This window comes from Neovison vison, chromosome 3 (assembly GCF_020171115.1).
Source record: "Neovison vison isolate M4711 chromosome 3, ASM_NN_V1, whole genome shotgun sequence".
NCBI lineage: Eukaryota > Metazoa > Chordata > Mammalia > Carnivora > Mustelidae > Neogale > Neogale vison.
In genome coordinates this window covers 143,364,866-143,436,954 of record NC_058093.1, presented here as the reverse complement: position 1 = coordinate 143,436,954, position 72,089 = coordinate 143,364,866, and the positions used below count along the sequence as shown (strand labels likewise).

General features: G+C 42.8%; 1 long non-coding RNA gene across 1 annotated transcript; it reads right to left on the bottom strand.

Moving 5' to 3' along the window:
* Window positions 1-13,174: 13,174 nt before the first annotated feature.
* Window positions 13,175-56,437, bottom strand: LOC122901914. The gene is made up of 3 exons (XR_006383708.1): window positions 56,326-56,437; window positions 17,870-18,030; window positions 13,175-13,204 (listed from the first exon to the last, which is right to left on the bottom strand). It is a non-coding gene; the product is annotated as an uncharacterized LOC122901914 (long non-coding RNA).
* Window positions 56,438-72,089: the final 15,652 nt, after the last annotated feature.

The following is a 72,089-nucleotide window of genomic DNA, read 5'->3' as shown; positions in this document are numbered from 1 at the left end:
ATGTGATGCTTATTGTAACAGCTCTTACAAGTGTTAATAACGATGGCAGTGATGATGACGATAGGACTGTATTGTACCCTTCCCCAGCTCGTACCCTTCCCCAGCTTCACTTTTCCAGCCAAAAAGGCATTTAGAGATGATTGTGTGAACAAGATGGGCAATTGATTTAAAACACAAACACGATCTGACTTTTAAATATGAAGAGTAGGTGTGTAAGTGTGCAGGCATTTGAAAACTTCAAGGTGCCAATAAATGTCGATCAGCATGATCCATAACCACATGTATGACTTGGGGGAGAAAAAGCAGATACACTGGAAAAATTTGCTATCGTGAGTGGCATTATCCCTGCTTCCAAATCCACAGAAGAGCAGAGCTGCATCTTCTAGTCCAATAGTTAGGGAGAGCGATGTCTGAATTTGGGGACACCTTTTCTTACTGGCCACACCCACATTCCAAACACATGTTGCTCACCTCCCACAGCTGTTGTCCCAGAAGTACCTGGAAAAATTCAGAGGCCCGCTAGGCTTAGCTATGAGTGTTAGCAAGAAAGGAAAATATTTTGCTTTAAGCACAAATGTTGTTTCCTGGTGGGACCACATTATTTGAATTTTGGCAAGTTCTTTTCTAGTGCCAAAAAGTGAAAACCCAGTATACTTGCATTTATTACCTGGTTTGTACAGGTTCTTTGAAAGGGGAAAATGTTTTATGTTTCTGAAGAAGAAATCAATACTCCACGCTATAAGAACCACATCCTTTTAGGGCTGCTTAGCGGAGGAAATGTCTTCAATGTTTTGCTATATATTCAGTATGACTTGCACATACTAAGTAGCGAGATTCAGGATTTCCCTGTGGGTCCTCACCCCCCAAAGCTTGAGCTCCTCCCACAACCTTGCACAACCAGTCTAGTTGGATACCCAAGATTTACACTTTAAGAGAGAAAATATGTAACAGTATACAAGTAAGGGTCAAAGTGCCATATTCCACCATTAAATGATACAAAATTTGGAGAAAAGGCGACCTAGTTGGCTGGAGGAGGAGGGAAAGGTATATAACTTTGACCCGACAAACTGTGTTTTTTTTTAATATCAAGTTGCAGATCTGTCACATGCTTCCCATGTCAGCAGGAGAAAAAATAATGTATTCATTTGAAATGCTTGGGATTCTACAATAAATCATGGAGAAATTTGGAAAGTGGGACATCCTTGTCTACATAAATGTTTACTGTCTGCATTTTACAAATTGTCTGGCTTCAATATGGTTATATCCTGAGATAAAAGACAGTATCTATGTTAAAAATTATAACAAAGGCAAGACACAATACATGTGCTGAGTCACAGATGCTGTACTCCCCAGGGTAATCCCTAATGTCATGATTCAGTTCTTATTTATGGATGCATTAATTTCATCACTCACTCATTCCTCCAAATATTAACTGAGAGACTTAAGCATTCCAAAAAGTTTGTCATTATTTCCTTTGCTTGGGAGAATTTTGAAATCTGCTGCCTTTCTTGGAAGCCTTATTGTCATATTGTTAAAAAAAAATGCTGGTCTTGAATATACAATCAGTAAGACTTCTACCTGACTCTGATTACATCTGCCAAATATCAATACCAGACTCCTGGAGATATTTTCTTAGAAAGGTTTATATTGTAGGAAAGCCTCAGTCCTCTCTCTTTTTCTTCTCTATCATTTCTCCTTCAGGCCCTGTGCCCCTAAGAAAAAGGCTCATTTCCATTCCCCAGAATGGTACCAGTCGAATCTATAAAAATTTCACAGTTGGTAGATTTAATAAAGTAGTACTCCACCTTTAAGAAAACAGGAATTGAAAAAGTTTGAAAAGTTACTTCTTGGGGATTGTCTGTTTTTATTATTAGTTTAATCACAAAGACCACATGAGAGTTTTAACTCTCTGGAACAGAGCTTAGCATCTCAAACGAGAAACGTGCTGGTTCTGGCTCAGCAGCGTAAGGACGCATGAGCAGGGGAGGGGCTGCTGTGGCAAAAGCAGTAAGAGCTGCTTATCTCTCAATCTTATATAATCATTAATAGATTCCTATGAATCATGAGACAGGAATAACTCCTATTTTTAGATGAGCTTATTAAAAGAGTTTGTTTTGGCTTCACTTCAATGTAGAAAATTAAAGCAATCATGTACTTCTTAGGTCTGGCAAGATGAAGATGCGCCATAACTCCATCCCCTCCAGACAGCTAATATTTATTTGTTCTCCCATTTATTCATGCAACAAATTATATATATATATATATATATATATAATCTCACATCAGAGCATATATATATATATGCTCTGATGTGGTAGGGACTCTTCAGCTATGGGAGATGCATCAGGGAATAAAGTCCTCTTGGACCATGTGTTCTAGTGTTGGCCAAGGAATAGATGGAATAGAGAACATCAACAAAATAGGTAAGGAAGACACATCGCCCTTCGGATCGTGGATAGTGGTATGGAGAAAAATTAAATGAGGAAGATTAGGGAGTGCTAGTGGTTGATAGTGAGTATTCAGGGAAAATTTCCTGGGAAAGTTGACATTTCTTTAGGGACCCAAAGGTGATAAGGCAGTGGGACATGCAGAGATGGGATGGAAAAGGAGAGAGAGAATCCCAAGAAAAAACCCTAAGAAGGGAGCATCCCTAAAAGGGTTGGAGAAACAGAAAGGAGGCCAGTGTGGCTAGAATGGAGTGAATAAGAGTTCATACCATTGGGGGGTGGGGCTCAAGTCCAGGAGAGGGGAGTAGCCTTTTCCTCTAAGTAAGGAGGAAGCAATGCATGAGGGTTGCCAGATTTAGCAAATAAAAGAATAGAATATTAACGAAATTTTAATTTCAGTTAAACAATGTGGTAGGCAGAATAATGGCTCCCCAGGGGTGCCAATGTCCTAATCCCCAGAACTTACTTCTTTATATAGAATATGTTACCTTCAATACCAAAAGGAATTTGCAGATATGAAACGATTATGTTAAATGTCTAGAGATGGGACCGTTATTCTAGATTATCCAGGTGAGCCCAATGTCATCACAAGGATCCTTAAAAGATACAAGAGGGAGGCAGATGGGTTGGAGAAGGAGATGAGATGGCCCAAGTTGAGGTCAAGGTGATGTGATTGTTGCTCTTGAAGATGAAGGAAGGTGTCACAAGCCAAGGAATTCAAGCTGCTCTATGATGTAGAAAATTCAATGAGACAAAAATTCTTCTAGAGCATCCAGAAGGAGCTTAATCTTGTCAACACTTTGATTTTAGCCCAGTGAGATTCATTTTGGACTTCTGGTCTCCAGGACTTTAAGATAATAAACTCACAGTTACTGTTTTTTTTTTTAAGCCACCGTTTATAAAACTTGCTATAGCAATAGGAAAGCAATACAATCAAATACTTTTTAGTGTAAATATGCTCCATGCAAATTTTGAGATATTTATGCTAATAATTATTCATTATTTATCTGAAATACAAATTTAACTGGGCATCCCATATCTTATCTAGCAATCCTATGCAAGCTCAGAAGCTTAACACCCTCTGATTTCCATTGTGAAAGAATTGTTTAAGCTCCTGTGTTGGAAACAAGGGTAGGAAGGTGAGGTAAGAAGCAAGGGTAACCCTTAGGGGGCTACTGCAATCATCCAGATGAAAGGTATTTATGGCTTGGTTTGAGGTAGCAATCATGGAGGCCATGAGAAGTGGGTCCATCCGCATATTGTCTGCGGGGCTCTGCTGACCGTTACACGGAAGGAGAAGTACTCACCTTCCTCTTCCCTATTGCCCTGTGCCTTTCTATTTACTGTGAAGCAGAATTCAACCTTGCAACTAATTCATGTTCCAGTTTAGAGAAGCCCCACCCCCAAAAGAGAAGATAATTCTAGGACCTCCCCAAGATGGAAGTAATACCTGGTATTCTCCTGTGTGCAAAGAATATACCACCATGTCCATTTTTTTTCTATAATGCCAAACTTCTGAACCACTGAGAAATAAGGCACCTGAGGCACTTATTCATCTGCGGATGTTATTAATCTGTCCAACAAGCAAACCACGTCTTTCATTCCAAAGACCAATATTTTGGTGTAGGAGTGATTTCCTTAGGATAACAACCTCCCAAATCTGTCTTGGTCTGATGTACATCTCCCTGGCTCTCTCAGCTTGTCAGGTGAGCATCTTGCTTCATTTTTCTCTCTCCTTGGATATCTTGTTTCTTAGAAGTCTGGGTGGCCAAAGGCCTAAAATATGACTTCTCTCATGTCATCTACAATTGTTCTTTTGACCCATTTGTCTAGGAGGTTACTACTCTACACTTTTATTTACCTCTGGTTTTCAATTCATTGATCTAAGTGGGCTGTTGGTGACTGGCCTCTCCAAACTCTCACCAACCAGGGGAAGGTGAAGAAACATATGAATGATGTTGCTATCCAGGCTCGGTGAGCACACTCAGGTACCAAGCCCTCAGCATCATCAAGGTCTGGAGCTCTTCTCATTTGCCAAGGACATCTGGCTGAGACACAGGTTTTGAAATGAACAAATAAAGGTTCAGTCTAAACTTGGTCTCTTTCTCAGCCAGAGAGAATGAATGATAAAGTACAGGACAAGCACAAATTGAAACTAAACCAAAATTAAAGTAATCAAAATATCTTCCCAGTTTTATGATATAAATATTTACAGACTTCCCATTTCACATAAAGTATTACACCAGTTGTTTCAAAGGAGAAGGAGACGCAATATCCCCGCCATCAGTTTCATGGAGAAAGCATACAAACAAGTAGAATAACCCACTTGCGGTGGCTGTCTTCAGCCCAACTCCTCTTCTGGGCTTTAAGGTTTCTCTCACTGTGTTCTGGAATATTTGTCAACAGATTTGTAGTGCATGGGTCCGTTCAAGGCATTGGTACAAATGTAGCAATGTGATAAATTCTGAAAGGTATGCCGTATCAGGCAGACTTTCTGATCAGACAAGGTTTTCTTATCTGTCAAGTTAGCAACTACTTTTTGAGCTCATGCGGGACATTTTGTAAGGTACCAGATGCTTGAGTACAAATAAAAGAGTAGGGATATTTCTTTCCTTTAGGGACTTGTATCTGATTGAGAGAACAGAATTATCAATAGAATACATTCACTGGAAATGTGTACAGGCAAACACATTAATTCCAGTCTTTGGAAATGGGAAATAAGTTGGAGAAGTCAGTGCTGTGTGGGGAAACAGGAGAAGGGTTGGAAATGGAGTTAAGATGGTTTGTTTTCTAGGGCCGGCTGGTGACCTTCAGATGTTCTCCCAAAGCTCCCTGTTCTGGCATCTCCTGGAACATGAGTCTCCAAGTTAGCTGAACCGTTATTTGCATCGCTGCCTGGAAAAGATTAATAAAAACCTGAAATAAACCGGTGGTCCCTGGGACATCTCATGTGTGCTCTGATTTTTCCTGGGAGCGTTCTTGACAGTGTTAGTTCACAAATAACACCCCCACGGGTCTTGTCACAAACCCAGTGACAAGTCATGAATTTTGGCTTTCTGACACAATGCTGGTGCTAACAATTTCATTCCTAACCGTTTGCTTAAAATCCTGAAAAAGGACCAAATGGATCACAGAACTTAACCACCTACTAAAAAACCGGGAGGGTTCCCTCCCTCAGGTCTGTGAACTATCACACATTGACATTCCTTTTGCTTTCTTGATGATCTTTCTTTCTCAAAATATGGGTAAGGAATGTGCCAGAGGCTGCAGCCTTGTGGAATCACACCTCCTTTGAAAATGATCAAGACCAAGGCAGGGGAGAGCTTGAATTAGACTTCATGACCCGCTGCTTTCCTCCAGCTCTCCCTCCGCAGCCTGGCTCTCCTCCTCAGCTCCCTCTATCGTCCCGTGAAGCCATCAAGTGTGGACCAGATGGACACAGGAATGCTCACCGACCTGCAGCTCTACCTGTAGACTTCTAGCCACACGGTTCTCTTCTGGGTCTGCTCCTGCTCTGGCCATCTTGCAATTCATGAAGTCATGTTTCAGGCCAGTGCCCGATGCCTTCCATCACTTCATTTCCTGACTCCTTTAAAGCCTTGCACCTGTGTTGTATCCACACAGGAGGTTTAAATTAATAGCAGCCTTGCAGAGGATGGGCTGACCTCCCGGGTTTTTTAAGTGAATTTTGATGTTGTAAGGCTTTAAATTGTAACATACTTCCCTGGAAATAGTCTGTTCTCCAGGACATGTGAAAAGGCTAAATGGAAAACAACAGTGTTGTCTGTTTTTCTTTTTTAAAGAAAACAGAGGATGTGGCTTAAAGGTCTCGTTATTTCAGGTTGGACATCCGGGAAAAGGAAGAAGTTTCTCTCCTAGGGGTTCTTAAAGATGGGGACTCGTGTTTAAACCACTCGAATCAGTTTTCACGGATGTGCCAGCGAAAGCAAATGCCCAAATTTGTAACAAACCTTCGTAAAAAGACTGCTCTGTAACAACAGATTTTCTTTTATAAAAATGATTTTTACACACGCAAGTCTAGAAGACATAAGCATGCAAAGGGTTTTGTACTGAGGACCACACACAGTTCCATGTGCTGCCTTCATAACCTTTTTTCTTTCTTCAACAAACATTTATTGATCTTCTTTATGTACTAGGTGTTAGGGGCTCCGATATCAGTAATAAATCCCTGTTTTTCTGGGATGTATAGTCACGATTACAGTCGTCTCGGGACAGGAAAGCCAGAAGAGGCCTCTGAGCTCTCCTGTTAGCTCTGTATTTTACACATGGGGATACCAAGACCGAGAGAATTTAAGATACCCGTGCAATGCCACACAGGCTCAGAACTTCTAACTCCTGTTCATGGGCCTTTCCAGAAAGCCCAGTTTTGCCCACCAAAGACACAGGTGGGCAAAGTAGGAAGAGCACAGTTTAGAATGAGGGGGCCTCAGAGTTCACCCAGCTTGGCCACTAACCAGCTAGGTGTAAGCACACATAGTAGGTCAGCATTTCTCTCAGGTTCCCTCAACGGCTTGCTCAGGATACTGATGGTCAGGCCTCTGCCCTGGAAATGCTGAGTTGGGAAAACTAGACGGAGGTCCAGACCTCCCATGGATCTCATTTTGAGAAAGCTTACAGAAACATTGCCTCAAATGAGCTCTAACCCTCCAACTATAAGAATATTTAAAGTAAAGTGAGAGGCACTTGGGTGGCTCAGTCAGTTAAGGGTCTGCCTTCCGCTCAGGTCATGATTCCAGAATCCTGGGATGGAGCTCCACATCAGGATCCTTGCTCAGCGGGGGAGTCTGCTTCTTCCTCTGCCCCTCACCCTGTTTGTGCTCTCTCTCTGTCTGTTGTTCTATCTCTCTCAAAATTAAATAAAATTTTTTAAAAAATAGAATAAATAAAGTAAAGTGAAACCAAAGAGGGTACAACAAAACAAACATTGATGGGTACTAGGACTCTTGCCTCTAGAAGGAAAAGCTCCTACTGAGCTCTTTCTGTGATCAATATTCTCTGCCTGCTGGTCTTCTGAGGAAAACCACTCCCGGCTACATAGAGGGCTCCTAAAATTCACAGAAACTTGCTGTTACCTCAGATCATTGCCTATGCTAGAATGATTTTATTCTGTGTGAATTTGGGGTATATAGGAGCATGTGGAAAAAACATATATTTATATATTTGTATCTCGCGAGAGAAACAGATACAACTTCACCAAAATTATACCTGACATATTAACAATATTTGGGGGGAATGTTGTTGTTATTGAGCCTAGACAAACAAAAGTTGTGCTTATATTTCCTCTTCCGTTTCCAAGGACAATCGTTAATGTTTAAATACACTATTCTGAGAGGCCAAATACTCCTAAGAAAAATGAGAGCCTCACACACACATCATTGAATTAAAATCAGAAATGACAGCGTGGGCACAGATCTGTGAATCCTGTTCACAGGTTTTAGACTCAGGGATGAGTCTGAATTTCGCCAATGTAGCAACCCCAGACTGAGGCTTTCCTCAGGGGTTCCTAGCCCGCCACCTCCCTCTGCGAGAAGGGCTAAAGCCATGTCAGGATCAGACAGGGCGCACTCAGTAATGACGATGAGATAATCCGCAAGCTTTGTTTTATTGCATTTCTTTGAGTCACAGAATTAAAGACCGTGGTTTCTGATACAAAAGAAGAACTGGCTGGGGACATCATTCTGGAAATGTCTTGGCCTGAAATATCTGGCCAAGCCAGGTAAGGGGCTGGAGAGGAAAGTCAGAGAGATATAAGTCACTCGAATAATTCAGGAAAAACCGCATTCTGGATGCCTGAGGATGTGCGTGTGTGCACGGGGGTGGTGTATGTGACTTTTTAGTTCTGAGTTTCTTCATCCATGGATCCATCCGTAAATCAAATGGTTTCTTCTCCCAACTAGTAATTAAGGACTTTTTCCTCTGTGCCAAACACAATCTGGACAAGAAGCCAGAATAAAAAAGAGATAGTCCCTTAGCGTGAAGAGGTTATCCCTCTAACCATTATTCACTTTTTCTCATCAGCAAAATGGGCCTGGGCCTGAGAGGGCACTAGTGACGGAGGTAGAATGAGTAAGAAACCAGAAATGGCTCTACTCCCAGCGCTGGCTCTTGCTAACTCTGTAAACGGCCCTCAGTTTTTTTGTTTTTTTACCTATAAAATGAAGCTATTTCAACCCTAAGGATAGATTATTCCATGTGATACAGAGAGCTTTGCAAAGAAGAGTTCACAAATGATACCAAACATAGAAGAAAATACAGTCAATGTCAATTACTTTCTTGGGGTAACGCTGCAGGGTCATCTGCCCTGGGAAGAATGGGACCTTTTGGGTTGTCGGAGTGGGGTTTTTTCTTCCTCCTTCTTTTTCCTTCTTCTTCATCTTTCTCCTTTTTCTCTTTCTTTTCTTTGAAAGGAGAAAGGACAATGGGTACGTCATCCTTGCCTTTTCTTTTTGTTTTCGAAAGAAGGTTCTCTGCACCCCCCTGCTCTGGTATTACAGACCAAATCCCTTGTTCATCTCTTGGAGGATAACAATGAAGTTATCCTCTGAAGCAAGATAAGTCTTTGAGAGCCGATTTTAGACTTCAAACCCAAGCAGAAGTGGTAGATTTAAAATTCTGAGCCCAGCACAAACCTCTTCATTTTCAAGTTCATTTACCCTTGGCAACATGCAACCTCCTGTTTACTATGAGGGAAAAAAAGCTTTAAAAGGCTCATTTAAAAGGCTAAGGAGCCTTTTGGGATCTCCACAAGCTCTTTAAAAACATATTTTGATGATACAAGTGTAAACAAATCAAAAGCATATGGATTGAATTTCCCTTAAATTACACAGGATTTTTTAAATGATGGGAGGGTGGAAATGTGTTCGGAAAAATATGTTTTTGGTTTTACTGACTCAGAAACATGCGAATGAGCTGAAGCTTTTGACAGACCCAAGATGATGGCAGGTTTGTCCATCATCTGCCTTTGAGGGGTCTGTAGTCCTTCACAAGCCTTCCCTGGCTTTGTACCCAAGGAGGAGAGATTTCCGTTAGTGCAAACTCACAGAGACAGAAAGACCAAAGCCACACACTGAGTTCTACCCTTCCCTTGAGTTGAAGAGTCCTGTTTCATGAAATTTGGCAGCATGGACTCCCCTTGGACCAGTCAAAGGGATTAGTGTTCATTTTATAAAATGTAAGTCTATACAGGGCTGTACAACCTGGACCCAGGTGTTAACATCAGCATCCAGGCTGACCTTCGGCAGCCCCCAAATGGGGAGCCACCCCAAAGCCTTCACCCCATGCTTCCCAGAGAACCCTGGAGAGGCGCATTGTCATCATCACCCTTCGCTTACCTCCTGGCCCCAACGCACAACACGCCAGAAAAATGAGGGTTGACAACCTGGGCCACTGCCTCCAAAGTGATGCTCATGCCAGAATTTGAGAATAAGGGAACAGGACCAAGAATAAGCAGACAGACAGAAGGGTGGTGTGTCCTTATGAACACTCCAGCCTCATCTACAAAGCAGAATGTTGGGGCCTCTCGTGGAGATGCACCTGTCCAATCTAGTCCTAAAGGGAAATGCCCTACGAATCTCTAGACATTTGTCCCGCTTTCTTGCTTTCTTTGCCTGAGTATACATAGCACCGGAGTTACAGCAACCCCAGAGAGCTTCTGAAAGATTCAGGAAAGTACCAGGTGGGTTTGAGGGACCAGGAGCCCCTGAAGACCTGTCCAGTCACCTGACTCAAAAGCACCAGCAAAATTCCTTCGAGGCAAAAAATAGCTTTACTCCCCCACCCACACGGAATGGACTGGGCTGTTTTGAAGAATGTACAATTTGGAAAACTGAGTTGGAAACAAGCAATTACCTGAGAGTTTGACTTATCTGAGGTCAAAAGATACTGCATCATTGTTCTTTTTTGAGGAAAACCCACAAACATACTCGGTGACTTTCTTCAAAACAGACCCAGAAAAGTTCACATTACACCCCTCTTTACCCCCTCCCCCTTTTATTTTAAACTCAGAGCCGTGATGTGAGAAAGTAGTTTGGAAAAATAAAGGGCTCGCTCGTAAAAATAGCTGCTACCCCCAATTGTGCCTCTAGTTCCAGAGACTTCTGTCCCCTCGCTACAGTGGTGAATGCCTAACCAGTACATAATTTTAACAGCACAATTGCATTGCCTAGGCAGCTGTCTGCCACACCAACTCTTTATGAAATCCACCCACGCCATTTGACTCAATTACCTCCTGCAGCTGCGAATTCCACAGGTCGACCACACTCTGCATGGAAAAGTATTTCTTTGTATTTGTTCCAAATTTATTAGCCATTTGAACCATGCCTTTTAGTGACTTGTATATTTTTAAGTGTTCATATATCACCGTTTTCGGCCCAAGTCCCGTTGGCCTGCATTTAATACGCAGCTCAGAATATTACACTCCAGTCTTCAAAGGATCCATTCTGAAGCAGACCTGTGTGTTGACCTCCCCTTGAGCTTTGCTCCGAGTTCCCCAGCCATGGACTTGCTCAGAGCCCATCAGCCCCACAAATGTGGGATCACAAGGCAGAAGAAGAGAAAAGCCCTTCAGGGACCAGGAAGGGAAGTGTTCAAACCTCCTTCTGCTAGAAAGGAGTTGGGGCCCTACCTAAGGACATCCCTAAGAGGTGAGTCCACTGTTTTATAGATGAAGACACTGAGTCACGGAGAAATGAGGTCACTTCCCATAAGTCACAGAGGTTCTCTACCCCAAATCCGCACCGAATCTCCACCATAAACATTCTGAAGACAAGTCCACCATCCTAACCCCTACCACAGGAGGGTCCATGTAAGAAGAGAATGGCAAGATTCATGGATAAATAAGTTAATGTGTCCTTGGTCCAGTAGGAAGAGATATTCATGGCTCCCTAAAGTTAGATCCCTGAGCACTGGGTGCCATGCTTCTCTTCCTGACGAGCACGGGAGAACGCACCGTGCACTGTGGAGAACCCTGGAAGTTCCTCTCCACTACTGTAGAAATAGGCCTCAAAACACAATGACAAGCATGGACTTCCAGCATCTTTGTTTAGCTTGACAAGAGATGTCCTGGGCCATGTCTAAATTCTTGCCTCCTCGTCATCCGCGTTCTGGTGAAGCCACATCGAGGCCTCACTCCCCCCCAACCCCCAACCTGAGGTAACCTCAGTTCCCATTCAGGCCAGGATTCCTGTGACTTCCCCTGTGTGCTCCCTTCCCTCAGTCCAGTTCTACTGGGAATGGAGGGAATGGGTAAGACGGTCTCCACGTCTCCATGCAGAACAGAGACAGCACAGCCTTCGCTGTCAGGACTTGTAATTCCAGCTTCGCTGCTTCCAGACTGTGACTACAGGCGAGTTCATCCATCTGAGAGGGATGATTCCTCTGCTCTGTCAGTGAAGAAAATGCCGAGCTCACGTGGCTCTCACAAAGATTAGCCATGATGCGTCCAATGAGCCTGGCCCCGTGTTCAGCCCATAATAGGTACTCAGTGCACGTCAGCTGCTTGCCTTTCGCAAATTTATGCTATATGTGAATAAGTGGGGAACCAGGATGCTAAAGATACAACAGGCTATTACAGCCGACTGCTTTAGAAGGGGTGGTTTGACTTAACAGCCTAGTCTTAAAACCAGGTGTAGCAGAGACAAAATCCAGAACTTAGGTCTATAGCTTAAACCTTTATTCATAATTATGTATGGCCCAAGATTAACTTATCATGGCATATACAAAAACAGAGCTGCCTGATTAACAGAAAAGAGAGCTTTGTGCCAAGACCCCTCCCTCTCACAAAAGAAGAAGAAAATGCCAGTTGGAAGTGAATTTAATAACGACATGCTAAGTTGGGCGCATCTGCTTCCATTCCATGTCAAGAAATTACAGTCCACGCTTGCATTCAGCAATTTATTCTTTTTCTAAAAGTTTCTTTGCTGTCATGTACAGGCTATGTTTAGGGTTTAGTGTTTCAAGATGGTTTTACTGTAAAGGGAAATGAAAACAACTATGGGATATGGAGAATCTATTGATCTTCAACATCTCTGGGACCAGAATTTCCTCTGCCTTTTCAAATAATGCAATTGTCATAGCCACTTATTTTTTTTCCTTCAAATTCTGAATCAGGGTATTGTTTTCTGATGGTAAATTTAATGGCCCGTTGTCAGCAATTCAGAAGAGCATTGAAATGTTCCCCAATAGTATGGACTCAAAACAACACTCTACATTCAAAAGGTCTTTAGTTCTGGTGTCTAACATCCACTCAAGTAGCCCAAGTGGCTTTGGGCGAGTCACTGAACCACATTCCACCCCAGATGGATCACCTGCAATAAGAGAAATCTGGAGCACTGTCCACACCAGCTAGCCTACTGTTGACATTCTACTCTCTGTAGGATGCTATTTATAAGACAACCAAAGTTTTACAATTTCTTTATTCCTGGCCATTGGAAATCAAATAATTCCGTTTATTTTATAAAAGCATCCTTAACCCAGTTTCCGGTCTATTTATCCCCTTGGAGGGGAAGATGGTGACATTCTTATATGCTCAAGGAACACGTCTATGCAATCGTAGATTTGAATTTAGATTTAGACGCTGACTTTGGCCAAATATGCATTAAAAGTAGGTAAAATGAAAATGCCTACCTGACCCATCTCACAAATTGCTTTTGACCCTCTATGTGCTCAGCTCTGGGAGAATAGAAGACTGACACTCTGCCCTAGTACTCGCCAAATCGGTCTGGACACTCTCTGCCCATCTGTTTAAAAAACAAGAACAAACAGATAACTGAGAGATAATTTGCATACCATACAACTCACCCACTGAAAGTGTAAATTCAATGTTTTTTAGTCTATTCACAGAGTTGTGCAATCATCCCCAGAATCACTTTTATAACATTTTTGTCCCTCCTAAAAGAAATCCTGTACACATGAGCTGTCCCTCGCCATTGGCACACACACACACCTCTCTCCAGCCCCTGGTAATGGCTACTCTGCTTTCAATCTCTAAAGATGTCCCTATTTTGGACATTTCCTAAAAATGGAGTCATACGGTATGTGACCTTTTGTGACTGACTTCTCTCCTTCAACAAAATGTTTCTAAGGTCTATCTATGTTTTAGACTGCATCGGTACTACATTCCATTTTCTGGCTGATTAATAGTTCATACTGCGGATATACCACATTTTACTTATCTACCCATCAACTGATAGACATTTGAGTTACTCCCCCATTCTGGCATAACCACTGCCAAGAAAGCTCATGGACAAGTCTGCACATCTAGTTGTGCATCGACAAGATTCCATTGCTTTCAATTAATTTGGAAGACCAGCTCCTCATTTTCAACACAGTCGCCTGCTTTTCTGCATTTCCCTGATGTTAGCACCTTGTTCCACATACTTTGGCCTTTCTGAAGGCAGAACAGTCTCTTCACTTTGCATTCTACATTGAAATGGTTGTCGAATCTTTCTAAATATATAGAATGGGTCTCGAATCCATTCTTTCTTGATGGTTGTCTTACAATCACGACCTCATTTTTCTTACTTTCTTCTTCTCACTGAAAACTCTCCTCACCATTGACTCATTACCCAACTACAAGCTTGGGTCTCTTCTTCCTACTGTGAAATGTTACTTCTAGTCATCAGGTATTTAAAAAGTCTCCATGATTCTCCACTGGAAGGTTCACTACACTGAGTTCTTTACCAGGTACAAAATTTGCAAGCCACAAACTTGGGTACCTAAAAACTATAAATTTGATTATTTTTCTATAAAGGAACTTAAATTATCTTTTAAGACTTTGTGTAGCCTACTGGCAAGATACTCAATCCAGTTATAGCCAAGTAAGTTCAGTCACTTCCGTGATTTCTCTCTGCTCTCTTGTTTGAAATTAACATTTCCCAAGATGGCTTCCTCTCAGCTCTTCCCCTGAGCTGGGTGAGCAGTGGGGATGAACGCATCCATATCTATGAATGAAGAGGAACCCACATCCAGTCCTCAGGTGACCTCTCTTGTCTGCAAGGATGTGCCCTAGCCCATCTGCTCTAACCTCGCCAATACCCCTTCTCTTTGCCTTGCCTGCGTCCAACCTGTTGACAGTCAGTTCTGCCGTCCATCCACACCCCATGCTGACATGGAGAGCTTCTTGTCGAAGCCCCAACCCCCTTCAGACATTCAGGCAGAGAGTCACTTGCCCACTTGTCTGGGATTTTCGTTATCTAAGCCTAACCCCACTCCAGGCTGGTGGGCAAGGAATAGGGCCCCTTCTCAAAGAAAGAGCCACACGTCAGCTGTCTTTTCTCTCCCTCTAGCTTCTGCTCTACCAGTTCAAACAATCTTTGTCTAGTCTCTGCAGACAAGCTAGTTGAGCCCTTTATGAATTTTCTTTCCAATATGTTTTTTATATCATAAATTGAAGGCTTGTACTCCTTCTGCTGTTTTGTTTTCCAAAACACCCAGCTCTTGCAAATTAGGAGCCTTGGCTCTCCAGGCTATTATCCCCTCTACAGGCTTCCAGGGCCCTATCTGAAAGGGCTAGTTCTCAGGCTTGCTTGAACCCAAAGCTTGTGTGTGCCCTTAAACACTGTGGTGTGCTGCCTCCCAGGTTCCAAGGGCTGGGACTCAGCAGCCAACCATCTCAGTCTCTGCAGAGCCTGTCAGTGTCCAGGGAAGCAGCAAGGAGCTGCTGGCCAGAGAGGCTCCTCCAAATCCATGAAAGCTGTCTCCCTTTTGTCTGAGTCAAGATAACATCTTACAGGCCCTGCCCAGCCCAGCCAGGATTTCTAATTTTAAGGGCCATGACTGGCCCCTGACTTGACGTTTGGTTTGTAGCACACACTTCCGGTGGGTCACCAATGTGTCCAAAGAGGTCTGTGTGTCCTTCATTCCTTAAGGCTCTTCAGCCCTAGGTCTGCCTCTGCTGATGCCCCTGCAGCTGGACACTGACCCTGGAACCTGGACCTTGACAGTTAACCTAGGAAAGTGGAAGCTCACAGGCATGTGGAGTCCATTCTCAGGAAAGACAGGTAGCAAAAATGCACCATGAATATTATGCACATTTGAGGGAAGAAAAAGAAGAAGGCAACACCATAAGAGCCTAATGTTTCTACTAGGTCAAAAGTAGAATCCTTGTTCATTATCTGTCCTGTGATGAAAGTACCAAATATATAGATAGCAAGGAACGATAGTCAATTCCATAAAGGGTGTGGGTGGGGGAAAGCCATAAAAGAGTTTTTGGTTTTGTTTAAATTGTCTTTTTCTTGCTCTTAATGGAAAAAGGTAAAGGCTGTAATTGCCTGTGATCATTGTTGTGAATTCAGAAACTCAAGCTTCTGGTGAAAATGACTTTCTGAATATCCAAGTTTTTGCTGCTATCTTAAAATGGAAAGGATTTGGATTGATTGGAGGCAACAGAAAAAGGATTTGAATTTTTTTCCCCTCTGTGTGTCCTTCTAACTTCTAACATAATTGAAAGATGAATTCATTTGGCGAGAAGTGCCGCTCAAATTCAAATTTGGTTCTTTCAAAGAAAGAGATCAAAACTGATTTTTCTCTGGAGTTGGAGAATAATGAAGCACAGAGGATATGTTTTGCATATTTGTTTGCAAAAGACACAATGTTCTTATGCTTATATATATATTTTTTTGTCTTGAATGTGGGTCGTTGTAAAAGGAAAGTCATTGTGCAGGATTACTTCATTTGGTTATATCCCTTTAAAGACTTAAGAGCAACTGTCTATCCATATTATCTGGTGATAAATCCTCTGAAATTCCCTGCTAAAACAAGTCCCATTGATAGCAGATAACCCGGGCTCAGCCTTCTTAAGTTTTATTTCGATTAATCTCTGATTCATGTTAATGATCTTTCAACTGTTTTATTCCTTCTGAGGCTGGAAATTTTTTTTATCATCTTAATGTGCTTACGGCGTACCTAATCCATCCCTTTCTATCCTTGGCTGACCGTTGTCTACACAATTTCTCTGACATGAAATCTCCTTCCCTTCTGCACCAGCTACCTCCCCTCCCTCTGTATCCTTGGGGAGTTCTCTTGGACCGAACACTTCGGGTGCTTGATTTCAATTTCCATAAGTTTCTAGTTTAAAGATATCACTTCATTTTTTTAATTTGTTGTTGTTGTTGTGTGTGTTTATATATCTAATATGCTCATTCCTGCATTTGTGTTTAATTGTTGTTTTCCTAAGGGAACACGTTTCTTCCCAATTAATTTTTTTTTCTTTCTTTTTTTTTTCTTCCCAATTAATTTCTAATGAACCCATTTTCAGGGGCATCTGCACCACAGAGACAGCAGCTGATTTAGATTATGCCTGAATTTTCTCAGCAGGAACTACCATTGACCTAAGCATCCCTTTCACAACACTGTCCCAGGCACAAGAACAAGCCAGTGGCCATCCCGGCCCTCAGCCTTCTTGGCTTAGTGTGCTGCTACTTCTAATTATTTCTAAATTATTTTAATTGCTTGAAACCATTAAAAACACACACTCAACATTTGTGCATTTTGAAAGAATTGCCAGAGTCTCCTCAGACCAACGTTTCCACTGACACAATATGACTTAGAAGAAACATCAAAGGCTTGCAAACGAGACCACTGAAAGCATTCTTGCTTCTCCACCCATCAGGGCTCGACATTGTCTGAAACAATGTGATCTCCAGAAGGAGCTGGCTAACTACAGGCCCTTCGAACCCTATCTAGTAAGGCTGGCTAAAGCAGAGACTTTAGCTTCTGAAGGATTTGAGGGTTTGCTTCTTTCAGGGAAGAAAAACATGGAGCCCCTTTGTTAAGACAGTGTTCTCATTAGAAAAAAAGGCAATATGGTTGTGGTCCAAAATCTATACCAAAGAATTGGGTTCACAGAATCTCTAAGGCTTTGAGGGAATTTCAATGTGTCTCTGAGAAGATGTATCAAATTCCAGTATAACTAGCTTAGGGTGATTTAGAATTCAGAAAATAGGATACATTGTGCAAGTACATCTTCCAAATCTTCATGGAAATTTCAGCTTGGCTTAGCTAATTGTGGGGAAGGATTATGAAGGAGAAATGTCATATCCCAAACATGTAGCTCAATACTTGGCAGTAAGTGTTGGTCAAATGAGCAAATGATCGAATGATTGAATGAACTAACAACTGAAAACGAAACTAGTCATGTATTTCTTTCTTCCTTTCCTCCCTTATTTAATGTATCAGTATATCTTTCCTTACCCAAGATTTAGCTTTCTACCAACACTCTGGACCCCATCCACTCCTGCCATGTTGGAGACGTTACTCCAAGGACTGATGTTTTTTCCCTGCATCATCAATAACTAGCTTTCTCACACTTATATTCTGTGAAAATACCCTCTTAATCTCCCTCACTGTCACTGTCTTGGTTTGAGGCTCCATCATCTTTCAATTTAAACTATTTCAATATTTACCTAATGGGACAGCAACTCTGCAAACAGAACCAGGATACAGTTTCTCTCTTTGTCCTGTCAACCTTGCGTCTTCAGTGTTGAATTCATTCTTGGCAGATTCTTCCCTTTTAGTCATAAGATGGCTGCCAGTGGTTCTTCTAGTGCTTCCTTCTTTGTCGCATCTAGCAGGAAAAATTAAAGCATTCCTTCCAGTATTTCAAATAAAATAAGGACAGACTTTTCTATTCCAGGTATTCCAAACACCTGTGAAGTCACTGACCTCTATTTCTTTGTTTTGTCCATCCTTGAATTAATCACTCTATGCCCAAGGAGGGAATAGAATATACTCATTGGTTTAAGCCAATCAGGTATCACCCCTGTAACTGGAGGTGGGGACAATTTCAACCAAACTCAAAAGCAGAAAAGAGAGGGAAAGTGAATTCCCAAAGAGAAGCTGGGGTGTGACGGTAGATGGAGGGGAGGATGCTTGGGAGGCAACTGAAGTTGTCTAGTGCATGAGGTCAACGGTGTGGGAACAACAGCAGGGGCTAAGACCAAAAATTTGTTCACACAGAAATGGAAGAAGGAAGACCAGAGTCGCGGCCAGAAAAGTTAGTAAAGGCAGAAAAAGCAGTTGGAATCTTATTAGCCAGAGCATAAAATAAGTCAAGTTCATAAAACTCAGTTGAAGCAACCGTTACCTGAGCTAGTTAACCATTAGAATCACCCGGAGGGATTTCCTGTTTAATACAAACTCCTGGGGCCCCTGCGTGGTAGAGTCGCTTGAGCATTCAACTCTCAGTTTCATCCCAGGTTGTGATTTCCGGGTCGTGAGATCAATCCCCACAGCTAGCTCCACACTCGGTGCAGAATCTGCTTAAAATTCTCCCTCCCTCTCTCTCTACCCCTCCCTCCCTCCTAAAATAAATAAATACATCTTTTTGAAAAATACAGATTTCTTTATACCATCTGCAGAGATACCACTTCAGCCAACCTGAAGCCCTTAAAATGTGGAGCTGCTCTGTGGAGGACGAGCTAGCCTTCGGAGCAGAGGGGTCCAGCTCTGCAGGAACTCATGGCTGAAAGGGCTGCCTGAGGAGGGAAGGCACCAGTTCAGTTCACCACAGTTCTACTAGCCTGTGGCAGGGGTGTGCAAGGTGGGCAGACTTCTGCTTTTCTCTCCACAACAGCAGGTCACCAAGCCACTTGTGAAAGGTCATCCACGGTTGGCCTGGCAGTCACGGCTCGTCCAAGCTCACTGTCTTTTTATTTCCCAGGTACATGGTCTTGACAGCTTTGCCCAAAATGGGTGAATTCAGAGCTTCTCATGAAAACATGCATTGTGACCAGTAATTTGTCAAATATATCAATATTTTCTATCCTGTATACACTTATAAACTGTGTTAGGCAATACCAGCTACTTATTAATGGGTCAGGATATAAACTTTCACTAAGAACCTACAACATTCCATGAGATCATTTGTCCCTTATTTCCTCTTTTGCTAGATAGGGCCCCACACTGTATTAAAAAATAGAAAGACTAGAAGAAAGCAGGGGGAGGAGGAACTGCCTGGTATGATCCTCAACAACACTAGTGTCTGAAATCAATCCAGTGTGTTCTTACTTCCTCTCAACTTGAGTGAGCCTTCTCAGCCCCTGATAAACAGTAAAGGAAAGATTAAGAAACCTGAGGACTTGGAGGAGATTTTCCCTGGTTCAAAAGGGCAGAAAGAAGGAGATCCCGAAAGAAAGACGAAGACTTTTCTAACTTGTCCTCTCTGCCTTCCGGATCAGCCTCCTTAGTCCCAGCAGGGCAGGAGCTTGCAAGATAACGTAGATCCTGCTTTCCCCTTTGGGACCCCAGCATGCTTCCAGCCTGAAATCCTCCAAGAGGAATCCAGTTCCCTGTAGACGGATGAAAGATGAGAAACACAGTAGTTCTCGGGTGGATTTGCTTATGCATCTGTTCCAAAGCCAATTGTTTGAAGTTTTTTTTTTTTTTTTTTTTTTTTTCCTTTTAAGGTCCAGTACATCTTTGGGCTTCTGGTCTTCCATGGGGAGGAATCCACCCCAGCCAGCCCCAGTGACTCTGCACTAACTTTCTGTTCTACTGAGTCCTTCATTTCATTTTGGCCAAAGATCAGCATTGATCTAGGTTGTTGCCAGCTGTGGAACAGCTGTGCAATTCAAGAAAACCACAGCGGGCTCAGGAGGCTAAGAGACTTTATTAAATCAAGGAGGGGGGGGGGAGGTAGGATGGGAGTTCTTTCTTTCCCCCTCAGTCTCCCCTAAAATAATTCTCCCCAATATTGATGATGTGGTATAGGGTGAAATTCAGGCTTCACACCTCTCCAGGATTTAATTAAAGAGTTTTATTTCTATAAGGAGGAAGAAGCCAGAGGGATAGAAACTCGCTCGCTCTGTGATGGGGACAGGCTGGGGAAGGGGGAAGAAACATGCATCTTTCTGGCATCTGACAAGCTTCCTGAGGGTAATGTCTCTTCTCCCAAAACTCGGGGACTAGAAGGGCCTCTTCAGTAAAGGGAATCTGGGGACTGCCACCAAGGCTCTTCAAATGGCCTCGACTTCCTAGCTCACAGACTTCCCTCCTGAATTAAAAAAACTCCTCCAAAAGTCCAAAACGCATGAAAAAGTTATAGAAAGAGTCTTTCTAATACATTTGGAAACAACCCCCTGAGGATATGTTTAAAATGGATTTATGTTTTATTTGCAGTAAGTTCTACAGAAGGCGGACAAGAGAAGGCTCTCTCTGCACCAGTTCCTAGTTGCCTAAAAGGAAATAAAACACCTAATTCCTAAATCCACGAGAAATGTGTTCATTCCACAGAAGGTAGATACGCAGCTGATTTTTTTTTTTTTTTTTACCTTGACGATGCTCTCACGGTGGCAGTCAGCACAGTCGACAAGGGTTTTCACCCTCGAACCCCACCTGAAGTGAGAAGTTCTGGCTAGATGTGGTTCACCGCCTTTGAGCTGTGTCATTGTCCCCTCCAAGACCTACGCCACACTGTCACCTTAACGCTGGCGCGCTGAAATTCTTTCCCGCTTCGCAGTGTCTGATATGAACATGGAGATCACACGGACTAGGAGATGCAATATTTACTTAGTGTGAGGTGATGTCATTCGTAGGGGCCGCTGTGGGCTCTTCAGCTGGAGAAGAAGGGGTTGGCTTCTCAGCGTACCTGGCGCTGGCCCGGAGCTATGTGTCTGACAAGAGGACGAGTGACATTAGAGGTGGGGACGGTGATGGGGAGGAAAGGCATGTCAGCTGGTCCCTGTGGGAAATAAGCCTGTCACCTGGGACTATTTGGGACTCCTTTGTTAATCAGTCTGCATCTATTTCAAGAAGTTTAAAAAAAAAAAAAAAAAAAAAGCAAGCACCCATCTTGCTTTAAAGATCCACGAGGATTTTACGAGCGAGATGGACATATGCTGAGCTGTGGCTTCCAGTTCATTTTACATTTGGTACAATGATAAATTCATCTTTTTCTTGTTTTGACAAGTGAAATTTTGGGTGAACAGAGGGAAAACAGTAGTGAATGTCTATGTTTTTAGCCTGACGTACAGGCTGGAGGCAGTTTCAAACTTACTATAATGTATTCATCTCTCTTTACATAACTTCCCGGTGTTTTCGAAAAGAGAGTGCTCAAGCAATTCTTCAAAGAAAAAAAAAAAAAAAAGCTCCCCATAAGTTCCCGAGTCAGCATTTACTTTTTTACTGAATGTGACTTTAGTTGATGGCCCCAAAATGTACGACTTATCAAATGACAGCAGAGACTAGCTGGCCACAGCCGCAGGGACTAGGGCGTCTTCTGCTGTAAATGAGCCATTTCGTACTCTTTAATCCTGGTTCCAGGGTGACCATGGCTAGGTACTCTGAGTGGTCTATGGCTGGGTCATGAACGTGCAGGTCAGTCCAAGAATCCAGCCGGACCCTTACCTCGCAGCCGCCTATCCCATCCCACTTCTGAAGTACTCCGACCCACCTTCCGGTCTCCGGAAAGCTTGTTTTTTGGACCCACAGATGCTCAGCAGGCCTGAGGCATTCATTGGAGCGAACTAAAAGGAGTCGAGGATTTCATCTTGTGGATGGGACCGCGCTCTTTGTTGCTTGGAGCAAATGTTGCATTGCATATGTGATGTGTCCTAAAGCTTCTTGGGAATGAACGTAGGGTGTGCAGGCTGAGCCGATAACCCAGGGAAAAGCTACGGCGAGGTCTTTGGGACAAAGCTAGAGGTGCAGGGGCGCCTGGGTGGCTCAGTGGGTTGAGCCACTGCCTTCGGCTCAGGTCATGATCTCAGGGTCCTGGGATCGAGTCCCACGTCGGGCTCTCTGCTCACCAGGGAGCCTGCTTCCCTATCTCTCTCTCTCTCTCTGGCTACCTCTCCGTCTACTTGTGATTTCTCTCTGTCAAATTAATAAATAAAATCTTTTAAAAAAAAAAAAAAAAAGCTAGAGGTGCAAAGCTGCAGTCGGGGCACAGGGGGGCGACAGCTACCCCACAGCCAGGTGAGAAAGAAATCTTCAAAGATAGCCCTTCTTAAGGTGGTCTTCTGGACTGAGCTGAGACTTGGCCAAGCCGACATCCTGGAAAGGGAACAGGGCTGATGATACAATGATGTCCCATAACTGACCAAGTAAGAAATACAAGGAGCAGGTCAGAGGCGGAGAGCTCCTCAAGGGGGCAGCCCACCACAAAAGAGGCGGTAGGCCTCCTGTGATGGGCCTTGACATTATGGCTTCCTGGACCAGCCTGACAGTGACGTCCAGAGCCCCTGAGAGGAGGTGCAGGCGAATGCCCAGGCATCAGCGAGGCCCAAAACCATGTTGTCAAAGCACTGGTGTTGAAGAAGCCTGTGGCGAAACCTAGAGCTCTCCTTCCGAGCAGGCTTGGTGGTGCTCAGACTGCCCTAGGGCTGGGTGTGTTTTCCAGGCCTGGGAAGGAGGAGGAATTCAAGAGCAAGGTGGAACCGCATCCTGGACTTGCCTGGCCGGCCGGCTCACAACACTCCTCTGGCAGGAAGTTATCCTTTCTCCAGAGATGAGCTTAGGGAAGCTGGTTTTTATTTGTTTGCCGTTGATCTCTTTGGGCATCTGTTCTCAATGCCACATAACCAAGCAAGACTGGCTCAAAGCTGACAGAAGAGAGGACATTATTATCACCTTTACAAAAAATTTCTCCCTTCTTTGGAGCTACCTCTTGCCCCATTATTCAATGTGCATTTGGAGAGTGATGGAGAGAGAGAGAGATTGGGGTAATAAGTGGGTCGTCTATGAAACGGAATCTGGCCATCTCTTCCCCTTGCCAGATCTCTGCCCCACCTGAGTCATTTATCCTGGCTCTGAATAAGTTGCCAAGATCTGCTAGATCACTCAGCACACATTCTGAAAATTAAATTCATGCCCCCACACATACACACAGATGTCTCTCTTCCTCCCTGAACCCCTACGCATATACTTAAACACCCTAAGTGCTTCACAAGGGACAAAACAACTCTGGAGAGGGATTTAGTCCATTCCCCACAACCAGTTATGAGGCTACAGACAGCCTCAACTTTCTTATAATCTCCGTTTTGAATATTGAGCCTGAGACTATCTGTCTCTAGCCAAAATTGGCTTTCAACATCAGTTGGCATAAAAGAACTCTCTGAGAGACCCTGTTGCTATAGAAAGGAGGGGATCTTGGGAGGAAAATTTGACTTCCACTAAGGCCACGCGGCTAACTGTCAGCAGGTGTTTGTGATGCGGGAAATTCAGAGCACCTTCCCTTCTACCTCCCAGCACCCCATAAACGCACACACACACAATGTCCAAACCCTCATGCAGAGCCATATTTGAATCCTGCTCCCCATTCCCCCGTCAGTCAAGCCCAGGCCCAGTGGGTCTCCACTGAGCCTCCGCACTGACTGGAGCCTGAAGCCCACTTCTGTTGGATCACATCAGGGCAGGATCCCTGTTTAGCCTGGATGCCCCCTCCCACCCGCTAAGGCATACCTGAGACAAAGCTGGTGAGGAGTTCATTTGGGACAGGTCAGAGGTGATCTAGAGAGGGACCACCCAGTGATCTAGGACGTGGGCATTTGATGTGGGACAGTGCTGAAGAGAGTCCAAGCCAGCCACCTATATGTAGACAGAAGAATCAGCATTTGTCCTCGAGGTTCTGTCTCCTGTTAGAAAAGGAGTTTCAATGCCTTGGCACCTCCAGATTATTTTTGTGTGAGTCATAAAGCCCCATTCTACACCATGGAGTCAAAGATGTGCTGGGACCCCATCAGAGAGGCCTGGCCATGCTTACGGTGAGGTGATGAGAACACAAAGCAGGAAGCCTTTGCCACTGCTGGAGCCAGAGGATGGAGGCAGTGTCCTAGAGGCCTGACGCCGTGTTACCCCACTGCCCTCCCTCCCACCTCTCAGGATACCCACTGTAAGGCACTAGGGCAGGGGGATTTGAGAGTCAGACACCACTGGAGCGGGGGTCCTTTTCCACGCCAGAGGTAGTCACCACAGCCGCTTCCAATTCCTGATTTGAGAGACAAGAAAGAAAGACCCTCCTCTCACTGGCCAAAGTGTGAATTTTTAAAGGCTCAGGGCTTACCAACCCGTCTTCCGTGACTGTAGTCGGAGGATCCAGAAGGGTGAAGAGGTTGGAAGAGAACAGAACAAATTATGTGGGGCTTGATTTCCTTAGTCCTTTATTCATCTCATTAACAATCTTCTACAAAGCTGCCACATGGCCACATAATGTGCCAGGCTTCACAAACACAGGCACGAACCAACATGGTGACTCTGCCTCTAAGAGCTGAGAGTCTCCTGTTGACCAAGGCTAGTTGGCCACTGGAGCCACAAGCTGCCTCTCCATGGCCGACTTCCCCCTTTTCTCCCAGCCCGAAAAGTTCTCAGTCTCATAATCTGGTACCTTCTTGACTATTTCTATGAATTTTTGCTAAGAATTACCTTTCCCTCCCTGCTTCAACCAATAATATGTGTCTGTTGTTCAACTTTGGGAAATTCTATTTTCAAAGGAATTTATTATGTAGGAAAGTAGAATATTGCCTATGTAAGAAAAATGCATGTTGTAGAGGACACTCTCAAGGGATTTGTAGCATCAGAGCCATAGAGGGTCTAATAGGGTTATTGAGACCATATCAGCTAGCCAAGAGTGACAGATCAAAAACATGAAAGGGTTTCGGCAAGAGGAAAAGAACCATAGCCATTGACCCAGAAGCAGTGGAGCAGCTTATTCCAAAATCAGTATTTATTCTCTAGAGTGGCTTATCCACAGCCTTCATTTGCTTTACATTTTTCAAGTACCAATTTCAATATGCTACACCCTCACTTCAAAACAACAACAACAACAACCAAAAAAAACCTAAAATGTACTGGAAATTTGAATATGTTGATTTCTAAACTGCATCTTCTGGGCTGCTTCTCATTCTTAAAAACAAGACATGATTTTATCTTTTTGGTTTTGATTTAGAAAATACCCTTCTCAGAAAGGAAACCATTTGAGGTTCCCCTCTAAGTTGAAGTCAGCAGAGACCACTGAAGGAGGACAAGTTCTAGAGCTGGGCTGCCCAGTAGGGTGACCACTAGCCACATGTGTCTATCGAAATAAAATACACACTAGATTCCAAAGACTTAATATTTTTGAAAATGTTAACTATGTCATCAGTAACAGCTTATACTGATTCTATTGTTGAAATCATAGTGTTTTGGAATCCTGAGTTAAATCGAGTATATTGAGTATATATTGATTTTACTTATCTCTTTTTGCTTTTCTTAATGTAGCCAATAAAAATTTGAAAATAGGAGCTATGGCTCACATTCTATTTCCACAGGATAGCACTGTTCTAGAAGTATAATGATCTAACGTGGTATTTAAAAAAAAACTAATTTGAAAGATCTACTCATTTATTTGGAAGCTAGGCAGTTTAGAACTCTGGAGCCCTGGTCTTACTAAGCGGAGCTTTGGGAGTTGGAAAGTAACTCAGGCTTGAGGAGAATCTTCTATTGCCATTCCGCATGCTGAGTTGGCGTGTCACAGATAAAACACTGCTTCACTAGGACTGAGGAATCCCGTCCTCACACCCTCACACTGTCCCTGACCAGTTGTACCCTTCAGAAAGTTACTTAGTATCTCTGGCCTTATCGATTACAATATAAAGAACGTGGATTATGCCATCACTAAGTCTCCTTTACCTCCCACAGTCTATGATCCCAAATCCTCTCTGTTCCCATAACATAGGAACATGGCAGGAATATCAATCAATTATTGTTACTGACCAAACAAGAAACTTCAAACCAGCTTTGAGGAAAGGCAATGTTGTCCTGTTTCCAGTGTGTTCAAGATAAAGGAATACACTCAAACGATCAGCTACCAGATCCCTGACACTTGGGCTGAAGAGATGTGCTCCATCTGGGATTTGCTCAGTTGAGTCAGCAAAGACTTTCTATTTCCTTGAAACGACTTCCTGAAGTCATTTTTCACAGAGTTCCAACTCTCTAAGATGTTCTGCCATAAATGTCTTTGCTGTCATCAAGCTAGGAGCCTGCCAAACTTGGTCTCCCCAGGACTTTCTGCCGGGTTCTCCCTGTTCCCATAAAGTCAAGGGCCAGGTATGTTACCACCCTTGGGTGAGTACAGAGGCTTCTCTCTCCTTTGATCATATACAATGAATATTGTGGTCAGTCTTAGTGCCCTTGAAGAGCTGGGACATCTCCACATATTCTCATTGAGAGACTGGAGACATAGGAAGTTGCTAGACCAGAAACTCTGCTGATTATTGAAAAATCAAGATGCTCCAAATAGAAAACAGAGCTGGTATGATGAACAACAGAAGAGGATGGGGGTTGCACAGTACTGACAGAGTGCTTGGAGATGTCAAATCACAGAGGTTACGAAAACCACGTCGTTGTCAGGGGCCCCTCACAACATTTTTGGTTTAACCACTCATTCCTTCAGGTCCACCATTTCACGTGAAGGATTTGTCATGAAATCATGACATGTTGAAGCCTCCATTTTTAAGACGAATTTACTTTTTGAACCTGTAAGTGTGAGAAACAACCAGCTGGTCAAAAGAGAAAAAGCCCAAACATACATCATGGATGGAATATTTGGAAGAAAGTCGGGAAAATGGAACTTTAAATGTTGTAGAAGGAATGGGCCATAAAACCCAAGGTGACTTCTGCACCGGGGAGATGGTGAAGTAGATTTTCTACTGGGTTACCAAGCGTGGCTCCAATTCAATTCTGAGGACCATGGGAAGCAAGAGCAAAAGTGCGGAACCCCCCCTTACCCTGCATCCCACCAGGTCCTCAGAGGAAAATATTTGCTTATCTCTTCTTTTATAATAGTAAGCAAATGTGAGATTGAAGCTATTTCTCTCCATAGCCCCGGTGCTAGGCATGAGGTCTGGTCATAGCCACGCAGGAAATGTTGAATGAAAGAATCAATGAATCGCATATAGAAATAAGACATCAAGCCTCATCATTCTTTGCTAACATTTGACCTCATGTTTTAATTTTGGAATTGCTGATTATAAGCAAATATCACGTAGGGATGAAATAATATTAGTGGTGAGCCTCCCATACAAAAAAAAAAAAAAAAAGTGGTCATGGCCCCTGTTATTCTTAGGATGAACTTGCAAGGGTCCTCTATGCCCCTTCTGTTTTCCCGAGGCCTGTGGCTTACGTGTGGGACGTGGACACTCCGTGGTAACGTCCGTGTCAATATCACCAAACTCACTCTGTTTGAACAAACCCCTCAACCTCTAATCATTCACATCTTGTACTCTAAGCACACGGATGTCAACGCCGTGAAACTCCTTGTTTTTTCTCGACTGCCCTCTTAACAGCAACCACCAGGCAAGATTATACTTTCTTACTTCTCAGCCCACAGTTAGAACTGTTCAGCGCTTACATTTGTGTGTTCGCTAGTGGCCCACGTGTCCGTCTCACACACAGAAGTGGAAGTCTCTTGAAGAAGGGAATAATTTCTCTTTCCCATTTTTTCATTCTCCCTTTGTACCAGCAGCTAACCACAGTACAGAGTGGCTGCCAGATAGATCCTCCAACGATGCCTGCTGATTTGAAGAACTAGGCAATGTCTCTAAATGTCTACATTGTTCCTTTAAAACGGGGTTTTCGCGCTGATTTTGTCTCGACTGCTTGAGCCGGTCCCTCTGTGCTCTACAGGTCTGCCTGACAGGGTTTCTGAGAAGGTGCCATCTGCTACTGCGAATTTACAGTCTCTTTCAGAAAAGAGGGAAAGTAAATAGGGAAAGCAGAAACCACATTTCTACAACGAAAAAACTGACACAGCACAAATGGGCCCTGGAGAAATATTCCATTGATGTGTCCAGTCTTGAGTGGAATAATGCCAGGTACACCTTGTTGCGCCATGATGTCTTCCTTCTGAAAGACGGCCATATGAACACAGAGCTTGTCGACGGATCTTGGATTTCCTGGAGTCGGTCCACATTCCTTGATCTTTTCTGCTGAGTGAAATGCAGGAAATTTAGCTTGAGTCTGACGGCTCATTCCATGGGTCCGTGGAGAAACCACTAAGATTCCCGTGCATAAATTTATTACATTATTAGCTGGTCTCCAGGCTGCGTGGGGAATATCAAGATGCTTCTATACGCATAAAGGGCTCAGGAAGTACATTTTTGAAAATAACGGCATTTTACTCAAAATGAATCTCTCTCAGTGGCCCTCCCTCAGTTCATTTTTCCCAGCTGTGACATCCCCGTGTCTCCAAGACAGTATTAGGTCAACGTCAAATATCGAATCCAAGAGAAAAGAACTCATTAAGACTACCTTTCTCTCCACAAATACATATTTACAAATTATCTGTAGGTCCTGTGTCCAAGCGTTTGTTCTCTGGTGTCGAGCATACTGAATTTCAATACTTTTTCTAAAAGTGAGTACTCATGAGTCCTTGGAAAAGGTACCAGTGTTCCTCAGCCTTCAGCATTTCGATTGGTGATGTGCAGATATTAACGGTCGCCACTGCACGGAATTTTTGAAAAAGTCACATTGCCTGGGAAGGGTGTGGCGTGTATTCAGTATGATTTAATCTGTGCCCCCGAACTATTGTTCTTATTAATAAAAATGCATTTTTGAACATCTAGAAATGATTTCTAGTCTTAGCAGAGCCTCACAGATATTGACGGTCTTACTCCAATAGCCAGTATCTTGGAGCCTGTATCTTTCTGAGATTTGCAATATACTCGGAGGCCGTAGGAAAGCCCTTTCCATGTTCGCCACTTATCTTTGCAGCTTGGAGCTCCTGCTGGGCCTTCCAGGTCCAAACTGCATGCAACCGTGTGTGAAGAAACCCAGAAGAAATACTTGCTGCCCTATTGGGAAGTACGGTTCATGCACTTCTGGCTAGCAAAACCCTCTGACGATCTGACCTGCGGCGCCCACTGAACTCCAGCCTCCTCTCGTGTAACTCCCCGCATCCAGAAATCACAGGCAGCTTCGAGCACAGGTGCAGAAAATCATGTCAGTCTCCACAACCCGAAGTGACGTGTTGGCATCTGCTTTCTTCCAGAGGAATCTTCTGGAGAGTGGGGGCAGATTTCACTTGGGAACCTTTTGAAGATTATCTCAGACTCATTCTCCTCTCGAATACCTTGTTATCACCACAGACAATCTTGCGGTGTAAATGATTTCCAGCCGCCTTTGTCGAAAATGACAGAGTCTGTCCTGCGAGCTGTTCGTGGAATTTCTGTATCTTGTTAGTGGGGGGCTGAGTTCACTGATACTTAAAAGCAAAAGCAACAGAGGCTGAAAGTTCCCAGATTGGCAAATCCAGTTCCTTTGAAGGGAGGTGTGAGACTTTGCCTACTTTTTCTTTTGTTTCTGCAGCTTCTCTCTGTCTTTCTCTCTCTCTCTTTTCCTACTTTCTTTTTTAAACAATCAAGAACACAAGTAATTGTCACCTCAGTATCTGAATTCAGAACTCTGGAAGGCTCTTTATTCTGGGAAACACGTAGGCTGAGCATTCCTGAAATGGAATCAACAAAACCTGTGTGCTCCCAGGTGTGACAAGGTAATTGCAGGTGCAAATCGGCGACGGCGGGAACAACAGGCAACTGAGTGTAATAAGCAAGCCGCAGCCCGACGCCCTGCGGCTCCTCGGAACTCGCGCTTGGACTTGAATCCATTTGCATTTTTCCAGCCCAGGAGGTGCATAACAAGACTCTCTTTATACATTCTACCGGCCTCATCTGTCGGTGGAGGAATTTTGCCTTCAGCTCGTCCTGGTAATTCACAGGGGTGTGCGTGAGGGTGAATGGGTGTGTGTGCGTGGACGTGAGTGTGCGTTGCACACACACCACCACGCACACACTCCATGTAATTGGAGGGGCAGAGACGGGAAGTGGCGCGGATGGTGTCCATGCTCTGATCTGAGTCTTTCAACATAAGAGCCTGCTTGTTTGAAAATTCTATCAAAATGCAGGGGTCTGAATGATTTCCAGAGCTCCAGGGCCACACACGGACTGAGAAAGAGAAAGTCAAGAGGGTTTGGGGGGGTGGGAGGATCAGTTATAGCTGTAGAAAGCTTGACCTTCATCTGAAGCCTGACCTGATGAACGTGATACTGTGTTTTTTCTGTCCTGCCTTTCTTCTACTCACTAAGCTTCTTTCTTCTATTTTTTTTTCTTCTCCTTCCCTCCCCCTCCAAAAAATCAAAAAGGGTTTGCCCGTTGACGAAGATGGAAGAGGGTAAAAAGGAACTGAGAAAGAAGCAGAATATTCTCCAATTCCTATTTGTCCCCAAGTCAAAGTCTAGGCTAAGTGATATACTTTCTGGAATATTAAAGGTAAAAATAATAGGGTTCTGTTACTTTGACTTCATTTCAGGAGTTGCAGCAGGAGCCCACGCACGGGTGGGGACTCCCTCCCCTACCCACCGCCCCCGTCCCCGGCAAGACTGTAGCTCACTAGGGCCTGGGGGAGCCCAAGCAGGACCAGCAGCTCTCCCTCAGCTCAACCGACCTCAAATAGGTAACAGAAGAGAACCAGCCTGGAACTTCCTGCAAAGATAGTGTAAGAGGGTGTATTCGTTTACTACTGATGTCGTAACAGAGTTCCACCAATTCAGTGGCCTGAAACAAAGCACGTGTGTTGTTTTTCTGTTCTAGAAGTCAGAAGTCCAAAAGGGGGCTGGCTGGCTTAAAATCAAGAGGTCGGCAGGGCTGTCCCCTTCTGGAGGCCCTGGGGAAGAAACGGTTTCCTTGCCTTCCCCAGCATCTAGATGCCTTCAAATCTCTTTCTCATTGTAGCTCTTCTCCTGTCTACTTGAAAGGACCCTTGTGGTCACCCTGTGCCACTCCAGCTGATCAGAATAACCTCCCTCTCTTAAGGCCAAGTGAAAAGCAAACTTCATGCTCTCCGCAAACGTGATACCTCTCTGTCATGTAACAACATAAACACACACGGGTCCTGGGGATTAGGAGGTGGACAACTTTGCGAGGACTCTATTCTGCCCACCGCAGAAGGGGGGGAAAAAAGGATAACTCAGAATGACAAACCTACATAAAACGGAGATAGGCCAAAAACGATGGCCACAGAGCAGAGAAAAACCACAACTTAATAATTCAACATCAGCTAATGGGCACTAAGAAAATAATACAAGCAGCGTAAGAAAAACATAAATTCAAGTTAGAAAATCTCAGATGTGAGTTAGCTTGGCAATAGTGAGGATAAAAAAAAAAAAAAAAATGTTGACAGGGCTCAGGAATGATCCGAAAGGAAGAAAAGGAAAAGCAAATAAATGAAGAGGAAGTGTCAGAAATGGACCTCACAGCCAGTGTTTGCAGGCAGCAGGGCTCATGGGAAAGAGAGGTTGGCTCTGCCAAATGGGGCTGAGACCCGGAGCTCCCAGGAAGCTGGAATCAGCGCCTCGCAGGCACCGTCCACAGCACACCTCTCCCCGCCCCTCCGGGACTGCTTGTCCCTTCCAGGTTTCATCACTGCCTGTCTGTAATACGGAAGAACCCTCTGGAGCAAAGGGAAGACTAAGGATACGGAGTCCCTCGCTGGCCGGGGCCGCCGGGGCTGTCGGGCTAGTGGTCCCTCCGCCGTGCCCCTGTCCCACGTCTTGCTCTGCTCCCACAAGCCGCCCCACCGTCCCGCTCCTTGTTCTGCTGTCTCCTGGAGGAGAGTGGGGTTTTCTGCCAGTGAAGGAGAGAGACTGTGCCTTGCTCATCACTGTGACTTCAGGAGCTCGTAGACTGTTTTGCACACATTAGGTGGCCCGCCACGGCACACCAACTGCAATGCAGTTTCGCTTAGTCATGGTTGAAGAAAAGAGCTGGTCTGCATGGTCAACACAAATGGGACAGGCTCGCGGAGCAAGGTCATCCAGAGAACACATTGGAAAAGACCTGCCCATCAGGACCGAGTCTGGTGCCATTGCACTTCTCCCCGGGGCTAGGACTGCAGCCTGCTTTCCCGGTAGATGCAGCGCCTGTAGGAGCGGGTCTCCATTCCTGCCTCACATCTCCCCCGCCCCTGGACACTGGTGCCTGCAAAGACTCTCCAGGCAACCAGCCGTGAAGCAGAGTCCCCACTCCTCCAACACCTGACCTCCTCAGCTGTTGTCTTCATTCACCTGCTAAGACACAGACTAAGGCAATCAATACGACCCTGAGGAACGTGAACGCCCATCTGTCCTGAATGCGCCCGCTAAGCACCTACTGTGTGCAACATCAAGGTCTAGGCCAGAAAGGCAAGTACAAGTAAAACCTCATACAGCAAGGCAGGAGTCAAGTGAGGCGGGCAGCATAGGGTGGACCCTTTTATTTCATATTGTTTAGACAAGGTAAATGTTTCTGAAAAAAACAAATTGGCAAGTGCACTGGGAGACTAAAAGTTCTAACTTTTGGATGCACGCACTTCGATTTCAGCCTTGTAGCCGACAGAAATAAATCAGCTGATGACAGAGATTTACCAATAAAAATGTTCAGAGCAACATTGTGTAGAATATTGGAAACCAAAATAACCTAAAACAGCAACATGTTAATAATTGACAAAATTCTGGAAAATCCATATACAGGGTATTTTGTAGTCTTTAAGTTGCATTTTTGAAAAAAGCAATTACTGGGTCAAATGAGTCCAATGAAAACAGCGGGACTCAAAATGTTAAACACACTGTAATCCAAGTTTTGGTTTTAAAAATACAGTTGTAGAAAAAGCTATAACCTGTCAAGATTATAATACTTACTATCTGGCATGATACACGTGATCTTTTCCTTCCTTACTTCTTTTCTTTCTCTTTCACACTCTCTCTATCTTTTCCCCTGACTGTTTTCTAAACTTTCTACAACGGGCACAGATTGATTGTATAACCAGAGAGGGAAGAGAGATGAAGGGAGAATTTCCACGTTACAAAGAGTGAAACAGCCTCACATGTCTTTACTCCCTTAGTATCTAATTAAATAGACATTTTTTTTTTTAATCTATAAGCTGGGGCACCTGGGTGGCTCAGTGGTTTAGAGCCTCTGCCTTCAGCTCAGGTCATGATCCCAGGGTCCTGGGATGGAGCCCTGCATTGGGCTCTCTGCTCAGCAGGGAGTCTGCTTCCCCCCCCCATCTCTGCCTGCCTCTCTGCCTACTTGTGATCTCTGTCTGTCAAATAAATAAGTAAAATCTTTTTTAAAAAAATCTATAAGCTGCCACCAAGTAAGGAAAGAACCTACCTAATATTTTAATCTTCAAAAGTGATGGCCTAAGAAAGGAACAATATATTTAAGAGCAGAGATGAAACAAATTTGGCTCTTAATGTCACCCCCAACCAAAGTCATATTTTTGAGGTTGAGAAATCTTGAGAACAGTTACTAACAGCCCACTCAATTAAAAATAATAGATACACAGGGCACTTGGGTAGCTCAGTTGGTTAAGTGTCTGCCTTTGGCTCAGGACTGGTCTTGGGGTCCTGGGATCGAGCCCTGGGTTGGGGGCGGTCTCTGCTCAGCAGGGAGCCTGCTTCTCCAGCTCCTTCTGCCCCTTCCCCCACTCTTGCTCTCTCTTTCAGATGAATAAAAAAATATCTTTTTTAAAATAATAAAAATAATAATAGAGAAGAAGAATACTGAATGATACCATAACCTCCATCAATTTCTAAATGGGGGGAAGAGGTAAAGGAGCAGGGTGCCTCGTGGAAAGGAGAGGATGGAGCCATCTCTCCCTGCGGGAAAGGAAGTCTCCTGGGACTCAGGTCAAATTCAGAAAGGACTTCACACCTGAGAATATTCTCCATGTGAGTAGGATGAATGCCAAGTTTAGGTGAATGTACTTTTGAGATTTTAAAGATTATCTCAGAGTAGAGAGCAAATTCAGGTAGTCTATTAAAAAAAAAAAGTTTGCCTAACACTGCACAGAAGTAAGAAAAGAAGAAATACCCAGCCCTCAGGCTGTCCTTTAGAGGGAAGGACAGATGAAAGAGAGGTAAAACAGAGTTAAGAAGTCACTCACACAATGTCAGAGTAAATGGAAGTTTGACAGAGTACTGCTCAAGCATGAACAATATAGAGAGACACAACATGGCAATTCTGTTAATACAGCAAGCACAGGAATTATCAAAAGGACCCAGGATGCAAAATATGCATAAAGGCAACAACCCAGGGCCCCTGGGTGGCTCAGTGGATTAAGCCTCTGCCTTCAGCTCAGGTCATGACCCCAGGGTTCTGGGATTGAGTCGCACATCAGGCTCTCTGCTCAGTAAGGATCCTGCTTCCCCCTGCCCCCTGCCCCCGCCTGCCTCTCTACCTACTTGTGATCTCTGTCTGTCAAATAAATAAATAAAATCTTAAAAAAAAAAAAAAAAGTCAACAACCTGGAAGAGGAAACCGAGAAAAGTAAAGATATATTCACAATGTCTTCATGGCAACTAAGAAAGCTTAGTAACACAAACTCAAAACAGAATCTCGAAGTTTAAGGGGTTGAACAGCCAAATGAGTGGAGAAGAGAGACTAGAGAGCTAAGGAAACAAAGGGTCAAAAGAACCCCATAACAAATATGAGAATTAAGAAAGAAAACAAATATCATTGGAAGAAATCTATCAATAATGCAAAAGAAAGGAGCATGTCATCACAGTGAATGCAGACTAAGAAAAAATGAGAAGATTAAGTATATTGGATTATGAAATTAAAGGTAATCATATAAAAATAATTTGTACATCTAAAGCATAGAAGTCAACAAATAGAAAAAAAAAATACATTCATGGGGCGCCTGGGTGGCTCAGTAGGCTAGGTGTCTGACTCTTGATCTCAGCTCAGGTCTCAGTCTGAGGGTTGTGAGTTCAATCCCCACATGCTGGGCATGGAGCCTACTTTTAAAAAAGGTGGGGGATGGGCCCCCAGGTGGCTTAGTTGGTTAAGCATCCAAATCTTGATTTTGGCTCAGGTCATGATCTCGGGGTCTTGAGATCAAGCCCCACATCAGGCTCCACACTGAGCATGGAGCCTGCTTAAGATTTTGTCTTTCCCTCCCCCTCTACCCCCCTCTCACAACCACAAGTGCTCTCTCTCTCTTAAAAAAAAAAAAGGATACATTCAGGGCCCCTGGGTGTCTCAGTTGGTTAAGCAACTGCCTTCAGTTCAGGTCATGACCCCAGAGTCCTGGGATCAAGTCCCACATAGAGCTCCAAGTTCAGCAGGAAGTCTGCTTCTCCCTCTCCTCCTTGCTCCTCCCCCTCTCTCACTATTTCTGTCTCACTCTCTCCAGTAAGTAAGTAAAATCCTTAAAAAAAAAGAAGACATATTCATAGATACAATGTAAAATTTTTTCAAAAGCAGAAAGGGCATATCATGTTATAAGAAAATCTGATAAACATTCATCACTAAAAAAATCCTACTTATGTTACTGAAATTGAGAAAAAATAATGATTTCTTTAGTCATTCGGATAGGAAAAGGAAAGAACACAAAGTTCTTAGGGCAAGACACCCAAGAATATCAAACCAGCTTGCAACCTAAAACAAAAGGAAACTGAAAAAGCTTTCAAAAATTACATAACTCATCAGTCCTCCTCCAAAAGGAATTTTCACTTCTGTACATTTATCTTTCATAAAATTCAGTTTAATTAACTATACCTCAGTAACCACAAGAAGACCATGACTTCTCTGTACTATTCTCTGCTAACACTAGTAATGGTCCCCTGGAAATGTGGCAGGAAAATGACAAGCCTAGAAATCTTATGTTAGAAATACAAGGGTATCTTAAAGATGCGTCAAAATGGCCAAATACCCAGATTAAAGACGTTCTCGCTGGCCAAATATGAAACAATTTGAGCATCAAAAAACCAACAACTGTGGTAGAGAGCTACAACACTTGGATTAAAGAAAGAATTCATGAGTTTATACTGATGTGGAATATAGGGGATTGAAACAATAGCTAAAAATGTAACATCATTGATGTAAGAATTAATTGGCCAAGGGTCACCAGTGGGAGCGGAAAGCATATGTGAAAAGCTGTAGAAGGATAGATTACATACAGAATCTCAAAATATCACTCCACAGTTCATCTAATTACAAATGGAAAGAGTACCTTTACAGTGGAGAAATCTGGTAAATACCAACTGTGACACAGTATTCCAAGTTAGCATCCCTGATAATGAGACAGACAGGATCTTTGTGCATCCTTAAGGAGGCCGTGGGAAATATACATCACCCATAGAGCTTTCTAATGCAAAATATTTGGCCACATATGCAACCATCAAGGCTTGGACATGCTCTACAAAATAATTGGCCTGGAATCTTCAAATATATCAATTTTGTGAAGACTAAAGGAGTTTAAAGAGACATGACCACAAAATGCAATGTATGATTCTAGATTGGGTTAAAAAAAACCCAAAACCATATAAATAAAAAAGTATTGAAAAAAATCTTTTCAGATCTTTTCAAGTCTTTTTGGAACTTTTTAGATCATTTGGATTACAGACTGTATATTTAATAATATTATTGCTTTGATATTCAGTTTCTTAATCCGATAATAATTTGGTTTTGTAAGAAAACATGGAATCGTATACAGATAAAGAATTGGGGGGAGCGGCTTTGGAAAAAGTTCCTTGGTGTGGGTACAGCTCATGGATTAGCCAATCAGAAAGAGGAAACTACCTAGGGAAATTTATTAAGTTTGAGTCATGAATGATACACTAGAGTATATAATTCTTTAGAGGGATACCAATGTAACAGAATAAAGCTTCTGCTCTTGGTAAACTATCAGAAAGTGAAGTGACAAGCTGAATAGTAATGTGTAAGTATAAGAAGTGAAGAAGAAACTCAAACACCATCAATAGGCATTGTTACTCACTTCTTACACCCAATACTGTGCTATGTTCTTAAAAGAATAAAGCATGGATAGCACCATAAAGCTCAAGGTCCAATTGGCAAGACATAACTTATACACATGAAACAATTTAAAAGCAATGCAAGACACCATGTCCTCAAAGGCCAAATTCTGTGGTTTGAACTAAAAATGTAATAGGAATTTTTGGAAGGAAGAGATCAATGTCGGATGAAGTCACTGGGAATTGGGACTTGTGACACATTAAAACAAGTACAGAACTTGATCTTAGTGCAAAAGCTACCCACATGTGTGCTGAGGAAATTCACTAATGGGGAGTGTGTGATTAAAGCCAGGTTTTGTTAATCAGAAGAGCTTTCATGGGGGAGAATTTTGAGGAAAATTTGAGGGAGAGATGCAAATTATAGGACTCGTTAAATATATGTTAGAGAGAAGGCGACCTTAGAGATCATCTTTCCAGTTTCATATGTTTATGAGTAAAGAATCTTGCCCAGAGAAAGCCTGCAGTGAATAAGAGAGAAAGGGGAAATCTGGTTAATGGCAGGAAACTGGATGGGAATTTAGAGACCTGTTCAACTTTGGCAAGCCACTCAGCATTTCTAAACTTTTGGTCATGAGGCAGAGGGGATATTTTTCTATCAAGATAAGGTGTCTCAACTCTTCCCTTTGGATCTGGGCTTCCTTAATGACTCACCTGACCAGTTGAATGCAGTGGAAGTGACACTAGGGGATTTCTGAAATGAGGTCATTGAAACACTCATCCTTAGAGACCTAAGCCACCATATTAAATAGTCCAGCTACTCAGAGGCACCATGCTGTGAGAAGCTCAAGCTCTACTGAGAGGTCCTGGAGGATATGAAGTAATATAAGGAGAGCGAGAAAGCCAAGGAGCTCTACAGTGCCAGACCCATGGGGGAAGAAGCCATTTTGGAAGTGACTCCTCCAGTCCCAGCTGCCCCAACTGATGCCCTGTGGGTTGGAGATGAATCACCCATCCAAATCTATCTCAAATTCCTGACCTACGCCAGTGCGTAAAATAAATTGGTTGGTTTAAACCATTAAGCTTTGAGGTATTTTGGTAAAAAGTAACAGATAACCCCAAAACCAGTTTTTCGTGTCCCTTGTAACTCTTCAGTTCTCTGCTTTTGTAAAATGCCACAAGAAGAAGCAATTTATAAATGCTTAATTAAAGAAGTAAGCAAGTACAGAGAAACAAGTGGGTTTGAACAGAGTGGTAGTTTGTCACAGAAATAATGGGTAGTACCTCTGGGAAAGAAGCAAGTGCCAAGAATTTCAATTCTTATATCACTTGGTAAGGATATGGAAAGTTATTTTCTGATTGGCAAAAATAGCACCATTTTCCTTCCATCCATGCGCCTGACGGCCTTCTCTTTAAGTGTAATTATCCTTTTCAGTGAGATCTGAGTGATAATATTGGTTACCCCCACTATGAAGAATGGCTTTGATAACAAAATATGGCCATCACCAACACCCTTCACCAATAATTTCTAGCTCTTTTCCAGATACATAGTGGGATGGTACTTCTGTCCCCATGGGTGTGAGGGAGGTCATGATAGATATTTGAGTTGTGACAGAAGTAACACATGTCAATTCCAAGCCAGGCATTTAATTGTCAGTTCTAGACTTTCCAGAGCTCTTTCCCTCTGACCCAGTGACCAACAACTGATATGGTCTGGCTCCATCATCCTAGATTCCTAAGTAAATCTGGTGATCAAATCTCCCTGCCAACCCCTGATAGACACATAACATGAATGAGAAATACACCTTTGTTCTTTTAAACTCACGAAGATTTTTGAAATTATTCAACTGCTGCAACGTAACTGAGCCTATTGTAACTGAACCACCAGAGAATATTGCAAATGCTCTTGGAAACAGAGAAGTGAGATGGAAGTGTGAGCTACTGTTATTTCCAAGGATGGTCTTCAGTAGTCTTCTGAGTAGGGACGCAGCCCAAGCGATTCATTCAGCTGCCTACTCTACGTGTTTCTGGCCTCACCTAACTAAACAGGTCATCAGCTTCTCTGAAAGAAATTTCTGCATATACAGGATCATAATAATAACAATGGCAGTCATAGAAACAGCAGAAGGAGCAGCCACCATTTACAAAATACCTACTGTATGATGGGAAACCATGGTATATGTGATTTCCCATCCTCACGACGTATCTGTAGAATGGGTTTAACACCCCATGTTTTTACAGACGGAGACAGTGAAGCGAAAGAAGAAGAATACTGTGTTCTTTCTGTTTCTTTCCAAACTTCAGATCTCCACTTATGAAAGGAAGTCTAGTGCCGTGGTGAAGAAAAGTGAGGGTCTTCTCTATTAAACCCATATAGAATGTGGTAAATGTTCTGAACACATTATATGCTTGCTTTCACTGGTGTTTTCAAGGGAAGCTGAAAGCAGCTGAAACAGCTCTGCATCCAAGTCATCTGGTGCCCATGTGTGAAGATGTGCGTGCTTTCCTGTGTCCTCACAGGATGGCACAGATATTAATTGCTTAATATGTAAGAGGCACAGGCTGGGAACAATAAGCTTCAATTCCAACGTCAGCTTGGTTTTACCTTCATGGGACCCAGCATGGCACTCCCCACAGGCCTCTTGGGGCTTGAAAGCACCAATAGGATCTTCACCCCACTCAGGGCATGTGGGGGATGGCACCATGGCCAGAGCACCAGCCCAATTAAGCACATATGGTCAACTTGAAGGGTAAATATGTTCAGAATATCCCTGGCCCCACCCCGAATTTTGGGTGGCCCCCACACAGCCTGGAACTAGTATTTGCATGCAGAGATCTTAAATTAGAGCACATCAAATAATTCCTATCAGAGTGTTTCAGTCTGGTGTAGGACATTAAGACATTCGGAAGGGTCTGGAGAGAAGACAAGAGCTCACGCTGGTGTGATTCCCATCGGAATGACATGGATTGGACCGAATTCCACTGATCTGTCTCTCTCCTTGTCCTGGAGACACCAGCAGCAGCATTCTTTTCCTCGGTTAATCCACCATCTCCCTTTGGGTAGGCCTCACCCTAAGCCTCAAATATCACCCTCCCCTCCCATCCTTTCTCTTGTGCTCCTGAAATTCCTCTGTCTTCTCCAAGACATCTCCAGGAAATGTAGTCTCCTACTCCACACATCTTGTCTGAGTTCAGAACTCCTGTATTTCAACCTTCTGGCTTTCCTTCCCAGAATGACTCCCCAGAGGTGTGTGTGTTATACCCTGCAACATCCTTGGGCTTCCTAGACAGGAATACACATTTTCCTCATTTACTCCTTCAATTAATAGGAGTATCAGCCACCCACCCAGTGTGCAAAGCATGGGGCTTGGCGTTGGGCATGGCCATGAATCATGGAGACACCATCCCTGTCCTTACGGCACTTCCATTCCAGCAGGGCAGTTCTGTCCCCACCCTCTCCAAACCACCCCACCGTCCATCCCCAAACAACCCTCCTTTATGTGCTTTCCTCTGCTTAGATATAAGGCCTCTTTGGTGGGGACCCTAGAAGCGTCTAACAATGTCCTCTTAGCCAAACATTTGCTATTTTAAAAAGAGACTACATCTATTGAGTGTATTATAGTCATAGTATAAAAATACACAATTATCATTTTGAATGAGTTCATAGACAATGCAGAGTGGAGAGAGGACATTTGACACCAAGCAAGGAGCCCAGGTTTCTATTCAGTCAGTCAGAAATTATCATATATACATCATATATACACATACACATATATGACATAAATGATTATGTATATGTATATGTGTATATATATATTGAATGTATCATATATATTTATAATATATATACCTTTTGCTAAACACTGTTTTAAGTGCTGAGGATACAGCTAAGGAGACTTGCCCTCAAGGGGTTTAGATTCTGCTAAAGGACATGGCACACTGCCTGTGTCTTCAGGTTTTTACACTGTCTGTGCCCTCTGGTAGTATACTCACACACTGGCAATTTTTCCTGGCAATTAATTTTGACTAATAGACTATGGCAGAAATGACACAAAGCTTTGCACACTTTTACTCTCTCTCTCAGAACTCTATTGTCGCCTTGTGAATGAGCCTGGACTTGCCTGCTGGAGGATGAAAGAGAATATAGAGGGGAGCCCAGGTGTCCCAGCTGAAAGCCAGGTTACCTCTAGGGGCTGCTATGTGAGTGAGCCCAGCCAAGCCAGAACTACCCTGCTGACGCAGAGACTTTTGGAGCCCTAAGAACACATGATAAGAAATGTGTCCTGATAAAAGTCAGTGAGTGCCTAGCTCCATGAACTATCTAACTAGCACAAGGGGGAAACACAGTTAGTGTGTAGACAAATTAATAAATCATACCTATTCTAGAATAAGATAAATATGAAGGCAATAAATGAAATAGTATAAATAAAATGGAGTATCAGAGAGTGAGGGTAGGAACTGTACAGTGATCATTTGGTCAAGATAGAGGGGGAGGCCCTCGAGATGAAATGGCATTTGTGCTGAGATTTAACTGATGAAAAGAAGACAGTTATCTCTATTTGGAAGAATTTCATTCCAAACAGAAGCCACCGTGGGGTATGTGGACATCCACACTGAGCCACTGACTAGGCAGCTGAGCTCAGGGGAGAAGTCCAGATCAAAGACCTCGATGTGTTGTCCCAGGAAGTTAAGACTGCCTAGAGCCCTCCAGATGAAATGAGCATCCTAGAGAGAGGATCAGGGTTTCTGGAGGTATATTCAGGAGGAAGAGTCAGATGCATGGGGTTACAAAAAATCAGGATAGGGAGACGTGATGATGAACATTGCAGGAGGTTTGGAATTCTGAGGTTAATTGTAGAGTAGGGTAGAAGTCATACTCAGAGTGTTTCCTGGACAACTGAAAACTGAAAGCTTGGGAAAGTGAAGATTTAGGGCATTGTCTTGTCTTGTCTGCAGCTAGAGATATTATGGCAATGGGGAACTTGCTAAGATTAAAGGATTGAGGATGGCCAGCCACACCCCAGAGGGGAAGGGCTGACTCATGAGCCCATGTTATAGATGAAAACTTTGAGGTGGTTGGTCTCATCTCTGTGCCATTAACCCGCCATCTGGCTTTGAATACATCTTTATGATCTCGAGGCTTCAGTTTCTTTCTTTGTACAGTGAGGTCATGATGTATTTCTCCAATGGCCAGCATTCTTTAAACTGCAAGGGAAGCATCTCTAACTGGTTTAGGCAGAGAGAAAAATTATTGGTTCCAGTAAAGATGTAAAGTCCAAAAGTTGCTCTGATTCATATAAAAATCTCCAAAGATATCATAAATTCCCTCCTTCTCTCTCTTTCTCTTTCTCTCCATCACCCCCCTTTCTGTATTTATTACCTTTATTCTCAGGGTTATTCTATATATTGGGGCCCATAGCAAGTTTAATTTAAGTTTTCCATACAATTAGTAAGGTCAGAGGAAAAGAGATTCTTTTCCCCAACGATGCCAGTTCAAATCCTAGAACTGAGTATCCCTGATTGGCTTGGATCATTTCCAACCTTCACTTACACATTCTGCTTGGGAAGACAGAATATACTAAGGGCTAGGCCCAAGTAACTATGTTCATTTCTGGATGGATAAGTGTGTGGAGGAATGGGGTACCAGAAATCTACCATAGATATCTGAGAAGCTGCTGCTAAAAAAATTACAGTTTGGCAAAGAGAACTACAAAGACCCATTAATCTATGAAAAAAGGCAGCTGATACCTTCTGGGTACGTGGTATGTACCTAGTTTAAAGTTAGATCCATTTTCATCGACATTACACTCAATCCTCATGACAACTCTTAGAGACAGTATTATTCTGAACCACCTGGAGAAGAACTGGAAATGTATAAATTAATATAGGGATATGAAGAATCAGCATCACTATGTTCATGCTATTCTTTAAGTTTAAATTTCTGGATATCTTTTTTTTGGTCAATTTTCTCTTTAATCTCTATCTTGGTAGGGTGTAGGAGGGTATCTCATAAGGAAGAACAATTGTAAGGCAGGTGTCTAAGAGAAGTAAAAATGTTCCTCTTACTTGTGTAGCTGATAAGCAGTGTTGGTTAAGAATGAGAGGCAAAATGGGCAGAGGACATGAACAGACGTTTCTGCAAAGAAGACATCCAGATGGCCAACAGACACATGAAAAAGTGCTCCATATCACTCGGCATCAGGGAAATACAAATCAAAACCACAATGAGATATCACCTCACACCAGTCAGAATGGCTAAAATCAACAAGTCAGGAAATGACAGATGCTGGCGAGGATGTGGAGAAAGGGGAACCCTCCTACACTGTTGGTGGGAATGCAAGCTGGTGCAACCACTCTGGAAAACAGCATGGAGGTTCCTCAAAATGTTGAAAATAGAACTGCCCTATGACCCAGCAATTGCACTACTGGGTATTTACCCTAAAGATACAAACGTAGTGATCCAAAGGGGCACGTGCACCCGAATGTTTATAGCAGCAATGTCCACAATAGCCAAACTATGGAAGGAACCTAGATGTCCATCAACAGATGAATGGATAAAGAAGATGTGGTATATATACACAATGGAATACTATGCAGCCATCAAAAGAAACGAAATCTTGCCATTTGCGACAACATGGATGGAACTAGAGCGTATCATGCTTAGCGAAATAAGTCAAGCGGAGAAAGACAACTATCATATGATCTCCCTGATATGAGGAAGTAGTGATGCAACATGGGGGCTTAAGTGGGTAGGAGAAGAATCCATGAAACAAGATGGGATAGGGAGGGAGACAAACCATAAGTGACTCTTAATCTCACGAAACAAACTGTGGGTTACTGGGGGGAGGGGGGTTGGGAGAAGGGGGGTAGGGTTATGGACATTGGGGAGGGTATGTGCTTTTGGGTAAATTGGAAGGGGTGGTGAACCATGAGAGACTATGGACTCTGAAAAACAATCTGAGGGGTGTGAAGTGGCGGAGGGGTGGGAGGTTGGGGTACCAGGTGGTGGGTATTATAGAGGGCACGGCTTGCATGGAGCACTGGGTGTGGTGAAAAAATAATGAATACTGTTTTTCTGAAAATAAATAAATTGGGAAAAAAATACATTTACAAAAAAAAAAAAAAAAAAAAGAATGAGAGGCAAATGAAGAGGCAGACCAGTGGCAGAGGTACATTTCACCAAGTAGGAATTGTGGTTGGTCTTACCACAAACCTACCCCTGCCACATGTCCCTAGCTTTGTCTTCATTCTGTGCTCTCTGAGGGCACCTCTTATCCATATTGAAGCCTAATTTGGGAAATAAGGCCCTTTGGGTTTTGCCTTCATTTTACATAATTGCTTTTTTTTTTTTTTTAAAGATTTTCTTTATTTGACAGAGAGAGAGTAAGCAGAGAGGCAGGCAGAGAGAGAGAGAGAGGAGGAAGCAAGCTCCCTGCTAAGCAGAGAGCCCGATGCGGGGTTCAATCCCAGGACCCTGGGATCACGACCCGAGCCGAGGCAGAGGCTTTAACCCACTGAGCCACGCGGGCGCCCCTCAAATGCCTTTTTATTTATCCTATTGCTCCACCATTTGACCCAATACTGGCCATCCTCCAGCACCTATCCCTGGTTGCCTTCTCTTTTCTCACTGTCCACACCTTCTGCCCAGGCAAAGTTTATCGCTCAGTCCTAATTGATCCATAAAGTCTTCCCAGTTATGAGCTCTTTTCTAGAACATTCTAAATTATAAATTGCCTGAGCTCCTTCTCCCTCTCCTGCCTTGCACATTAGTTATCCTCTGGGGGCTCATCTTTCCAAGTAGATCGCAAACTCACTCTTAGCACAGCATTCCATATCCTGTAACTCTGAATCTTGCATAGTGCGTGGGGCCCCTGGGAAGCAAGAGACAGGATTTGCTGGCTACTCTGTTCCGTGCCCTCCATATCCATTAGCACTGGACTCTACCTACATGCCCCTTTGAAGAAAGCAGACCAGCTAATTGAAAATAACTAGTCAATTCCATTCTTTAAAAAAAAAAAAAATCGATTCAACTATTCGTTTCATTGAATTAACTGGTTAACGTAGTTTTGCTTATGTAGAACTGAGTTAAAAGGAAATGACCTCAGTAGTTCTCAAATTAAATCGTGTCAGAGAAAGATCATTTCAAATTGGCAACTTGCAATGGAAACTATTCCACATTGCAATGTGCTTTCTCCCCTTAAATGCCTGCCTGTTTTATTATTGTAGGACTGCTTGTACACATGGTCAGAATGACCCCAGGGTCTGGATTTCTAAATCTAATGGCCCTGGAGTGTTCTTTCTCTGTCCAGACTTACAAGGCTGAATGGGGACTTGTGTTTTACACATTCAATAGATAATAACAGAAAGAACCCTGCATTATTTGCTGAGTGTTTTCATGAGGAAGCTTTATCTAATTAACCCAATATCATAAAACTATGTTAAATAATTTATGTGTTTTAATTTTACAGCCTAAGTAACAGATCTGTGGAAGGGGGGGGCGTATAACAGAAGAGAAACAGCTTGTAGATTGGTGTAAAGGGGACTTGAGAGAGAAAAAGTTGCTTAAGTGTCTACAGATTAGCCCCTCTCTTAAGCCTTTTTGCCTCTACTCACCGTGTGTAGACAGCAAAACGTTCAGTACGACTCACTGGCAGATTCTTGGGTCATCTCTCAGATGCCAAGGGGGAGGGCAGCCAATAGGGCAATTGGACTACTCTTACCCCAACACCCCGTCTCCAAAAGGCCAACCCAGCTTACTGGCAATGACTGGCTGTCTGGCTGACGGAAAACAAGAGCCAAGTCATTCTGACCTATTTCATCTGACTCAATCCTCTGGCCTTTGCTGAACCTCGGGCTGGACGTGACTTACTGTGTGATGAGAAGTATCAGAAGCCAGCCCGGGGGAGGGGGGGTGGTGGTGCGTGTGAGGCAATGGATCTGAACAGAACCGGAGGGACCGGAAATGAGAAGTGCTGTCCTTGTGGAAGCACTTCAGGTGGAGGGTGGGGGACGAGGCAGTCATGGCTGCAGGGGCCAGGGAGTTCCTGTGCTAGGCACTAGGGATTGCCCAATTTTTGCTCTCTAGAAGCTGGCGAGGAGGCGCGACTAGGAGTGAGGTGCGGGGGCGAGGGGTGGGGCAACGGGTAACCCGCAAGTATGATTTCCAAAGGTACACTCGGGTACCTGAACAGACTGGAAAGTTCTGCAGAAGGAGAATGCTTGGGTTTGAATACTGAGTCCTAAGACCAAAGGGGAGGTGCGGGGTGGAGAGCACCGTGAGAGAACATGGTGCTAGAAACAGCTGGATGCACTCAGGCGATACATTATAATCCAAAGAGCCCCTGGGCTTTGCTAAAGACACAGCTGGTCTTCTGTGCCCCCAGACCTATGGAACAAGAATCTCTTAAAGCAGTGGCCGTGCCTACACAGATTTTTGGGTTTTTTTCCCCAAATATTTTAAGTTATCTCTACCCCCAACATGGGGCTTGAACTCACCACCCTGAGATCAAGACCGGGCCAGCTCGGCACTCTGCCTGTGCAGTTTTTACATGCTTTCTAGGTGATTCTAATGCAAACTTCTGGCTGAGAGCTTAGCTAACAGCCTCTAAGGCTGCTGTTTGGCTAGAGCAAAGGGAGTGGCTAGAGACACCCATTTGATAGGAGATTAGAAAATCCTGCTTTTGTGCGCACTCCTCAGGAACGTGACCCTTCCCCTCAAAGTAACGGAGAAGCATGAAAGGGTTTTAATCAACATGTCCTGTGATCAGATGCATGTTTCAGAAACACTGCTTTGGCAGCCTGGGCAGAATGGATGTGGTATGGGCATTTAGGGGGAACGGGACAAAGGAGGTGCTGGCCACACACAGGAGTCCAGGAGGTCACTTCAGGGAGCTAGGCAGGGAGTGGTGAGGACAGCCAGGAAGAAGTGACAGTGATGGGACCTGCTTTCTCCTTGGATGTAAGTAGTGAAAAGGCGGGACCTAGAATCCCTTCAGTAAGGGTATGGTGGAGAAGAAACTGTGTCGGTGCACATGGTTTCCTTTTTCCAGTGTAACAAACCATGTCGAGCTTAGAGGCTTAAAACAACACACACATCACCTTACAGATCTGGGGTTCAGGATTCCAAGATGGGTCCACAGGGATGTGTTCTTTCTAGAGGCTCTAGAAAAGAATCTGTTACCTTGCTTGCAGCATCTAGAAGCCCTTGCATTTTTTGGCTTAGGGCCCTCCCTCATCCTTATCTCTGTTTCCCCTTTTCTGGCTCTGATTCTCTTGTGATTACAGGACAGAATTCACTGATGGCATTGGGCCCACCTAGATAATCCAAGATAATCCTCCCATCTCAAGAGTTTTAACCAATTCTGCAAAGTCCTTGTCACCCTGTAAGGTAGTCTATCCAAGGATGTCTGAGTAAAAATGTCTGGTCTGTGACTGAGTATCAGAGTTTGCATGAGGGCGTACATGGGTCGTGGAGGACTGAGCTCAGAGTCCTGGTGGACAGTGGTATTTACGTGGCAAGGAGAAGAGGAGACACTTGCCAAAGGCACTTGGAAGAAAAAAGTAGGGTTAGGAAGAAACCCAAACTCCGAGGGGAAGAGGAGGAGCAAATATGAGAAGGAAAAGGGACGACATCAGTGTCAAATACCACAGTCAAGGAAGACCAGAGTAGAAAGGCACCTGTGGACTTTGGCAGCACAGAAGTCACAGGTGACCTAAGGAGAGAGAAGGTTCGAGAAACTGCTAGGAGAGGAAACCAGGCTGCACTGGGATGACCTTTGAAGAGCAGTGAGCAATGAGCAGAGAGGCCTTTACATACAGAGAACAAACTGAGGATGTCAGAGGGGGGTTGGATTCTGGGGCAGGGGGGTGGGGTGGGGGGGGTGGAGCCAAATAGGTGAAGGGGATTAAGAGGTACAAACTTTCAGTGATAAAATAAATAAGTCAGGGAGGTGAAAAGTACAGCATAGGGAATATAGCCAATAACATTGCAATAACGTTGCGTGGTAACAGATGGTGACCACACTTATTGTGGGAGCACTGAACAATGTACGGAATTGTCAAATCAGTATGTTGTACACCGGAAACTATGATAACATTGTCAAGTACTCTTCAGTAATTAAAAAAAATATATATAGCAGACTCCCCTGTAAATTTTTATGTAATATTTTAAACGTAAGAGAAGTGTAGAAAATAATTTAAGGAGCACCCACTAGCCAGCTTAACATTTAACTGTATTTGCTTAACATTTTACTTTATTTGCCTCTTCTTTTCGAGGCTTAACATTTTGCTTAAATCTTAACATTTTGCTCTGTTTACTTCAGAGTGGTTCAAAAGAAGCAATACTACTGATGCTGTTGAAATGCTCTGTTTTCTTCTTTTACCCCATTCTCTTTTTTTCTGCCCCAGTGGACCACTATCCTGAGTTTGATATTTATCCTTTGGTGCATGTTTATAAAAATACTACATGTGTACATAATAGTAGAAAGTACGTAATATTGTTCTGAATATTTCTAAGTTTTACATTGATGGTGTCCTAATGTATAAATCCTAATGTATAAATATGAATTTATTTATTTGATTTTTCATTTTTATGAATTTATAATTATATATGAATTTATATGAATTATTCACTCAGTATCATAATGTTGAAGCATAACTATTAAGATATATGTCACCAGTGATTGCATTTTAACTGTTATATAATATTCTATTATATGATTACAATATAATTTACTTACCCATCTTTCTTATTGGTTAAAATTAATTTGTTACCATAGGTTACTATAAACAACGATACAGTGAACATTCTTGTCTTAGTCTACTCTAGCTGCTATAACATATTACCATAGACAAGGTGGTTTACACTGTCTCACAGTCGTGGACACTAGAAGTTCAACATACAATGGCTGGCAGATTCTTAATGACCATCCTCTTCCTGGTTTGCAGATGGTAGCCTTTCTTGTTGTAGCCTAAGGTGGCAGAGAGCAGAGACAAACAAGGTCTTGTATCTCTCCTTCTAAGTACACAATTTCCATGATAAGGGCCCTTCCCTTGGGACCTTTCCAAAGGCCCCCTCTCCTATTACCCTCACATTGCGGATTAGGGTGTCAACATTAAGATTTGAGAGAAACACAAACACACAGTCCCTCATGATTCTTAAGCATCCTTAAGTTGACCCCCAAGAATTTCTCTGGCCCCTCCTTACTTTTACTAATAGCAACAAATTGGCCACCAAAGTAATATCAATTTCCATTATTACTGAGTATGAAAACTTCAATTATTCTGTATCCTAACTAATATATTTTTATTACATGGGTTTGCTTTGGTATTTCATTGTGTATTTAAGGCAGATTTCTCTGATTCCTAGTGAAATTGTGAATCAAGTTTCTTGACTATTTGGGTTTATTAACTACTTGGGTTTTTTGACTATTTGGATTTTTTCTGTGAACTGTTATTATTTTTTCTATTTTTCTACTGAGTTGCCTTACTGTTATTGGATTTCAGATTTTTTATATATTTTGATTTTTTTTCTTAAAGCTTTATGAAGTTTTTCTTTTTAGTTTTAGGTCTTTAAATAAATAAATGCATTTATTTTTGTATGTGGTGTTAGATAGACGTGACTTTCCTGCCACAGAACTATCCAAGTGTTCTAGAACTGTTTGTTGAATTGTTTATTGTTGTACCTTTGGTTAGAAAATATAAATTCTGTGATATAGAAGTTAATATATGCATGTATCTAATTTTTTTTCCTATCCTGTTCCATTTTTCTAAAATCTCTCTGAGCATTTTAGTACATCATCTAAAATATTTACAATGAATTTTTACACCTGATAAAGCATCTTCTGAGTTTTCTTCAAATTTGTTTTAGCTATTTTCTGTTTCTTCATCCATAATAATTTAGGACTGATTTTTCAAGTTCTACCAAAAAAACAAACAAACAAACAAACAAAAAACCAGAAACTTTTCTTGTAGTACACTGAAATTCGTTGGTAATTAAGGGGAGAACAGCTATGTTTATGATAGTCAACTTACCTGTCTGTAGACATGATATATTTCTCTATTTCTTTCTTCATTTATATTCTTCAATAACCTTTATTTTTCATTTTTCCATAAAGTTGCTATTCATATTTTATTAGATTTACAAATAAATTATTCCTTATTGCCTGATAGGTTTCCCCCCACTATGGACAGAACAAGGGGAGGTACTCAGTGGTTTTAGTGAAGCGTATAGGAGTCTGTTCGTTTTATTGTTTTGTTTTACAAATACATTTTCTCCCATAATATTTTTTTTATAAGATTTATTTATTTATTTGAGAGACACAGAGAGAGCATGAATCCTCAAACAAAGTCTCAGCCAAGCACAGAGTCCTGCCCTGGGGGCTCCGTCTCATAACCCTGAGATCATGTCCTGAGCTGAAATCAAGACTTGGTCCCTTAACCGACTAAGCCACCCAAGCACCCCTCTTCCATAAGATTTTTAAATCAAAATCCTAGTAATTTCTATAGGTTAGTCTTTGAATATGCCACCTTGCAGAACTCTTACAATTTAAAAGCTCTTGGATTTTCTATGCAGAAAATTGCATCATCTGAAAAAAAAATCTTTTATTTATTGCAGATCTCCTCTGTCAAATGCTGTATTTATCTTTTTGTTTTCTTGAATTTTTAAATTTTGTTTTCTCTCTTTTATTGCATGAGCTAAGATCTCCATTATTTCATTAAGCTGAAACAGTGATAATGCTTATCCTTCCTTTGTTCCTAATGCTTATGGGCACGCCTCTACAGTTCACCATTAAGAATGACTCATCCATTTATCCCTTTTATAGATTCTTGATATGCTAAGAGGTTTTTTAAACCAAACAACATATGTTAAATAAATCTTAACTTGTTTCTGCATCTCAGAGTGTGGTCCCTGAATGAGTATCCTCTGAAATATTGTTACAAATGCAGATTCTAGGGCTCCACTTGAGACCTGCAGAATCTGAATATCTGGAGTTGGGTTCAGTCATTGGTAGTTTAACAGACCCTTCACGTGACTCCCATGTGTGCCCAAATTTGCAAACTACCAGTGTAGAAAAAGAAGTAGAAGATCAGGCCCAAGCCTTCTGGAGGAGATCCTTCAGCGTGGGTAAATGAGGAGTGAGAGATAAATATTAACCCCAACAGTGACCTATGGGAGGTTTCCTAATGAAGCATCAGCCCAGTCATAGATCTAGCAATGCTGTGTTATGGGGAAGCACAACTCCCTCTTTATTTTTTTAAGATTTTATTTTTGACTTATTTATTTGAGAATGAGAGAGGGAGGGAATATGGGAGGGGAGGGTCAGAGAGAGAAGCAGACTCCCTGCTGAGTAGGGAGCCCGATACTGGACTTGATCCCTGGACTTCAGCATCATGACCTGAGCCAAAGGCAGTTGCCCAACCAACTGAGCCACCCAGGTGCCCTCAGCTCCCTCTTAAATCCCACCATGAACCATGAACTTCTTGAGAAGCCTCTCCCAACTTCCCCAGGCTATAGTTCACATACTCTCTTAAGTCAATTAATTGCTTTGTATTTGTTTGTATCCATATCTGTTTTCCTATTAGATAATAAGTGTCTACCTTTATTTTGAGTCTCATTCATGGACTTGGCAAACAGTAGATAAATGTTTGCTGAATTAATGAATTAAGGTGAAAAGGCACAATTACTCCTGACTACGGAAAATAAGGAAAGGCTTCAGACTTTGAGATGGATTTTAAAAGAGTGCTTTTTGTCACTGAGAAATTACAGCCTTTTGGAGAAAAAGATTATATGTGTGAAACATTACATATGAAAACTGATAGGGGAGATGTGTACTGATGCCTGAAACTTAATTTGAAATGCATCACAAAAAGATGGATAAAGAAACAGATACACATGTGATGAAACAAGTAGCAAAATATTTATAGTACATTCTAGGTCAGGGATCAGGACAGCCTGTTTTATAAATAAAGTTTTATTGGAACACAGCCATACCCATCCATTTACATATTGTCTATGGTTGTTTTTGCACTACATTAGCAGAGCTGAGTCGTTGTCAGAGACCATATGTCCTGCAAAGTCTAAAATATTTACTCTCCAATCTTTTACTTAAAAAAGTTTGCTGACCTCTGTCCCAGGCAATGGGTATATGGGTGTTGACTACATAATTTCTTTCACCTTTTTATATGTTTGAAAATTTATATAGTAAAATGTTGAGGGGGGAATAGAGAACAATTTAAGATAAAATATGATTGAAACCAACTTGAATAGAAGGAAGTTTCCAAAGGGATTGTAGAAAGCATATAGAACAATGGAGGTTTATTTGGAGCAAGATTAATAGAGACTCAAGCTAATACTAATCATCTCATGAAATAGGAGAGGTGGGAAGGATTGAAAGTGTTGGCTGAATTAGAGAGAAGTGGGAGGTTTTCCAAGAACACTGAGTGGCGTAAGTACTGGAGGGTCCATCTGGTGGCTACTTGCTGGTGTAGATAATGGTCCACCTCCCCACCGATTCCTACCTATACACCAACACACAACACACAACACAAACACACCAGTGTCCACATCCCCCAGTCATATGCATAGGAGATTTGCTTTTTCTGTACCTGGGTGAGGAGAGAAAGGGTTCAAAGAGTAAAGGAACTGGGAAGCAGAGAAAGAAAAGCTTGAGGTGGTTTGGGGCCCTCTAGGGAGAGTTTGAGAAGCAGAAGCTGATGAAATCGCCATCAAGAGACTTTGGGGATACTGAGTCAGTTACAGCTGCTTTGCCAGCTCTGGTGAGAGGGTGCAGTACAACGTAGGGGGGAAGCCCCGCCTATGTCACCTGTGCTGGGTTCTAAGAATGAGAATCTTTGGGAGCCTCTTAGTCCAGCACATGGAGTAGATATTGGGGTGGGGGAGGGGAGTCTCATTGAGGAATGGTCCATCGTGAAGATTCTCCAACGTTGGGTGGAGGGGTAGTGAAAGACATTAGGTGCTCATGGCTCAGAATGAGCCACCTAGACATGGGGCAGAAACCGTTTCTCAAAGCCCACAGTAACATGGTTTTCTATTTCTTCATTATTAGCATGGCTTTACTTTTCCAGGAGTCTCTTCTCTGGACAAGTTATTTGATTGTTCATTCAAGAAATTTCCCAAAAGGGTCCTGAAAGACTCTTAAGATCTTTAATGGAAAATTTCAAGAGTCTATAGCCTAAGATTCTTTGACTCCCATTCCTCAACATACTCCCTTTGTTATTCCTTCCAAAGCCAGACTCTTACACAGTGGTCATTACCCAATGCCAATGAAGCCCCCAGTTTGAAAGACCTAAACTAAACTTCCAATTCTCACTAACATTCTGACCTTACCTCCCCCCTCCAAGATGCTACCAAACCTTCTTAAAGTAGTGTTCTCCCTTACCACGCTAAGTCATAAACTTAGCATTGTCTTATCAATAGGTTATACTGGTGATATTTGGGGAGTCAGCGTTCTACACTGGCAAGAGCAGATGAACCGAACAGACTAAATACCACGGCTGCAGCTAATAAATTTATGGGTACTAACATTGCTAACTGCAAGGAATGATGGGTGGGCACCTGTTGGGGAACTCAGGCTGCATTTGTACCACTGAAGGTTGGAACCCTCGGAGTATAACCCACCAGAGTAGAAACTATTAGAGTCTTCCTACATGACGATGTCCATTGCCTCTGGTAAAAATTCCCAATTCTTTAGCAAGCGTATTAGGCCCCACGGTTTATGGCCATCGTCCCTGTTCAGCTATGATAGCCAGTATACTGGTGTAGCCAGCACTCTCCAGAGTTTAGCACTTAAAAGTCCCACATCTCTGCAAATCCTGGGGTGCCAGGGTTCGCATGTAATCCAGCTGTGATTAGGAACCAAGAAGGCATTTTCCTTTCTGGCAGCCTGTATTCAGGCTCCTCCACCCACAAGCAGGGTGACCTTGGGCAAGTCACTGAAGTCACCTGTGCCTCAGTTTACCTATCTGTAAAGTGACGCTTCAAAAAGTACCCATTTCATGTGGCTGTTGTCGAATGAGAGGAGATAATGCTGGCGAAGCGTTTCAGGTGCCTGGCACATATCAAGAGTTCAATAAGAGTAATCGGTTCTTGTTATAACAATTAGAATAATTCTGCCTTGTTCGTGATTTTATTCTCTGGAATAGCGACAGGGCTGGCACGTGATAAGCACTGAATGAATGAAGGAATTAGGACTATTTATATTTCAGTTCCCCAACATTGCACTCTGTCACCCTCAGACAACGCACAATCTTGGGGGTGATCCACTCCACCTGGGGCCCTCGACCTCGGATGCCTGACCTTTACCCGCATGCCTTTGACTCCTGGCCCATCAGCTTGGCCGATGCTTGCTAGAGTTCCAGGTTTCCCGTTAAGCATTACTACCCTACGCATAGTCTTCCCCAAGAGATACCTGCCCCCAGGCTGTCCCACGGCCTCCTGTACTACTTGCTATGGACTGAATGTTTGTGAGCCCCCCATAATTCTTGTGTGGAAGCCCGATCCCCACAGTAATGACATCTGAAGGTGGGGTCTTTGAGAGTCAGTTAAGCGTGGAGGGTGGAGCCTTCCAGAAAAGAATTAACACTCTTACAATAAGGGACACACACGAGAGCTTGCTTCCTCTTTCTCTGCTCTCTGTCATGTCAGGAGACAATGAGGCAACAGTCTGCAACCCAGGCAGTGGGTCTCACCAGACATGGGATCTGCCAACACCTCGATCTTGGACTTCCCAACCTCCAGCACGGTGTGATATAACAGTCTTGTCCAAACCACCCAGTCCATGGTATATTTCATGCAGCAGCGCAAACCATCGGACATGGGACTGCATGGATTGGCTCATACTAGGTCACCCCCATAGATAACAAACTCCAAGTGGACGGCAACAAAATGGGCTCTTTTTACAATTAATTCCCGGAGACTAGCATGAACTAGACACTCAAATACATGTATACCAGAAGTAGGAAGGAAATGCATTCAATGAAGGATTTTTTAGTCAATCTCTTCCAACTGTGGGGGGCGTTTTCACATCCTACCATAGCACCTACATCCCCTTGTAACTCGAGGACTAGTTCTCCTCCCAGGAAGTCATTTTCCAGTTCTTGAAGAAACTATGGGAGAGCACGAGAGCAGAGACATGGAGCAAAGTCTCTATTTTACCCAAACTAAGATTTTTTTTTTTTTAAGGCATGTAATTTGGAGAATGAATTTCATCTTTGGAACTTGGTCCTAAACCTTTCTAGTCTAGCATTATATATACCAATTTTTCCTGGCGACATCGCGCTGAAATCTGATTAGCACCAGATTACAGTACGGGGCAGCTTTTTAAAGAGCCTTGCGAACCAAATCCTCGGCAGTGGTTCAACCGGTCTCCCAAGCGGGCCTCTTCAAGGAAGTCAGTGAACCAGGACGCTCCGGGTGGCAAGGAGAGGAGTTAACTTGTGACAATACTTGTCCAAGTCTTAAAAGTGGAGCATCTGCTTCTTGGCCTCAAAAGTGAAACAATCCAATAATTACAGTCCTCGGTGCTTTTTTTTCTACCTCAGGAAACATTTTGCAACTAACTAGCAATTTCCAAAAATATGGCTCAAGCAACACATCTCCTTATCTCCTCGTGTAGGAGAGGGTGTGAGTTGTAACGAGGCAGGGGCTCGTTATCTTAGGGGGTTCTGGCAAGGTGCTCCCGGGGACAGCTTTTAATTGGGGAAGCATGTGATAGCTAGGTCTGGGGTTTGAAACTCTCTCCAGCAGAAGCCAAAGCCCCATTTCCAAGACGTCTAGTTAGGACAAATTGAAAAGGCGTTCCCGGGTGGGAAGGGGCAAGGATCCACAGGGAAAGAAAGGAGATAAATAGTTTGGCATTTTCATACCCCCCCCTCTGGAGGCTGAGATTATGTGTTCGATTTTTAAGAGATCCCAAGGTTTGGAAATCCGTTCAGGAAGAAAGACCAGAATTTAGGGGATCAGCCCACGAGTCCCCATAAACAGGTGATAAGTAGAAATGCTGTCACTTACGGTACCCAGGGATTGTGTGGTTAATGGTGGGACCCCACTGACAAGGCTGGTATCCTCGTCATTTAAATCAAACAGAAAAAAAAAGAAAGGAAAAGAAAAATAACACATTAAAGTCGAATTGTACTGACCTCTGCCTTGGAGTCAGGCTGGAAATCACTTATCCCACGCAGGGTCACAGGAAATGTGGATGTTAGTAACAGCAGAACTGACTTCTCCCTTCATTTCAAGGTCTTGAAGCCAATAGCAGCAGCTCTCAAATTTCAATGAGCAGAAGAATCAGCTGTGAGCATTAAAGCCTTAGAATCCCAGAATCAGCTGAGCGCCTGCCTCCTCCAGGCAGTTTTCCCTGATTTTTGAGGCCTCTCTTTGGTGCTCTCCTATTACCCCAGGAAGACCCAAAATAAAGACACCTGTCTACCTTCCCACATTTGTTTTTAAAACACTGTCTCTGGCCGATAATCGGCTCAACAGACACGTTTGAACCAAGATGTGTTGGACTCGCCCTACAAGTTTACTCAAGTCTATGAAAACTTTCCAAGGCACAGGCATGCGGGCAGAGCCATGGGAGAGGATTCCCAGATCCTCCGATTTGCTATGTGTCCATGCTGAGCACGCGCCTGTCTGCCGGCATTCATTTCCCAGCTCGATTCTTACCGTTCACGGAATGAAGCGGACCATTCACCCGTCAGGTCTTACCTTGGTGCGTGGCCCTAGAGTGTAAGTCCCTTCAGAGCATGAATCAGCGAAGGGACGAATGGACAATGCAGGGAGAGAATGTTTTATGAGAGCGAGCACAGGGTGTGGGAGAAATAAATCCTGAAGCCTCGTAGCAAGACTGTGCCTGTCTTTCTTCTTCGAATTAAAATTCAAGAGAGATAGATGGTTGTTATGGGGACACTTTTATTTGAGTTGAAAAATGAAATAAAAAAAATTCTTCTCTGAAAATATGTTTGGTTTGGCTGATGGAATTTTACAAGAAAGGTAGATTTTATTAGCTCTCATGGTGAATTCCTTCTTTCCTTCCTTCCTTCCTTCCTTCCTTCCTCTGAGCTCCAGGTCCTGGTGAAAAGATACTTAAACCATTTCTTAAAATATGAGCATTTTTTCAGTCAACAAGATTGTATGGACTAAGGTGTATTGACATTAACAACATTTCCATTTTCTCAACTTGTTCTGAAGATAAGCAGAGGAACGGGTATAATTACTGGTAGTTGTTCCGTAAGACTTGGTAAAGCCTTTTTCCCAGAAACAAGAATTATGAAAGATGCTAACGAGTGGGTACCAAATGCTTCTACAAATCAGCTGGCCTCCAGTTCTGTGCCTTCATCACCGCTGAAGGAGACCTAATCGAACTGTCAGCTGAGAGATCATTAGATGTAATTTTTGGTGACAGATCCTCACGTAACGTCAAAGGGGCTCAGAGACAGAGGGAGGCTGCCACACTAGAATGCCTCTTAGACCCACCCAGGCTTTCAGGTAAACAAGATTTCCTGGTTCCCACGACTCCAAGACAAAATGTAGGGATGGAATCAATGCTAAGACCTGTCTGATAAAGCAAGAAGGTCATCCTCAGACCCAGAATACCTAGAGGAGAAAAAGCAACTTCCTCCTACTTCATTAAAGATGCTTTCCCCATGGATTCTGGGTTTTCCTTTTTATGTCTAATAATTATTTATCAATATTTATGATAGTTCTCTTAGCTGTGCACTAACAATAATTGTAATAATAGCTCAGTCTAGAATAATTTTATTAAACTATTAGAACATTCTGGTTACAGGAAATAAAAATAAACTTCAATTTTATACACATTTCTGATGCAGATGTGTTTGACAGGGTGATAAAGACTTTTAAGTATAAAAATATGTTAAATTAGGAAAAAGTTATGGAGCAGAAATGGAATGGAAATAGGAGTTTAAGGAGGAAAAAGTAGGACATAAAATTACCTCCTGTTAAATAGAGCTTGTTGAATAATTTTTAGAGGCCCGGTATGGATATTAAATTGCTATTGCCTTTAAATTCTGTTAGATACATTTAAAAGAATGATAAAATTGTTTCACTTTGAAATGTCTGTATTTCTAATAGGCCAGAAATTTTATGCTTTTGCACTATTTTAAATTTATGATGCAAAATTAAAGATGTAGCCTTAAAAAGACGGGCAAAGGTGTTGTCTCAGTTATTAATGGCTACGTAAGAAACCACTCTCCTCCTTTATGCTTAACAAGACAATCATTTTATTTGCCCTAATTCTGTGGGTCAGTAATTTCAGCTGGTCATGGGTCGTTGCGCTGGTCTCATCTGGGATCACGCAGACCGCGCAGGTATCTGGCTGCTGTATGGTCTGACATGACCTCGTTTCCATTTCTAGAAGTGGGTGTTGGCTGTTCCCTACTCCTCACGTCCTACAATGCAGCTCAATCTGAGCACCACGTGGAGAGAGCCACAGATTCCACAGGTGATGGGCTCGGCCGCACAAGACTGCCTGCCCCTCACATTCACCCTTCCGAGGCCAGTCACAAGCTCGTGTTGTCACTTGAGCGGCAGACCCGCTGGCTATAAGAGGACCTCTTCAGGGTTCGTTCGCTAGAGCAGCTCATGCAACTCTGAGAAATGTCTTACTGACGAGATTACTGGTTTATTACAAAAGGCTATAGCTCAGGAACCAGATGGAAGACAGATGGGAGAAATGTGGGAGGCAAGGTATGGGCAAGGTATGTGGGGAAGGAGCTCGGAGCTTCCAGGCTGGCTCCGAGGACACCATTGTCCCCGAATCACCCTATGCTCACCAACCTGGAAGTTGTCCAAAGCCTGTCCTTTCGGGGTTTTGTGGAGGGCTCATTACAGAGGTATTATTGATTAAATAATTGGCCACAGGGGACTGATTCACTCTTCAATTCCCCTGCTCTCCTGCGATGCTAGGGGTGGAACCAAAAGTTCCAACCTTCCCATCACAGGCTTGACGGCGCTGGCAACGACCCCCAGGCAGCCAGGGGGCATTCCCAAAGTCACCTCAAGAACAAAACAAAAGGTACCTCTACCACACTCATCCCTTAGGAAATTCCAAGGGTTTCTGGAGCTCAGTGTCAGAAACACAAAGACCAAATATATATTTCTAGTTATAGATCACAGTATCGCAGCAGCCCAAGCAGACTGATACAGGAACATTTCTGGCATGAGAAATGAGCTGCGCTCCTTAAATTAGGAGCTGCCCAGTTGGCCATTGGTCTTCAGTTATTTTATATACTTAAATGAGGGCTGGTGATCCAGAGCAGCACTCCGCACATGTTTTTTTAAGGATTGTATGTATGTATTTTTATTTTATTTTACTTATTTGCAGGAGAGTGCTTGGGCAGGGGGCGGGGCAGAGGGCGAGGCAGAGAATCTCAAGCAGACGGGGCGTGAGCCTGAAGAGGGGCTCCACCCCACCACCCTGATATCGTGACCGGAAGATCAGGACCCTGAGATCATGACCTGAGTCAAAACCAAGAGTCAGACCCTTAACCCACCGCATCACCCAGGCGTCCAATCACTCTTCACAATCACTCTTCGAGATGGCCGAGGACCCCAAGGCGCTTTCATTCGCGAGGATTATAATAACCTTTAATATATTTACCATATTAGAAATTAAAGCTAAGAATTTTTAAAATCTCTAAAGCAGCCAAGTTTTAAATGGAAAATAACATTTTACAAAACCAAAAAATACAGAAGAAGAGCAGTATTAGTTTACATATTTGGAAATCTCATTCATTTCGGACTTAATGGGAGACAGCTGGATTCTCGTGTCTGCTTCTGATTTCAGAATCTGTTGCAGGCTTTTGCTTTTGGTTGAAAACCCAGCCTCACAGATACAGGATTTAAAAAGGGCAGGGTACTTAAAGCCTTCTCAAATGATTGTGCATATTCGCTTTTGGTACTATACCAAAACTTGACAAGTAGTAGATCTTACAGTTAGCTGCTTTATGGATTCTGGAACCCTATCAATGAACTTCTATACTCTGTTACATTAAAACCCAGGGGTCTGTCTTGTACTTTGAACAAATCTTTTACTCATTCATGAATGTGTAACATCATGCATCAGTCATTTGATTTATTGGTTTTTTTACACCATGAAGATTTTCCAAATAATAACAGATTACACTATACAAGAAAAACCACATAGGTTCATATCACCACTGAATTCCTCAGAAAAGCCTTCAACTATGGGGAAGCTGGCAAGCTCACAGCAATCGGTAAATCTCCCCCAGTTTCACAGCGTTATTTTATGACACTCTTTTGGGTTTCCAGGAATTAGTATCAGTTCAGAGCCAGTGTGGGTAACCTCCAAAAAGTCCATTTCTCCTTCCTCAAGGCACGATCCCTCTGTTAAATGGCACCAGGTTCCTTTGCAGATGGTTTGGGGGAAGAGTGACCATGAATCTTGGCAGGGTGGCGGGCCCTTCCTCTGGCTGCCCCCCGTTCTCACGCTCCGGGTCGCTGGACTGGCTTGAATCTGGGATGTGACTGAGCGACTGGGACTATCCTGGTGATTCAGCCCAGGCTTCAGTCCTCCAGAGCCTGCACGTTCCCACTTACACAGATCACGTCCGAATCCAGCAGGTTCCCCGGCTACTTCTCTCCCAAGGGCACCACAATCACCTACCTGTACCTTGGGTCTCTGTGAGTCAGACTGCTCTGATTGCTGCCTTGACTCTACTGTCTGTCACGGTGACCAGGCTCACCTCATTTTTGGAGATGAATGACTGCCACCTGGCCCTGGCCACCCCTGGATCCTGTCATCCCCATTCTTGGAACGATGCTGGGGTATAGATCCCAGAAATGTATTTCTTAATGCCATGGTGAAGCTCGTGTCCTTTGGACCCTCCCAGAGGAGGTGAACAGACAGATTTGACATGATGTAACCCACACTAGCTTTCCAATCTCCCTAAGCGTTTGGACACCTTCCTCTGCAGGAGGCCAAGGAAGTTTTGCCATTTGAACCTCGTTTCGTGTCGGCTTGCTCTGGGTCCGTGCTTTAGTCAGCCAACCAAACGAGGGCCCTTCCTAGCCTTCCTAGAACTTAACACTGAATTTGGATTCTCTGCTTACTGAGCCCAGAGCAATAAATTTGGCCTGATTATATATTCCTTCTTCCTTGATGCCACACTCTTAAGACCCATTCCTACACATGGGTTTCTGTCAATATGGTTTGGCAAAATCATAACATTCCTTTGGTGTGTATTCCACTGACTAATGGGTCACAGTATACCCTTGGGGCCACCTGGAGTTTGAATCTGTTTGTATGTTTTGAAGCAAAACGGGTGGTACAGTAGGTTCTCAGTATTGGCAGTGCCTTGAAGTCATCTCCCTCAAGGAGGTTTCCATCCCCACATCCCAGTGTATCTCCATCCCAGTCTCCAGGATCCAAATCCTTCTCAGTCAATGCCCTAACTTTAACAAGAGATCCCTGGCTGGAGGTTGGATATTCATTCGCTTTCAGTTCAGCTACCTGAAGGATTAGACTTCCGTTTGTTTTTCCGATGGAATCTTGGGCTCCAGAAGAAGAAAGCATATCTTTCAGGACAGCAGAAAAGGCTTTCAGATCCCTTATGTAGATGTTGAGCTGGGCATTGAAAGCCCTTAGTTCTTCCATTTCTTTTCCCAAGTTCTCTAGCACAGTTAGAAACAAACAACCAATCCCATTAGACTCCTGATTTTGACTAAAATGTTTTATGGCAGTAACCACGCAGTCTGCCCTCGGCCGATTCCAGGTATCTACAAGGGAAATCTTCTCGAATGACTGTCTCCTGCTTTCTCAGTCCCCAGCCCCTCTTCTGCACTCTTGAAGCACTCCAGGCATGTCTCCACTATCCCACATTTCCCTTCTTTCTCACTTCTGTCCCCTGACCCCTACCCCAGCATCTTCCCCGCCCCCCCCACCCCCCTGTCTGTGACCCTTCCCCGGCATCTCTCCTCCTGCCTATCAGTCTCTAGGGGAGGGTTATCCCTTGATCACTGTTGCACACCTAACACTCGGCAGGTGCTCGCCAGAGGTTTGAGAAATGAATAAAATTTGCTCTGTCTGGTTCCAGTTGCAATGACCTCTTAAAATAGGACGATAATGGGACACCTAATGAAAGACCCTTGGAAAGTTCCCCGGGAAAGATGTGACCTGCCTTTCCGCCAGGCCAGGCCATTATCTGCCTGGCCTCCAGCGATTCACAGAGGAGCTTTGGTGCAGTTCTAAGTGCTGGCAGAGAGATGAATGGACTCGTTTTGATTGACACCCTCTTGCCCTGGAGGCTTCAGAGGATTAACTCCCTGTGATCTGTTCACCTAAGTGATGTTCTCCTTGGGCTACCAACTTTGGTACCTGCTCTCTTTGCCTCAGGCTTCCCTCTAGAAAGACAAGTGTGGTCTAGGGCACTGAGTGCTGATTTGGTGTCAGGTGTTCTGCCTTTAATCCCGTCTTGGTCACTGCCTGGAAGCAGGATCTTCGTAACTTGATCTAAGGCCTGTGGACTTTGTGTTTCTCTGTAAACCTCACTGAATGACTGTGAGAGTTAAGTCGCTTACTCATTCCAGCAACCACATCACACAGCAAAATTTGGGCTGATTTCAGGATGAGGAGTTGGGTGGTCTGGCTCCCAATATTGCCCAGCTGTCGTTTACCTAACAGTGCCTCCTGGCCTCAGTGTCCTCATCGGTCACCTGGGGTAATACTACTACCCAGGTTACAGAGTTATGTGGATTAAAAAAAAAAAAAAAAACACCAACCGGTTTGGGAGGAGAGAAGTGTTATTTTTTATTATTAAACTAAATAATAAATTGTTGAAATACGTGTTTGTTGATGCACATTCTGGTCTCTAGGAAGTGTTCAAAGGTTCCAACCGTTTCCCTTTCCATTTATGTTTGTTTGTATGCTTTATCTCCGCAAGAGAGTTTAAGGTTCTTGTGCTAACAAGTTTGCTTTCTTCCTAGGACCCAACAGAGTCGTTTTGATCTATGATCCCCAGATGTTCATTAAAAAAATTTTTTGGGGGGCGCCTGGGTGGCTCAGTGGGTTAAGCCGCTGCCTTCGGCTCAGGTCATGATCTCAGGGTCCTGGGATCGAGTCCCGCATCGGCCTCTCTGCTCAGCAGGGAGCCTGCTTCCTCCTCTCTCTCTCTCTGCTTGCCTCTATGCCTACTTGTGATTTCTCTCTGTCAAATAAATAAATAAAATCTGTAAACAAAAAAAAATTTTTTTAAGTTGATAGGATGATCTTAAGAAGAATCCAGACAATGGAAATGATGTGTTTGAATTAAAGACAAAGAGAAGGAGCCCTGGGATGAGTAGAGGCTCAGGGATGCGCCAGCTTCGGGGGGTTCGAGGCCAGCTGATTGGCGTGAAGCCTACAGAAGCTGAATGGAGCAGAAGAACATCAGTAGAAAACACGGCGGTGGGTCTGTAATTCCACAGTGGAGCCATGTTCCACATTCGAAAGGGCATTCGACACCCTGTGATTCAGCCAATAAACCCATCCCAGCTCCAGACAATTCCAGCCGCTGTGGGCTGGTGAAATGTCTTTGGCCTTTGACATCAAGCAGACCCAGATTTGCCTGTGATAACTTTGCCCCGGGTCCCTTGCACTCTCCCCACAACCCTCAGAGCCTCGCTCCCTCTCTTTTTAAGATGTGGGTGGTAACGCTGATTTTTTAGGGTTACCACGAGGTTTCATGAAATCGTGTCGGTGGAAGTGTCATCATTTTGGAAACAGAGCCGCCACTAAGTTGAAGCTCTGCTTGGACACACTCCCTGTAGGATAGCTCCTTCTGTTTCCAGAGTTTTCTAACACTAGCTAGCTAGGAGTTTCATTAAGAGCAAGAGAAAGTGAGAAGTCATCGTTGATTCTGGGAATATGCCCAGCGTGATTCCAGAGAACTCTGCTGCCTATGAGGGAAGAACGAGAAAGGGGGCCGGGGCAGGAAGTCACAAGTAGAGGTCAATGCTGCAGTCCTATGATCCAAGCATGGATGTACAAATATCTGTATGCCATGCAATTTCTATATACTGCAGTGATGTTTTCTGTGTGCCAGCATTGGATGAAGCATACCATATACATGGTAATATTTACTCCAAGATATGGGTGCAATGAGCCCCCATTTTGTAGGTGAAAATAACGAGTGAAGTGAAGTGACTTGTTCAACCTTATTTATCTTACAAGTGGTATGATGTGGTTAAGGCCCCAAGCAGCTAGCTTACACTTGCGGTAGTGGGGAAGAAGGGAAAGCTTTTCTCACCTTATTGCTGTGAATGATCATCAGTGTGGCCTCAAATGCCTTTTAGAGCAAGGCTTGGTAAAAATTAATAAAATAGTAATGATAGCATTGCCGCATCCCAAAGGATCTTTTTGGCCAGGCATGCTTGGCTTTCCACCCTTGTAGATGCACTCCTGACACGTTCCTACACCGGAGCCCACAGCTAAAATGCTCTCTACAGCCAACTGGACCTTTTCTATCCCCCACCACTTTTCATCGACCTCAGGAAGACTTCCCCCATTGAATCCACCCTTCCCTCCCTCCGTCTGGCCATCAGACCCCGTGTCATCCCCAGCAAACTTCATAGCATCAGCCACACCCTAGCATCCTCCATTCTGTGTGTCTACAGCCACCTTTAGCTATAGGTCTTCCTTTTCAGTGGCTTATCCGTGCGCATGGGGTGTGGGCTTCTGGAGGGCCAGAGGGCCATTTGTTTCATTGACATAATGGCAGATTGCTAAGGGCTCTTGGGATTGGAGTCAGGAAGCTAGTTGTATGAACTGTGTGGCAGTACTGAATTCCCAAGACCTGAACGCCTTTTCTGTAGGATCTGCGGGTTGGCCTAGATTCTCCTCCAGATCCTTGGACCCAACCATTGGAAGGCTCTGGTCACTTCTGCTCTTCCTCACTGACATACTAGCCCTGGATAATTCTGTAGACCAGAATTCTACAATGCTACTCTTTCACAGCCCCAAAAGATTTGCTGGTGTTTTAAATCTGCCCTGTCAAAATGCACCTCATGTCTCAAGGTCATTTTGACAGATGTCCTGTCTGCTGTGGAACGTGTCCCAGTGCCTCTCTCCATGACTCCCCAACCCGGTTTGCTCGGGCCTCACGGGCATTGCTGCTGGGGATACGGATGCACCTGTTGTCTTGCAACTGGACGTCTTTAAGTTAGGGACCCTCTCCCCCAGTGCTTTGGCCCAATCATGACTCAGTGGCAAATTCATTGATAAATGAATCATGTATGATTTCTTATTTAAAGTTTTTAGTTTGTGGGTACTGTGCATTTCCCCTTACTCTTTCTGCGTTCTTACCACTCACGACCTGTCATCAAAGAGGGACAGGTTTCTGAGAGAAAGCAAAAATGAGAGGGACTGTAAAAAGTAAGTCAGCTGGTTCTTGACTGTGGTTCAGTCGGGTGTTGTGTGAATGTTACTCACCTTGATATGACCCTTAGAATGTGAGACGCTGTGCAGGGCCCAGTTATGGTGCCTTGGTTAGCATTCGGACCCACAGTGGGCCAGATCCCGCAGCTAAGTAGGATCCTGGATTAAATTTGGAGATGGAAAAGGGATACTAATGAAAAACTGGTGAAATTCAAATAAAGTCATAATGTTAATTATTTAGTTTTGACAAAGGAGCCACGGTTATGTAATATTTTACCCTTAGGAGAAGCTGGGTGAAGGGTTTATGGGAATGCTATGTATTATCCTTGCAACTGTTCTGTAAATCTAAAGTTATTCCAGAATAGAAAGTTTATTTTAAAAAAAGTGGGCCAGAGTGCAAATTTTAGTTTGGCTAGCAGTCTCTTATTCTCACATCTAGTTATATCCTAACAATTTGTAATACAAGGTTGAAAATGAGAACTGCAGGGAAGTTTAGAAACTCTCCTACAAAAAATTCATGAAAAGGCAGCAGGAAAGATAAAAGCAAAACAAACAAAAAAAATGTACCTGAGTAGAGCTGGGGAGGGGAGGTCATGTTAAAATGTGATGCCAAACTGGTCATTTGGGAGGGACCACTGGGCTCAAAGTCAGGAGACTGGTGGTTGGTTTTAGCTCTGAGGACTTCGGCATGTCACATGGACTTATCTGCTTCATCTTTAGAATGGCCTAACCCAATTCACAAATAAGGGTATAAAAAAATAAAACAATTCCTTTCAAAAACCAAGTTGCCCTGTTCTTTAAAATTTTGTCATTTTTGCTTAAGAACAAGAGTTCTTCACCCATGGGCTGGTTACCATCAAAAATCTCAAGCCAGCAGGTCTGATTCTGCACGAGCATTTTCACTTTGCACTTGGCAAGTTTCTGCTTCCTCTTACAAAAATGTTCATGCCAACGTCAAAGCCATTTGACTTCTAAATATAGTGTAACAGATGTGAATGAGGACTGTATTATTTTCTGTGTTACACAAAGGGTCTTTCTTTCACCCAGTAAAGCCAGACACTCGTGAAGTTCTGGTTAAGCTCAGCCACCTCAATCAAGGTAAATGGGATTGGTTCTACTCCTTGTTCAAGCACTGAAGCTTTAGTTACCAGATAGCAGATTTTCTTCAGTTAGGATCCGTGAACAAATGTCCATGCCTAGATTCTAGAGTTTCATCAACACCTTAAATCTGAATATGATACTGCATATGTATATACTTTTCTCTACAAAGGGTTTCATTCATCTTTAAAGGGTCCCCAACCCAAAAATGACAAGAAGCTCTGCTATAGACCTTCCATGGCAAAAACTGTAAGACAGCTGCTCTATTTAGGTAAAAATTCCATATCCTAATGTCAAGCATTGGAAGAAAATACCTAGGTAATGCCGCCTGATTGACTATTTTGACCCCACAGCACCCAATGTATTTCTAGGGCTGCCCCTAACTGTACTTCTGCTTATAACTAGCATTCTTCCCAGTCATGGCCCCGAGTCTTTCTTGCCTGAGGATCTGAGCCTGGCCATATTTGCTCATCACATTTTCCCAATTTAAAGGATCGCTCAGAAATACGAAGGGAGCCCTGGCTTTCCTTGCCCTTCTAGTCCTCCCAAATTGGCCATATTTCTTTATAACACATGCTATGAACAGCGAACATGTGGACTTGTAACTAGTTTGAAGTAGGATCATGTCATATCGAACATGAGATCTTCTGGCTGGGGGAGCATTAAGGGTCCAGGCGCAATTTACATGTGTGGTCCTGGAAGTGACTTTGATCTAAGCAGCATATCAGTTGTTGTGGTGGTGGGTTTCATGGTCTCCTTTCAAGGTGGCTCACAAATGTAATGTCTCAGGCTGTTAGTCAAGAGACAAGTGGTCTACAATTGAAGCCTACAATAGAAATTTCACTTGGTTTTATATGAGTGGATCTGATTACAAGGCAAAAAGTGATTCCCTGTTTCAGTTCATTTGGATACTCTCCCCTTCCTCATTTCTAACATTGTAGGGATCTTCTTAGCTTTTGGATGATATTTTAGTTTCTTTAGCAATTTAACTTCCCTTTGAAAAATAAACCAGAGTTGAAGTTTAATGTTTAATGTAGTCCTTTTAAATAAAATAATGCTCATAGGCTGTGTATCAGACCCTGAAATGGTGCCCAAGCTCATCCCCCCCCCTTTTTAGTTATATGGTCAAATATAATAACTAAAAGACTAAATGCTTGTGGCTCTTTTATATATATTTAAAACACACAGTAAGAACATAAGAACATCTCAAATCATTTGGAAGGAAAAAAAGGGGTTATCAACCAAAATCTTTGGAAATTTCATAAAATTTAAATATCTGCAAACAGTCCAACCAAAAAGGAAAAAATTTAAAAAAATCCCAACATTTGGCTATGGAGGGCACTTCACATGTGAACCAAATGGCGTTATAACATTTTCCTTCGGGTAAACTAGTCACTAAACTCCATTAGAAAGAATACAAGAGCAATTGGAGACATCCCCAAATACCACGTACTCGATTAGAACATTCGGTCATGAGGCGCTTATCTACCGCAGGCTTTCCTTCCCATTGCATACATTACTTTACATTTCTACCATGCAATGTTGAAACAGCCTCCGAGTCTTGCCAAGTAGAGTGTCGTCCATTCTACAAAAATATTAACTTACAGTACATAACACTGAATAATTTTAATCTGTACATTTTTTTCCCTCCCATCATAGGTGACACGCGTCAATTTGTACAAGTTTAGGAAAAACAAAAAACAACCCCCCACCCATCTGGTTGTTTACATCTGGATGAAGAGTCAACAGAGCCAACCAGAAGGGGTAGGGAGGCATAGTCTGAGAAAGTAGAAATACAGTGGAAGATTAATTATGGTTAACAATATCCAGCTCTTCACAAAGTGATACAAAATAAATCATCTTAGATTTTTAACTGAAAAGATCGAGCTGAGAAGGTTCGGCCAAATGGTCGACCAACTGATCCAAATGGGTAAGGCCGGCCTGACTTAGCAAAGCCTCCGCGTAACCAGACGCAGTTCAGAGCTCTTCAAATGCACACCTCCAGCATACACGCACATTAATTATGCTCCTTCAATTAGTTAATCCTCTAGACAGTTGTCTTTTTGTTTTGCATGCATCCCGTTCCATTTTCATTAAGGGCATCTCTTCCTTGGTCAATCATGGGCTTTGCTTTTCAATTTGATTTTGTTAATTTTTTTTTTTAATGTTTTGTTTGTTATGCTGTCAATACCTCCAACACTTGGAAAATGAAATATAGATGTGGTTTTACTGACAGAAGAGAATCAGGGCTATATGGACAATGTAAAATGAAATGAAACAAGTGTCAGAAACAGTTTATAAAAATGGCACATTTATTGCTACAGAACGGTCATGTACATGACTTCATCGAATAACTACAGATGGGAAACAGGTAATGGCCTAGACCAAGCTGGGTTTGTTTTTGTCTTGAAGGAACTCCAGCACACAACCTGTTTGGACACTTCTACAAATCAGAAATACACCAAAAACATGAAAAAATCGAGGCACTCAGCCACACATTGAAAACAAGGTGTAACTGTTTTATCTTTTTTTTTAAATGTTTTCCCTTTTTTTCTTTTTTTAACAATTTTTTTTTAGTTTTTAATGCTGCAGCTATGTGTACAGTCGCAAAAAATTTCCCCGCTGCGACCTACAACTAAAAAAACAAAACGAAAACAAAAAAACAAAAACAACAACAAAAAAAAACAAACAAAAAAAGCTACCATACAGTTTCATCTCAGTAACACATGGTAAAATAACATCTTTTAAATAGTAAAATAAAGTAACAAACTTTTACTCATAATGATTCCAAAAATCTACAAAGAAGAAATATTCAGAATCTGACAATTTTTTTTTGTAATATTCATGGTATAAAAGGATTGCTCCTGCGAAAAATAAGCCAAATATATTTTTATTTTTAAATTTAGTTTTTTTCCTACTAGGGTGTACTACAGTCTATTTTATAGCAAAAAGAGCACTAGACAAACAAAGCTTTATAACAAAAAGCCAGGCACTGATACATGGTAAATCTCTGCTTTTTTTTTTTCTTATCTTCACTTAATTGCATCACAAGTAACAAGAATGAAAAAGGCCACAGTTCATATATTTTCACCATTACATATGTCTATAATACTTGAAATGAGTATGGCAAAACCAGCACTGCACAAACATGAGTCCACTTCAAGTCCCATGAGATAAGAGCATGTCTCCAAAGAAAAACAAACAAAACCAAAGCAAAATAAAAAGAGAGGCCTAAAGGCCTTGGTGCCCCATTGTGTTGGAATTCATCATATTCCATCTTGACCTTTTTTTTTTTTTTTTTTTTTGTTTCCAGTCAGCCAGCAGACTAAATTTTTGTGCTTGTTTATGCTGAAATTGTCTCATTCCTGACTCAAGTTCACTTTTGGACACAGATCATATTCTGCCTGTTGGATCCAAGACGAAAATCCTCTTAACCCCCGAGTCTCGGTTCAACTCCCTCCCCACCCCCCCCAACCCCTCATCAAAACAAAGATCACGAATTTTAAAAAAAAAAAAAATCAAGAAATAGGAAAAAGCGAAAAACAAAAAGGAATCGGAAGACTGAATCAGAACCAGTTGTGTTACTGGGTGGACTGACAGTTGTATAAACATTAGTGTTCCTTGCAGCTACACAGAAGACAAATGGTAAAAGTTTCTAGATGAACAGATCCCTATTCTGCATATTCATAAATTACTTGAATGTGGAGGTGGATCGACTGTTCCAAGTTGCTTTTAAAGTCCATGTCTCGTCAACAGATTCCCAGCCTAAGTAGCATCAGATATACAGTATGGTATGGACCCTTAAGAAATTCTGTAGAGTACTCGAATCCTAACTGTCTTCTGCTAAGTATCATTCGAAAATCCAGCGCAGGATACCAATATCTTACCTGGGTTTGATAATTACAAAACAACAAGAAAAAACACACTAAAAAGGCCACATTCCCTTTCACCTTTTTCCCCCTTTCTTTTCTTTCTTTCTTTTTTTTTTTTTTTTAATGGGGTTACAGCCCAATTAATAGGTATAGGTGCAGATCATGTTTCTCCACCAAGCAAAAGTAGTGAGCAGCTTTTGGTGGCCATTAGAAAGTTTTTCGCTTATTTCCAAAGGGAATTCAACAATAGAGGTATTACATTACTGAGTAATGAATACGTCAAAGCTGGTGAACAATAAATTGCAGCTTTTCCTCTGTTTGAGTGAGAACAAAATATAAAGCACCAATTTAAAAAATAATCAACTACAATTTAATTTTTTTTTTTTTTTTTTTTTTTTTTTTTTTTTTGCTTTGCTTACAGGTTTGAAAAAACTTTAAATCAGCTCTAGGAAGCACCTTTATGATAACACATATCAAAAGTGCCATTCGTAAAATGTACATCAATGTAGGGAGTGTTTCCAGTTCCCTAAAGAGTAAACAGCGTATTTTCTTCTGTACACTTATCCTGAATGTCATCAGAGTAGACCTGCTTCCTCTAGAATATTGTTCCTAGGGATACCCGCCTTGGTAGACTATACAAAATGAGTGCAGAATGTACCTCTAAAAGGAAATCTTCAACATACTGAGGGAACAAGTTACACATGGTTTCCATTGTTCAGGAGGAGGGGAGAGTATACAACAGTTGTCTTCCATGCCCTTCTTTGAGCCCCTTTGTTCATATATGTCACAGGCAAGCCTCAAAATAACTTCATGAAGTTTGATTTCTGCTATTCTCCTAAGGTTTGAATCCACCTCCACATTTTAGGAACTTATCAACAAATCAAAGTATTTTAGTTTTATCACTACTGAACATATTTACAGTTTTCAACACACACACAGCTAATCAAAATGTTTATGGGTTTGTAAAAGATGACCACGTGGTAACTATCTTATTTGTTCTTACATTTTCGGAAATGAACATAAAATTCAGATTCTTGTAGCTCACTATTTCATTTAAATGAGACGTTTTTTAAACCACACAGTTTAAAAAAAAACAACAAAAACTGATACAATGTATTAAAACACATAATAACAAGAGTCTACATGTAAAAATATAACTTTTACATACACAATCTCAAAATAATGATACGTTTGCCATTTGTTGCATAAAATTTACAAATGTATTTCATTACTATATAACTGGCAAAACAGGAGAACAGATGGAACATTTAGACCATTTCGATGGATTTATGGCATTTACTCAGTGCTGATAGGTGGAGAAACTACTTGAACAGGGATTTTTTTTTTCTTAATACATGCCAAGATTGTGTGGCTGTAAAAATAGAAACGAGTTAGAGACAAAAGGATGCTGACAGATTCTTAACTAGGAGCACTATTTGTTTACTGCACTATACACCAAAGTCAATCATTATAAAGATTCACGATGGAAGTTGGTTCAATTGTGCCCAGACGTCAAAGCTAGCTATCTGATGAGTTGCTG